This window comes from Lucilia sericata, unplaced genomic scaffold (assembly GCF_015586225.1).
Source record: "Lucilia sericata isolate MDLA Ls3-8-SP2 unplaced genomic scaffold, ASM1558622v1 Contig001013F_arrow, whole genome shotgun sequence".
NCBI lineage: Eukaryota > Metazoa > Arthropoda > Insecta > Diptera > Calliphoridae > Lucilia > Lucilia sericata.
In genome coordinates this window covers 98,316-170,404 of record NW_023994995.1, presented here as the reverse complement: position 1 = coordinate 170,404, position 72,089 = coordinate 98,316, and the positions used below count along the sequence as shown (strand labels likewise).

Genomic DNA, 72,089 nt, shown 5'->3' with positions numbered 1-72,089 from the left:
ATTAAAATGAAATAACACCCCATTTTTGGGGATTTATTTCATATGAAACAAATCCCTAATTTTAAAATGAAATAAGTTCCTATTTAAAAATAACAAATTATGGAACAAGTCGGTTTTAGTGACATTTCTAAAAATAGTAGGTCGCTCATACTTTCGAGTGGGGCTTCAAAGTTTAATACATTTCAGTTTAATCGCTTAATAAAGATTCACTTAATAGCGCAAGGACTTTCTACTCTATGGTATGTCCAACAATGGCTTCGCTTAATAAATATTTCCTAAATAGACGGCCTACGGCCCGACGCAAGGATTTACCGCTCAATTTATTTATTTTTTTTTTTTTGTTTTGGGGAGTTATTTCATGACGCCATTTCTTAAATATAAAATTTTTTTTTAAACTTTATAATATGACCAAAACCGGCTTCGCTTAGTAAAGATTGGCGTCATGAAATAACTCCCTTAAAATTTGTTCAGAAAGCAAAAACAACGAAATTTGGGGATTTAATTCGTTTTTTGGGGCATTATTTCACATTTTAAATGGGGAGTTATGAAATAATTCCCCATAATTCAAAAATGAAATAAATCCCTAAAAATATTTTTGTTATTATTATATTATTTATTTCATTATATTATTTTTATCACACGAAATAAATAAAATATAAAAATAAAATATAAAAAATAAAATTAAAAAAATAAATAAAAATATATGTCAGATAGACGCGCCTTCGGCCGGGAGCAAGGATTTTATACTCTGGGTACATTGGACATCGGCTTCCTAAATAGCCGGCCTAAGGCTGAACACTCTTGATACAGGAAGAGTGTATTCTTAGCGAAGCCAGTGTCCAATGTACCCCAGAGGATGAAACCCTTGCGCGCTATCAGACATATATTTTTGTATTTCGTGTGATAAAAGTAATATAATGAAATAACTCCCCAAAAATATTTTTTGGGATTTATTTCATTTTTTTTAACTCCCCATTTTAAATGTGAAACAATGCCTCAAAAAACGAATTAAATCCCCAAATTTCGTTGTTTTTGCTTTCTGAACAAATTTTTAGGGAGTTATTTCTCTGGTAAGTATTCTGAATGGACACACAGGATTACGAACACATCTCTGCAAAATTGGACGTGCGGATTCAGACGAATGTAGAGCAAGTGGAGAGGACAGTGAAACTCCGGAGCACTTTCTTTGCCACTGCCAGGCATTCGTCGAAGTTATATCCAAGTATCTTGGAAGTGATGTTATTCCGGAAATAACATTCCTGACTAACACTGAATGGAAGATTCTTAGGAATTACGTTCAGGAAACTGAGTTTCTGAACACTGAAAAATTATATACTCAGTGAACATTTTTTTTCGCTGTACTCCTATTTTTAAGCCAATAATGAGCGTTAAAGTTATTTTATAAAGGGGACTTTATATGGGGGGTAGGATCAATTATGGTGTGATCCTCGTAAAATTTGGTAGGGAGATTTTGCTTCATATTAAACTTGTTTATGTGGAATTTCAAAGCTATACTGGTATTTCTAAACTAGTTATGACTATTAAAACTGTTTTCCGGGGAGGCACTTGTATGTGGGCTATGAGATATTGCAAATTTGCGTACTAACCAAACATTCTCTTGAATTGACTTTATTAAAATACCATAGACATCGAAATATGAAATACAATATATATTAAACCCCTTATTCACAAACAACAATAAAAGGTTTATAAAACAAAATTTCCATACAAAATCTAATTTATAAACTGTTTATTAGTGTACGACCGAACGTTCGGGTACGGGTTCGGAGTTCGGTAAAAAGGGAGGTTCGGTCAATGTTCGGTGTTCGGTGAAATTTTGACCGAACACCAAACTTTTTAGAAAATGTTTTTTTTATCATATTTTTATATCATCAAAAAGTTTTAAAAATGCTGAAAATCTGTTTACAGAAGTTATCATACATTCTGGCTGTACAATAAATTTCGGATATACATACATAGGTACAAAACGCCTTTTTAACCGTTCGTTTTCCGGCTGATTTGAAAAACTGTTAACCAGAAACTGATTAAAAAGCTAAGAAAAGTGAAACATTTAATTTGAATTATCTAGTTTCGATTATAAATCTTTGATTTCATTTGTAACATCGAATTTTTCTAGGTTCTTATTCTCAAACGATCTAGACATGTCTGTCAGTCAGTCAGTCTCTTGAAAGAACGATAGGACCTAAACTATTGTTGCAGTTTGATTGGTATTCAAAATGGACAAAATCGGTTTACATTTGGACATGGCCTCCATATAATGTTCGCTTTAGAAAATTACTAACGTTCATAACAGGCTTAAAAATACTAGTATTTTTATGGAATAAAATTTCATATAAATTGGCAAATTGAAATTTGCGAATTGTGTTAAGTATTGTATACATATTTTTTTTTTTAAATAATTTTATTGATTCGATAAAATTAATTTTGATTTCGATAAATATTTAAAACGAAATTTTGATCACATTTGATCATAATATCATGTATAACAATATTATGATAAATACAAAAATATCATGATGAAATATTTTGAAGGTATTTAATCATATGATATTTTAAAATTGTTACAATAACGATAATATGTTTAGACTACAATCATAATTTTAATCATAATATGTTGCTCTTAGAACATGGTTATCACAACCATGTTTTTTCTCAGCGTACTCTTACAGATAATTGTCAATAAATCCTTTAAAAACCAAAAATAAAAAAGTATTATTTTTCATTTAAAAAAAGTTCGTGTTCACCGAACTTTAAAAACCGAACAAAGTTCGGGTTCGGCCGAACTTTCAAATTTACCGAAGTGCGGGTTCGGTGTTCGGTACCGAATGAAATTTTATAAAAAATTAATTTATGAATTCTAAAGGGTTTTTATTTCCCCTGACTGCAGCCGCAGACCGCCGCAAATTAAATTCATTAAATTTAATACACAATACATTAAGCTTTAATTTTATATTAATTTTAACACGGAGGCAAGGGGAGCTTAAAACGTATACTCCACCAAAAACTTAATACTTCATAAATAGAACATTAAATAGAAAATATGCAAATATTAAGAGCAGTTTATAATCTTCTTTAAAGATTATGACTTAATAAATATCTAAACAAAATACTCTATCTTATATTAATTAAAATATTTTCCGATAAATGCTATATCATCGAAAATAATGACCTTAAATATGGCTATTTTAAAGTACAAAAATATTGTATTTGAAATCCTTCACATTTGATCAATATTTTAGGATAGTTATGCCAGTTAGATTTCTCCAATATTTTTGTATTATATTACTACACAATATCTTAGCTTTACTATGAAACAAAAATTATGTCAAAATTTAACATTTTATAAATGCTATTTATCAAAGAATAACAAGAAGTTGGACTATGACATTGTTTTACAACAATTACATTTCCTTCTCTTCACAGACGAGTTCTGTGTAAATTCAACACACTTGTGAGAACTCAATTCTCTCACAATACTTCAAAACTTTTTCGCGAAAATACCGGGATAATAGAACTTGAACGACATTTTCACAAACACATAACTATTTTTTAATTTTTTACACAATTTTATCGCATTTAACAATCCGAAATATTTTTATTTTTCACAAACTAAAAAAATATTTTTTTAATTTTTTTGACAATTAATTTTTGTGTGTTGAAATTAAAATTGACAAAACAAAGTTGTATATTTTGGTATTGAAAATGAAAAAATTATTTAAAATAAACTTATTTTTTTTGCCAAAAAAGAGAAAAATATATTTATTTAATGTTTACTGATTAGATGTGGGCAAAATAAATTAAAAAATCTGCGAATGTAGAAATTTAAATGTTATTTATTTTTCCTAAAATTTTTATGTACGATTTTATGCAAGTATGTTTGGAAAGTGGGGTGAAAGTGGTTGGAGCTCCAATACTAATACAAAAATTCTACCAATACATACTTAGAGTTAGGTACCGAATGACATAACCTTTACGTACCAACTGACAAGCCCCAATTTCTTTATATTCTTTGGTATTTATGATCAGCTTCTATTCTACCATTTCCTACTGCTAACGAAGCGTCATGACGTACACTTTAAGCTTGAGTGTATTGGTGTGTCTGTGTTTACCCACTTGACCACGGCTATCGATAATGAAATCACCATCGAAGTTTTCTCAACAATTTCTCGGGTAAAACATTCGAAAACGACTATCGAAAGCGACAAGAGAATGTGCTCATAGAGCTCACCTGTCGCTCAGTTTGTGGCAGCAAAACTTTCGATCTCGAAGTTTCGCTTACGATATCAATGGCGAGTATTTAGCAATACTAATTATGAATATAAAAAAACATCTTTTAAGTTGCAATCTCGATATTGAGAACGTTAATAAAATGTTTTTTATTGGTATTGCAATCGTGTTCGTAAATGATACATTTAACGATATTGAGAAACATTCGCCAGAGATATTGTTAACAGTTTACATTCGATATTGCTAAAGATTCGTTGGTAATGCGATAGCAATACTTCGAGAATGAATATTTTGTTTCCATTCCATTTCATTCCCATAAAAAAGGCTATTTCTTGTATTACTTTAAAAAACTAAAAAATGTATTTCATATTTATAAATTGCATGTAAAAATATTTTATATAAAAATACATGAATTCATGCATATATAAATTTATAGTAATGTATATTAAATATTTTAATAATATTATATATTTTTGTTTTTTGGAAGCGTATGTTTGTCAGTCTATCAAGGCCGTACTGGAAATGCTTTTGTGTGATTTTCAGGGCAGATTTGCTCATACAGTGATCTAAATGAAATTAAATTATTCGTATAAATATTTATATACATATAAATCAATTTAAAAAAAGACTTACCAGGCTACCACAAATGCATTGCTCTGCAAAGTTGTCGGAATACATCTTCTATCAGGAACTACAAATACAGTTTTCAAAGGATATTTCGGATGAAAGGACAGCTGTTTAACCTTAATAAAAAATATTGTCGATGAAAATAAAAACATAATTAAATTTTTTAAGTGTTTACTTACAAATTGTTTAAAAGTTTCTGGGAATTCCCACTTACTGGTAAAATGGTGTGGAACAGATTCATAACAGGACACATCCCTGTATGTTTTTGTTCTTATTGTTGAAACCTCACTTCTTATGGAAAAATTTCAACGGTCAGGTGGCCAGCAGTGACATGCTCTTGTAGTTTACATAAAAGAAATATATAAATATTTATAAAAATTGTATAAACTATAAAAATTATATGGTACGTACCTGTTAATTGGAAACTATTGATGTTGGTCTTTGTAAGATACTTGGCTGCTGTAGATGTTGGACATAAATTTATATTATATTTTATATGGAAATATAATTTCACATTAAATTTATTTATATTTATTAACTTTTTTAAGCTTTCAGTTTTAACACCGTTCACGTTGAATTCTTACTCACAACTGACATGTTATGTTTTGTTCTTTTGATTGCAAAAATAAAAATGTCGTTACTTTATAGTTTTTCTTTTGCCAGACAAACATTTGCGATATATTTTTCGGGCCTTTTCAAAGACAAAAAAATTTTGTTTAGTCTCTAAAAATGCATTGCTAAAAACGAGATCACAGTATCATTAACAAATAATTAGCGTCAATTTAGCGAAGTTTTTTTTGTAAAACGAACCTTCGAGACATTTTGAAGCATAGATAATTTCTCGAACATTTTTGTTTCGAGATTTTATAGAAAAAAAAACGAGGATTCAAAATATTTTAAATTATCGTTGTTTTCTCGAAAAAATTTATTTCGAAATTTCTTCGTTTTAGTGAATAATCTTTATTTTCGAAGCTAAGGTCGGTTGGGTAAGTGAAATGAAAACTTGTTTGTTGTTGCGAAATTTTTTAATAAATGTTATGTTCTCTTTTAATACACATAGCAAAATGTTTGATGTTAATTGGGAAAATTGTTTTTTTTTATAAAAAATATGGGTGGTCAAAAATAATTGTTTAATTATAAAAAACATTAAAAAAATTAAAGAGAATTATACATTTTTAAAGATAATATTCATTATTTATAAAAATATTTAGTTTTTCGTGAAATTACATTTTATTTTTCCACGCTTTATTGAAAAAAATTATTAAAATAATTTTTTAATGTATGTTTATGTACAAAATATTTTATTTTGTTTATGAACAACTTTTTACAGTGTACTAATACTAAATGTTGACTTGAATACGGTTCTCTGCTGCTTAATACACACAATAAATACTTGATAGTATGTGTCTGCCCACCACTGTTTTAAATTAATCTATACTTAATTTACGAAACCACTTGCTTGTTAACACTGCACAGTGGGGCAGAAAGAAAATTTTTTTGGAAATAAATCTAGCATTTCTAGACGGCAAGTCTGATCGGTATAAAATTTGAAACGGGCCTAGCCAAGGAGTATTCGAGTTTAAGTAATGAAAATGGATCCCAGAATTGCTACAGAAGCGCACAATGATTCGTTTTCATACATTCATGGGGCAAAGATAGAAGGAATTACAGTATTGTTTCAAAATTTTGCTCATTGTTGTAAATTGGAATAGTTAAGAAAAAATCGAAGTTTAGAAAAAATTGGTCCAAGTATTCATATACTTCCCATATATCCCAAAATGGAAAATAGCGTTATTTTGCACAAAGTTTGCAATAAAATTCTGAAACTTTCAAGTAATAATATGTGTTTAAATAATTAGGATTCAACATGTTGGTTTTTTCATAATTTGAAGCAAGGACTCGTATAGCTGTCATATATCATTTTTACTAAAAACTCGTTAAAATCTAAAATATTTGTGTGTAATTATGTTTATTTATTGGTTCAACATTCGCAAATATCCATACCAAAATTTATTGAATTCGAAAAAGTAATAAAGAAGTTTTCGCAAAATTTGTTTTCTCAATACTAGTACATAATTCTGCTCTAGTATAGTATATGAATAATATGTAATTGTTTCCACAACTATTCGAATTTTTTCTATGAAAAAATATTTCTTTTCAATAGAATCGTAAAAACTAATTTTTTGAACAATTTTATTTGTGGAAAAATATTGCAGAATCATGCGATCAGTTTTTAAATCATTTTGACATGATTGATTTGATTTTAATTAACACCAAAAATAAAAAAAAATCGTTGAATGCAGTTTCCTTCCAAGAATGAATATATATATATATTTCATTAAAATATGTATAAACATAAACAAATAATGATTTTTAGGGTTAAAATATAAATATTTAAAATATATAACAAATACGATTTTGCAAAATATAGGAAAAAGTTGGTTATTTTTCTTAACGTTTCTCATAAAATACACTTTAGGCTATAATAAAATCTAAAAATCTGAAAAAATATAATATTTACTAACTTTTTCAATTTTTTTCATCAAACTTTGTGAATTTTAAGTATTTTGTCTGGTCAATATATTTCGAGTATAAAATCAATTTCAACAAAATAGAAATTACAATAAATATATAATTATAACATTTATGTTAAGAACATCATGATGAATCATTGAGATCATCATGATGAATTTGCTAGAAAAACGCAATTTGAAATATATTTTTAGATATCTATTTCGGTTCAAAATTACGTCCTATATTTTAAATTTCAATTTTCAAATGCATATAACTCAGAAATTATAAGAAAATAGGTGTTTAACAAGTAAGAGTGTTATATTCGGCTATGCCGAATCTTATATACCCACCATCAAAGCACTGCCTTATAAATAAACTTTGATATTTTGAATATTTTATTATTATATATCGATATTAATGAGAACATCAGGGTAATATTTTAAAGAGGCCCATTAATGGGGGTTTAACTATTGAGAGATTTAGTATAGAGAGATTTTAGTATAAAATTAGAGAGATTTTAGTATAGAGAGATTTTAGTATAAAATTAGTTTATGTCGAAATGCATTGAGGTATTCGTATTTTTTTCGTTGTAGTCATTTTCTGAGGGGGAATTTATATGGGGTGGGGTTATAATGGACTGATCCGCACACAAATTGGTAGAGAGATTTCGATTCCTATAGAACTTATCAGTGTCGAATTTTATCGCTGTACTCGCATTTTTAAGCCAGTAATGAGCGATGGACCGATCCCCATAAAATTTTGTAGAAGATGTTAGCTCATACAAAACTATATCGAAATCCATCGCTTTACTCGTGTTTTAGGCCAGTAGTGAGCGTTAAAGTAATTTTCTGTTGGGGACCTTATATGGGGGATAGGGTCATTTAAAACCCGATCCCCATACAATTTGTGGAAAGGTTTTTAGCTCCTAAGATACTTATTTATGTCAAATTAAAGACATTTTCAGAAGGGGACCTTATATGGGCGGGTAGGGTTAATTATGGACAATCAACATAACATTTGGTAGAGAGATTTTGGCTCTTATAAAAATTACTTCTGTGAAATTTTATCGCTATACTCTTATTTTTAAGCCAGTAATGAGCGTTAAAGTAATTTTATGGAGGGGACCTTATATAAGGAGTAGGGTCAATTATGGACCGATCCACATAAAATCTGCCGATCCCCATAAAATTTGGTAGAAATATTTCGGCTCATATAAAACTTACTCCTGTGAAATTTCATCGCTATACTCGTATTTTTAATCCAGAAATGAGCGTTAAAGTAATTTTATAAAGGGGACCTTATATGGGGGGTAGGGTCAGTTATGGACCGATCCACATAAAATTTGTTGGAGAGATTTACACTCGCATAAAACTTACTTCTGTGAAATTTCATCGCTATACTCGTATTTTTACACCAATAATGAGCGTTAAAGTCATTTTCTGAAGGAGACCTTACATGGGGGTAGGGTCAATTATTGACCGATCCACATATAGTTTGGTGCATGAAACCAATGTGTGTCAAATTACATCGCTATATTCGTATGTTTAAACCAGTAATCAGCATTGTAGTAATTTTCAAAAATTTCATCGCTATACTCGTATTTTTAAGCCAGTAATGAGCGTTAAAGTAATTTTATGGAGATGACCTTATATGGGGTTAGGGTCAATTATGGACCGATCCACATAAAATTTGGTGGAGAGATTTTCACTCGTATAAAACATACTTATGTCAAATTTCATAGCTATACTCGTATTTTTACGCCAATAATGAGCGTTAAAGTTATTTTCTGAAGGGGACCTTATATGGGGGGAAGGGTCAATTATTGACCGATCCACATAAAATTTGGTGGAGAGATTTTCACTCGTATAAAACTTACATATGTCAAATTTTATCGCTATACTCATATTTTTACGCCAAAAATGAGCGTAAAAGTCATTTTCTGAAGGGGACCTTATATGGGGGGTAGGGTCAATTATGGACCGATCCACATATAGTTTGGTGGAGAGATATTGGCTTGCATGAAACTTATGTGTGTCGAATTGCATTGCTATATTCGTATTTTAAAGCCAGTAATCAGCATTATAGTCATTTTCAAAAGGGGACCTTATATGGGGGGTAGGGCAGATTATGGACCGATCCACATGAAATTTGGTAGAGAGATTTTGGCTCATATAAAACTTACTTATGTCAAATTTTATTGCTATACTCGTATTTTTACGCCAAAAATGGGCGTTAAAGTCATTTTCTGAAGGGGACCTTATATGGGGGTAGGTCAATTATGGACCGATCCACATATAGTTTGGTGGAGAGATATTGGCTTGCATGAAAATTATGTGTGTCGAATTTCATCGCTATATTCGTATTTTTAAGCCAGTAATCAGCTTTTTAGTCATTTTCTAAAGGGGACCTTATATGGGGGGTAGGGCCAATTATGGCCCTATGTCCACCATAATTCAAAATTTTATTTCGGAAGTCAAAAAACTGACCTATGCAAAATTTTGTGCCATTTGCTTCATAAACAACGAATTTGTGAATGTTTGAAGCATTTTACACAATATTCCGGGGGTACATTTGTATGGGGGTTATGTTAAATCGTTGACCGATTTTGCCCATTTTCAATACCAAACATTTCTGATCAACAAAACAATATTTTGGGAAAATTTCATCTCAATATCTGGTTTTTTGTGGACGTTATCGTGCCAACAACAGACAGACGGACAGACGGACGGACATGGCTAGATCGTCTTAGAATCTTACGAGGTCCCAGAATATATATACTTTATGGGGTCTGTGAACAATATTTCGATGTGTTACACACGGAATGACAAAATCAATATACCCCCCATCTTTTTTGATGGTGGGTATAAAAAGATGTATTTTCATCAGAACTAGTAACCCGAAGAGCTTCAGATGAAAAACCTATGAATTTTGTATTAGCGTGTCATTGGAGGGATGTTGTTAATTTTTTGACAACTTTGAACTACATCTAATCTTATTTTTAGAAGCTGTAAAAATCCGATATTTGTGTGTCAAAAATAATCCACATTCTTTCAACAACATTCTATGTAAATTTCATTGGTTTTTCATTAAAACTTGGTGTATTTCGAATGTGTTATTTGTTGTGACTTTTCTCTTTCATCACTTTTAACTGTGTTTTCATTTGTAAGGAAATATTTAGTTTATAAAAGCGAAAAATATGTAATCGCAATTTAAGATGCGATTAAGATGTCGTTTGTAAAGTATATCAGTTATCTTTTGCTGGGATATACAAGCATGTTTTTTTAAGACTTAGCTGAGCGCTTTCCAAAAATATAAATATATCTTTGATATTGGTATGGAAACCAAAAAATGGTACACGTTTAAAAATTGTACATACCGATGGTGCCCTACTTTAAGCCCTCATAGCGCCGACCCTGGAACATTTGTGGAATCCATTTTTATAACTTAAACTCTAATACTCCTTCGGTACACCCGTGTAAAATTTTATCCCGATTTCTTTACATAACATAATATGCTAAACATGGTTGTTTCCATAGTATGTTTTTCTCCTTTTCTTTTTTTGCAATGATGGAAAAACCTGAAAAAATAACAAGTTAGAGTGCTATATTCGACTGAGCCGAATCTTAAATACCCTCCACCAGCTACTTTTATATTAATACTTTTCTAATTGATCAAATATTTGTAGAAATAAGTTTTCTCATGTCTTGAATAGAAAAAATCCCAAGATTTAAACAGCTAAAATCTATTACAATTCCAAGATTTACTGAACATTACAAACGCCATTTTCTTTATATTTTTATAGCGCTTAACGATATTTAGTAATTTGCATGTATGCATGTGTATGAAAGATTTAATGATTTTCAAAATATATATATCTATATATATATATATATATATAATTTTGTTCTACACAAATTGATAATGCAACCAGTTAAATACGGTTAAAGCGCTTTTAGTTGTAGGACCTAGTATGGGAGATATGACCAATTATAGACCGATCGTAAAAAATTCTTTAAGCAAAATTTCTGCTCATAAAAGCTATATTTCAGTCAATTTTGTATCTTTATCGTAATTTAGTAATAAGTAATGTGTGTTTAAGTGATTTTCTGAAGGGGACCTTGTATGGGAGCTATGACCAATTATGGACCGATGAAAAAAAAAATTTCACAGTAATATTTCTGTATGTGAGAGCACTACTTGTACCAAATTTTATATGGATATCTTAATTTAGAAATTAATTATTTGCGTTTAAGTTATTTTCGGGAGGGGACCTTGTATGGGAGCTATGTCCAATTATAGACCTATCCAGAAATTTTTTTCTGTGAATGAATTCTATTGACATAAGATTTTAACTTGTAAAATTTTGTAAAGATTTCGATATTGTGAAGGAAGTTATTAACAAAAAATCCATTTTCCGGGAATATGTACTTTTGTATGGGAGGTATAAGAAATTGTGGACCGATTCTGGCAATTTTCAGCAAAAATCAAGCTCTTGTGCAGAAACGAATTTATGGTAATTTTCATGGAATTATCTTGCATTGTTTTCGAGAAAATTACATCAGAATGTGTAAAAAATGCTTATTTTTTCGAGGTTGTTTCAAATTTTGATTCATAACTTTTCCTGGTGTGAACCGATTTTGCTCATTTTCAATACCAAACTGCCTAGGACAATAATAAATGTTTTGGGTGAATTTCGTTAATTTTTGTTGCTTCGTGTTAACGTGAGAATGACGGACATAGCTAAATCGACTCAGAATTTCATAAGGTCCAAGAATATATATACTTTGTTGGGTCTCCGATGAATATTTCTTGGTGTTACACACGGAATGACAAAGTTATATATACCCTCTGTCACCACTGCTGGTGGTGGAGGGTATAAAAACTCTTTGTGAAGGACATATCAGATTCGTTACAGCCGAATATAACATTCTTACTTGTATTTAGTTTATATAGGAGATGCTACACCCATTAATTTTTTCCAAAATACAACTACAAATTTTATTATTTACTTCATATGGGAGTTACCACGCCCACTTTGGCACAAAGTATACAGAGGTGTCATTTTTGACAGTTCAAAAACACTAAAATCAGCTTTTTTGAAATGGTCTTGGTAGACAGAGAAAACTAATTTTTGGGTTTAATACACACAGTGCGTTAAAACAAACAACACTATATAAGGCTATTTTGTAAACAGAACAACAAAGCAAAAGAAAATAAACAAAATTAAAATAAATTTTGTGCAAAATTTTAAAAAGTTTTAATTGCATATAAATTATGTGTTTTATTTATATATATACATATTATGATGTTTTATTTTATATTTTTTACAGCAATTAACTCATAATTTATTTACCTCCAATAAGAAAATTGAAAAGAAACCCAAAAAATAAGACCAAAACAAAACAAGTTGAAATGGTATCGTGCAAAAGAGACAAATATATTTTTTTGCCGTGACGCCTCTGTATACTTTGTGACTTTGGTGCTGCTATTTTTGTTCTAAAAATTTTAATTTATAATATAGTAGAAAATTTTAACACTAGTATTTATAGTTTCCTCGATAAACATATTTTAGTATTTACTTCAGAAGAGATGTGTCCCGCGTGCTATTTTTGATCCGCCCATTTTCGTCTAAAATATTCTTGTACAGAATTTGAGGACTATAGCTATTATAGTTCACCAGATATGAACATTTTATTATTTTCTTCATATGGGAGTTGACACGCCCACTACCATTGGTACTTCCATTTTTTCCAAATATTTAAATTTATACTAAAATTATTCGTACAAAATGCAGTTATAGTTTCCAAGAAAAAATATACATTTTTGAGGTAACCCACTCACTTTTATTCCAAAATATTGATATTGCAACTCAAATTACTTGTACAAAATATATGCATTTTGGTACTGGCTTTAATATATGATGTGGAATGTGATACGCCCACTACTGCGAGTTCACCTATTTTTATACCCTTCACCTTCGTGAGAAGGGTATACATATATAAGTTTGTCATTCCGTTTGTAATTTCTATAATATAATTTTCCGACCCCATAAAGTATATATATTCTGGATCCTTATAGGTAGCGGAGTTAATTAAGCTATGTCCGTCTGTGTGTTTGTTGAAATCAGTTTTTAGAGGACGCCAGATATCGGCGAGATCCAAATCTTATATAATTCTGTTAGACATGCTTTCGAGAAGATCGCTATTTAAAATCAGCAAAATCGGTCCATAAATACCGGAGATATGAGCAAAAATCCGAGACAACCTCTGAAAATTTCATAAAAAAAACTATTTTTTTCATGCTTTGATATAAGCAACAACAACAACACTGCTTATTCATTGAGTATTCGTTTCATATGTTTGGATGGCTGTGTGTTTCATTGCCTTGTGTAAGTTAAGAAAAATAAAATTAGCTTGAAGTTAAGAAAAATAAAATTAGCTTGAAAAATAAAATTAGCTTAAGATCACAAAACTAATAGTTCATTTACCTACCTTTTAAATTATAAATTTGCTGACGTTATGTCTGCAATTAAAATTCAATTTAATAAACCAAATTTGTCAATTTACAAACTTTATATTTATTAGGAAAAATAAATTTAATGTAAGCAAAATATTGAACAACAGAATTGTAATGTAAGAAGAATAATAAAAATAAATTTGAGTTGCAGTCAAGTACTCAAACAACAAAGTAGTTTAATTAACTTTATCTGGCGCCCAACGTAAAATCGTAATTTAAGTGAACATATTAAAATAAAAATAATTTAAGTATTGAAAATAAATTAAAACAAAACTCAATAAGTGCAAGTGAATCAAAGAAAAACTAAAATTTAAACAACTATTAAAAAATATAAAAATTTATTAAAAAAACAGTTTAGAAATAAAAACTAAAAATATAAAAATTTAGTAAAAAAAATAGTTTAGAAATAAAAACTAATAGTTTAATAACATAAAGTAAAGAATATTTTATTAAAAAAAAAAAACATTTCCTTGGAAAATTGTGAAAATATAACTGAAATTTTATTAAAATTTCTGGCAATTAATTAAGTGCCCCAGCAACACCAGTGCTAATTTAACAAAATAAATCCAACAACTATCACCACCACCAACAATAACACCAGAAGACAACAAAACCAACAAGAAAAACAACAGAAAACAACAAAGCCAACAATAAAAACAACAGAAGACAACAAAGCCAACAATAAAAACAACAGAAGACAACAAAATCAACAAGAAACAATTATGATGCTGAAAACAATTATTTTTACGTAAGAATTATCTATAGAATTAAGTAAATAATTTAGATTTAAGCAAAAATATTAAATACTTGCAATAAAGTTAAGGAAAGTTTTAAAATAATTAAATAATATAAAAATTTGTAATCTGTAATGGCAAATCAAAATAACTTAATTCGGCCCCCAAAGCTTAATAATCATCCCCCTCAACCACCCCAGGCTCAAAATGCCAATATCGCAAATATAGTACGTAGAATACTGTTAGAAGAACGAGCTTCTCATAATGAACCAGAACCTAGAGTAGATCAGGGAATAGACCGTAACAATGACCTAACGGACTTAGATAAAATACCAGACGTAGTAAGATCTCTAAGGGAATTTTCAGGGAACAGGACGGAATTTAGTTCATGGAAAAAAAGTACAGAGAGAATACTGAAAATTTATGAACCTCTTAAAGGTTCAGCGAAATATTTCGGCATACTTAACGTTATCAGAAATAAAATAGTAGGCGACGCTGACATTGCGCTAGAGAGTTATAACACTCCACTGAACTGGAAAAGTATAATCCAATGCTTGACAGTTCATTACGCAGACCAACGAGACCTCGGTACCATTGAATACCAATTGATCTCTATGATTCAGGGTAATAATACAGTGCAGGAATTTTATAAGAGGATTTACGGTCATCTATCACTAATTTTGAACAAAATAGCCTGTTTAGATGAAAGTGAAGATGCCATTTATTTGTTGACAAAAAACTCTTGACACGTTTGTCAGAGGCCTAAGAGGCGATTTACCAAGATTACTGGGAATTAGAGAGCCCAAAGACCTACATGAAGCCTTACACTTGTGTTTAAAGTTGGACAACCAACAATTCAGAACACAACAGGCTAACGGCACTAACAGAATCCCGCCTCCAATTCCTCATAAGAAATTTAACAATACTAATCCAAACCAAACATTCTATCCACATTTGGCACACATCCCTCAGCCTTCTATGCCAAGATTTAATATGCATCCACGTAACATTCAAGGACATCAATCCCATAACACAAACGGACAAAATTTCCATAACCCATATCAACAAAATTTCCAAAACTCGTACAGACAAAATTATAATGGAAATTATAATTACCCACAACGACATTGATTCTACTATGTATTCCAAGAAAGTAAATTACATTAATCGTCCTTTACCGGACAATAGATTTTCAGGTCTTAGACCTTTACCCCAATCTGCACAATTCAATCAACCTCGCAAGATGCAAAGAATAAATCATATTGAAGTTAACCAAGATCCTATACCTGACACTGTCAATGAAACAGATACATGGGAACCCTCACGTGAGGATGAAGGAATACAGGACTTAACGGACTACTTAGGTGAACATTTCAATGTTTCTGAGGACGAGGAATATACCGAATTGGCGGATATTCATTTTTTAAACTAAGCAATTCAACGTTACCTTATTTTCGGTGTAAAGACCGCAATGGCAAAATATTTAGGTTTTTAATCGACACAGGGTCAAATAAAAATTATATATTCAACCTAAATTAATTAAAAATCCAATACCCAATGAAAACATTTTTCAAGCAAACTCCGTTGGTGGGAAGGTAACAATTACCCATCATACATTGATCAATTTATTTGGAGTAAAATCAGAAAACCTAAAATTCTTTCTATTGCCATCACTGAAATCATTCCATGGTATACTAGGTAACGACAGTTTAAAAACGCTAAATGCAATTATTTACACTTCCAAAAATTATATGATAATTAATAACTCTATAAAGGTACACATTAAACAACAACAATCAGAATCCGTAAATAGTCTGAACATCAGAACAAATCACTTGACAAATGAACAGACATTAAAATTGATGAGATTATGTACAACATACTCGTCACTTTTTTCGGAACCAGACGAAAAACTAACATTCACTACGACCGTAAAAGCAGAAATAAGGACATCGACTGACGACCCAATTTATACGAAAAGTTACCCATATCCTTTATCAATGAAAGACGAAGTCGAGAAACAGATTAATGAATTACTCGATCACGGAATAATTAGACCATCCAGGTCCCCATACAATTCTCCTGTATTGGTGGTACCGAAAAAAATGGATGCTTCCAACGAGAAGAAATATAGAATGGTCATAGATTATAGGAAATTAAATAGTGTGACTATACCGGACAGATACCCCATACCACAAATAAACGAGGTTTTAGCTCAACTCGGTAGAAACAAGTAGTTTTCAGTATTAGACCTGAAAAGCGGGTTCCACCAAATACCGCTCAGGGAAAAAGACATTGAGAAAACAGCATTTTCTGTGAATAACGAAAAATATGAATTTCTCCGATTACCATTTGGTTTGAAAAATGCTCCTGCAGCTTTTCAGCGAGCATTATATGATATGCTAAGAGAGCATATTGGGAGAATATGTTTCGTCTACATAGACGATATCATAGTCTTTGGTCAAGATGAAAATTCTCATCTAGAAAACATAAAGACCATTTTTGGATAAACTGGATAAATGTGAATTCCTTAAGAAGGAAGTGGAATATCTGGGCTTTATCATATCGACAGAAGGGAAAGATAAAAAACTCTCTTTCCTCTGAAGAAGTGATGCTTGCATTCCCTAACTTTGAAAAAGAATTTCACTTAACAACAGATGCATCCAATTATGCTCTTGGAGCAGTCCTAGAGCAGGAGGGTAGACCAATAACGTTCATATCAAGAACTCTAAATAAGGCAGAAGAGCATTATGCCACCAATGAAAAGGAGATGCTCGCAATAGTATGGGCTCTCAAATCATTGAGGAATTATTTATATGGTCCAGTATTAGTGAAAATCTTTACTGACCATCAACCTCTGACATATGCTCTTGGGAATAAGAACACCAATAGTAAATTAAAAAGATGGAAAGCCATCTTAGAAGAGTACAATTATGAACTAAAATATAAGCCCGGTAGCAGCAATATCGTGGCAGATGCATTGTCAAGACCTCCACAAATTGTTGAAGTGAATTCACTTACAGCCACACAGCACAGTCATGAAAGCTCGGCGCAAAATCTAATCCAGTTCACAGATTCTCCCCTTAACGTCTTTAAGAACCAAATTATAATCTCAAAAGGCGAGTTGCCTTCTTATAACTTTGAGATAATATTCCCCACTTACCACAGACATACAATAGTAGACACAGAGTTTGATAGTGACAAACTAGTAAAAATCCTCAGATCATACTTGAACCCTTCCGTAACTAATGCTATTATGACCGAAGACCAGATCTTAGGGAAAATACAAGAGTTATGGTCAACCTACTTTTCTAAATTTCGCACAAAGTACAGCAGGACAATGGTTAAAGACTTGACATCGGACATAGAACAAGAGACTGAAATTATAAATGAACATAGACGAGCACACAGAAACCCAAAGGAAAACAAACTTCAATTACTTACTAAATTTTACTTTCCGCAAATGCATGCAAAGATAAAGAAAATAGTTAAACAATGCAAAATATGTTGTGAGAACAAATACGACCGTCATCCAAATAACATAGCCTTAGGGAAAACTCCTATTCCACAATATCCAGGACAATACGTACATATATACATTTACCATACAAACAATAGAGTTATTTTGACCGCAATAGATAAATTTTCCAAGTACGCACAGGCAAGGATAGTCAAGTCGAGAGCAACGGAAGATATAAAACTTCCTTTACAGGAGTTGCTGACTTCTTTCGGTACCCCCGAAAATATTGTTATTGACAACGAAAAATCCCTAAATTCGGCTTCTGTAACCTTTATGTTAGAGAATCAACTTGGAATCAAAATTTACAAAACACCACCTTACACTAGTTCTGTAAATGGTCAGGTAGAACGTTTCCATTCGACTCTAACGGAAATTATGAGGTGTATGAATGCGGAAAAGGTTTATAATTCTTTTGAGGACCTTTTAAACAACTCTTTAAACAAGTACAACCATTCTATTCATTCTACAATAAATAGAAAACCAATTGAAGTATTTTTCGGTAGGAACAAAGACCCAACATCCTTAAAACAAGACAGAAAAGTTCATTAATTCTGTTTTTGAAATTAAAAACCCTTGTAAAATGTTCAATGATATTTCCATTTGTAAGAAACATAATATAGAAGATATTACAGAATCAAATTGTTTACCAAAACTATTACATGGCATGCCATCCAAATGCTCTATAGAAAACCATCAACATCTACCATCAGTAAATGAAATATCACCTGGAGTAATACTTCTAAACGGTTATAATGGGTCAATATTGGTACAAAATAAGGAAGTCTTATTGCATGGAACCTATATCGTAAAATATCACAACGCCACGATTACCATAGATAAAAAGTCATACGTCAATATGGAAATAACCTTTGCCGGCTGTAGTAAAAGCACCCAATACTATAGAAAGATATGAAGAAATGTTATCACTAGAAATGCTCAAAGAACTACACATCAACAACGTTGACGAGATTAAAAAGCTAGTTACAAATCATAAAATTGGCATTGGATTGTTCGGACTTTTAACAAAGATATTAATATTTGGCATAATGTTAAAATTGATAAGAAGAAAATCTACTTTGGAAATTAAGACCGACATAAAGCTGGAAACCCCGGTTGAGGCATCAAGTACTTACACGCATTACCCCTCCAACGCGGACGTTGGAATTTAAGAGGGGAAGAGTTAAGAAAAATAAAATTAGCTTGAAGTTAAGAAAAATAAAATTAGCTTGAAAAATAAAATTAGCTTGAAAAATAAAATTAGCTTAAGATCACAAAACTAATAGTTCATTTACCTACCTTTTAAATTATAAATTTGCTGACGTTATGTCTGCAATTAAAATTCAATTTAATAAACCAAATTTGTCAATTTACAAACTTTATATTTATTAGGAAAAATAAATTTAATGTAAGCAAAATATTGAACAACAGAATTGTAATGTAAGAAGAATAATAAAAATAAATTTGAGTTGCAGTCAAGTACTCAAACAACAAAGTAGTTTAATTTACTTTATCTTGTATATTGTTTTTATTTCCTGGTGCATTCAGTTTCGTATGTTTGGGTGTCTGTTGGTTTCACTGCGTTGAGTATTTTGTTTTTGCTTTCTTTTATGAGTTTTTCGTTTTGTATGTTTCATTGCCTTGTGTATATTGTTTTTGTTTTTTGGTGTATTCAGTTTCGTATGTTTGGATGTCTGTTGGTTTTACTGCCTTGTGTATTTTGTTTTTTTGTGTGTTTATTTCGTTTAGCGTTGTTGTTGTTCGTTTTGCTATCAGTGTGACCAGGTCTCAAAAAATGTTGCGGCTAAATCCCATCCAAAATAATGCTAGAAAAAATGCTAAATTGATTTTAAAATGCCAAAAAAATGCTAAAAATTTTTAAGTGTTTTTATGAACAATTCATATTAATTTGTAACTGAAATTCATTGTAATTTATATCAAGTAAGAAAGTATATTCTGCCGTGGTTGACCATAGGAGTATAAAATTTGATTTATTTTTCGTAATAAAGCATTTATGTTGAATTGAACCTTGGTTACGATATATTTAAACTAATTTTCTGAGAAAGGCTTTATACATTTGTATATGTATGGGGGCTAGGTAAAATAAAGGACGGACTTTAACCATTTTTAAAAAGGTTTTGTCATTGGATCAAAAAGCATACGTGCTTATTGTTTTGAAAATTTCAACCTCTACTAGACGGTCAGACTTACATGGCTTAATCGATTCAGAAAATGATTCTTAACCGATTAGTATACTCAAACGTAGTATAGTGGAGTAGGGTAAAAAATTAAATTCCGTGGTATTAAGATAAACAGAAATGCTAAAAATTATTTCAAAATTTTTGTAAATTTAGCAATATGTAAATATTTAAAATATTTCTGAATGCAAAAATTACATTAAAACTCTATTAATTACACTAGTTGCTCATGGTATAAAACCTATATGTGTTTTCGAAAGGAAAAGTATAATATTTCTAGTTTTACTTTTTTTATATAAACAATTTTATTTGTCTTCCTCAAAACACTTTAAAAATGGTTTTCATGTCACAAAAATAATGAAAATTCCGTTGAAATAATTTTAAATCTCGGTGAATAGATGTCAGGTTTATAACTCATACTTCCAAGATTTTTTCGGAAAAATATATATGAGAATGTATGAAATGAATTGAGAGATATATTCAAATCCGTAAGTTTGTAATTCTGTAATAAATTGTCAATAATATTTTCGAAATTTATGTATTTTTTTTAATTAAAAAAAAACGTGACAACAAAATTACTAAAAATTTGGTAAAAATAAAAAGAACAGAAAGTAGGATGAGAAAGTCTTAATTATATATTATTGATTTTTTTCAATACTTATTTTCAATAAATTAACAAGAACTCCTGAAGAATGATAAAAATTAAAACCTCTTTATTTCGTATAGGAAAAAATAAAATTTGTTAATTAACCGTCATACATAGCCTTTTCCAAAATTATATGTTTCATTCCATGAGCAAACAAAAAGTATTAGTTTGTAAAATAGCGTACTGAACGTATTTGTAAAAATATATGAAATCTCTTGAATTATTTCTATCACCTCGAATTTAAAAAAGCATTGGGTTCCAGAAAAATATTCTAGAATACAACATTTTAAAGTATTCACTTGTATTGGCGTAATTTTAAGTTACTTATCTTCATGAATCTTTTTGCATTATTTTGAATTACAGTATAAATTATTACATTTCTCATATTTCTTGTTGCTTGTGTTTGGGTAGACATTTAATTCTGATTTTTTCCGGTTAAACCTATTTCCAATATAAATCTTTTTTTGCAAAAATTTGTCTTTTTTTTTTGTTTATATACTAAAATTGCAAAAAAAGCTAAAAATGCTAAAAATATTTTATAAAAATGCTAAATAAAATGCCAAATGCTAAATTAAAATTTTACAGCTAAATCAAAATAAAAAATGCTAAATCTAGCTGCAAAAATGCCAAAATGGTCACACTGATTGCCATAATAATGATATAAACGGGAAAATGAAATAAATTAAAATTTTATAGAATTGAATTTTTTTTTAAATACACTGTGGTGAAGGGTATATAAAATTCGGCACAGCCGAATATAGCACTCTTACTTGTTTACTCTAATCTTCATGTAAATGTTAAAGTTTCTGTGTAAAATTTGAAGGATGATGATGTAAAAAGTTCATCATGGAGGAAAGTTGAAAAAATGGAGGAAAGTTAAAATTGAATCAAATATTGAAAAAATCTTTTTCTTGAGTTAAAAAATATAGATATCCCAATCGCTTCCCATTATGAGACTATAAAGCCCTTAAAGAAAATTGTATATTTTCTAAGCAAAAAAAGGCCCATTTTGAAAAAAAAAATAAAAATTATTTTTTTTTTTAAATAATGAAGAAATAGCTATCTGAACTCCTTTCGATAATTTTTTCCAGGACCAAAAGAAAAGCTAGATGAAAAGTTACGCCCATTTGAACAAAACCCTGCACAGAACCAAAAATTTACCTAAATATTTTGCAGTATTTAGGTAAATTTTTGGTTCTGGGGTGTTAATATGAAAAAATTTTGTTATTATACAGTCAACTAAAATTTTATTCCAGATTACAGATTTAGTTAACCCTTTCACGCACAAAACTAAACTATGAAAATGAGTTCACTACACACTTTATTTTGACGTATAATGCTCATTTTTGATGAAAAGTGGAAAATTTGTTTTCGAAGGATATCGCAGGATATTATCCTTTTTGTCCTGAAGTGAAATCAAATTCTAAAATAGAAATTAGTTCTCTTTAGAAATAACCATTTATTGTAGCTGTGAGTTCAACATTGCGCTCTACATCTAGAAAAATTTAAAAAGATGTTAGAGTGCTATATTCGGCTGAGCCGAATCTTAAATACCCTCCACCAGCTATTTTTATAGTAATACTATTTTAATTGATCAAATATTTGTAGAAATAAGTTTTCTCATGTCTTAAATAGAAAAACCCCAAGATTTAAACAGCTTAAATCTGTTACAATTACAAGATTTATTAAACATTACAACCCCCATTTTCTTTTATATTTTTATAGCGACCTAAAATATTATTTAACGATATTTAATAATGTGCATGTGTGTGAAAGATTTAAGGATTTTCAAAATACATATATATAATTTTGTTCTACACAAATTGATAATGGAATTAGTTAAATACGGTTAAATTGCTTTTAGTGGAAGGACTTAATATGGGAGATATGACCAATTATAAACCGATCGATAAAAGCTATATTTCAGTCAAATTTTGTATCTATATTGTAATTTAGTAATAAGTAATGTGTGTTCAAGTGATTTTCTGAAAGGATATTTGCATGGGACCGACCGCACCCATGTTATGGACCGATCGTGAAAAAATCTTGAAATAGAATTTTTGTATACCAAACTAATATTTGTGCCAAATTTTGTATCAATAGCTTTATTTGGTAATGAGTAATGTGCGTTTAAGAGATTTTCGTAAAGGCGCTATTACCAATTATGTATATAAAGACAAAATTTCAAAATTCTGTATCTATATCATTATTTGGCAATGAATATTGTGCATTTAAGTGTTTTTCTGGAGGGGACCTAGTATGAGAGCTATGACCAAATATGGACCGATCGTAAAACAATTTTATAGTGTAATTTATGTATATAAGAGGAATATTTGTGCTAAATGTATGGATATCAATATTTTGTAATGAGTTATGTGCGTTTAATTGATTTTCGGGAGGGAACCTTGTCTGGGAGCTATGACCAATTATGGACCGATCGGAAAAAACTTTCATAGTAATATTTCTGTATATGTGAGCAATATTTGTACCAAACTTTATATGCATATCTTAATTTAGTAATGAGTTATGTGCGTTTAAGTGATTTTCGGAAGGGGACCTTGTACGGGAGCTATGACCAATTATGGACCGATCGGAAAAAAATTTCATAGTAATATTTCTGTGCATATGAGCAATACTTGTACCGAATTTTATATGGATATCTTAATTTAGTAATGAGCTATGCGCGTGGACCGATCGGAAAAAAATTTCATAGTAATATTTCTGTATAGCTATGTCCAATTATGGAGCGATTCAGAAAATTTTTTCTCTCAATGAATTGACATAAGATTTTAAGTTGTAAAATTTTTATGATGATATCAAAATTCTGACGGAAGTTATAACAAAAAACTCATTTTCCGGGAATATGTACTTTTGAATGGGAGGTATATGAAATTATGGACCGATTCTGGCAATTTTCAGCAAGAATCAAGATATTGTGTAGAAACGAATATATGATGACTTTCATGAAATTATCTTGCATAGTTTTCGAGAAAATTACATCAGAATGTGTAAAAAATGCTTATTTTTTCGGAGTTGTTTTAAATTTTGATTCATAACTTTTCTCGATGTGAACCGATTTTGCTCATTTTCAATACCAAACAGTACCGGATAATAGTGAATATTTTGGGTGAATTTGGTTAAATTATCTTGCTTTATTTTAACGTGAGCGTGTTTTACACAGACAGACAGACGGACAGACGGGCATAGCTAAATCGACTCAGAATTTCATAAGGACCCAGAATATATATACTTTGTTGGGTCTCAGATGACTATTTCTTGGTGTTACACACGGAATGTCAAACTTATATAAACCCTCTATCACCACTGATGGTGGTGGAGGGTATCTATACACAGAACATACTCATGTCGAGTTTAATAATAAATTATGTGGCATTAAGTGGTTTTCAGAAGTGAACCTTATATGGCAGCTAGATATGGACCAATGCTGAAAAAATTCCTTATATGGAATGTAACCAATTATGGACCGATGTGGAAAATGTTCACGGATGATTATACACAAAACAAATTCACGTCGAGTTTTACCCTGATAGCTTTATTTATCAATAATTATGCGCATTTGAGTGATTTTAGGATGTGGACCTTATATGGGAGCTAGTACCAATTGTGGACTGATCCCGAAAAAATTTCACTAATTGATTTATATCTATATACAGAACATATTCACCTCGAGTTCTACCCTGATAACTTTATTAATCAATGAATTATGCGCATTTGAGTGATTTTCGGATGTGGACCTTATATGGGAGCTATGACCGATTATGGACCGATCCGGAAAAAATTTCGTAGAGTAATTCATATACACTCAAAACACATTCATGTCGAATTTTATCCAGATAGCTTTATTTATCTATGAATTAAGCTTGTTTAAGTGATTTTCGGATGTGAACCTTATATGGGAGCTATGACCAATTATGGACCGATCCGAAAAAAATTCCGTAGAATGATTTATGTATATACATGTATGAATATGTATTCATGAATATGTATTCATGTCGAATTTTATCCCGATAGCTTTATTTATCAATAAAATATGTTCATTTAAGTGATTTTCGAAAGTGGACCTTATATTGGAACTATGACTAATTGTGGACCGATACAGATCTAAGTCCGTAGTTTTGATTCCTGTTCATATAATGTCAATATGAACAAAATTTTGTGTTGATACCGATATATTTGAGGAAGTTATTAACGATAAATTAATTTCCGGGAATATGTACCTTTGTATGGGGGCTATGGGAAATTTTGGATCGATTGTTACAATTTTAAACATAATTAATCTATAGATGAAAAAAATAATCTGTGACAAAATTTGTCGAATTATCTTTGGTAGTTTCTGAGAAAACTACTCAAGAATTAGGGAAAAAAACTTAATTTTTTTTAGGTAGTCTGAACTTTTTACGTTGTGAACCGATTTTGCTGATTTTCAATACCAAACTGCTTAGGAAAACAATGAATATTCTCAGTGAATTTGGTTGATTTCATTTGCTTAGTTTTAACGTTTAACGTGTTTTAACCAGACAGACGGACATAGCTAAATAGACTCAGAATTTCATAAGGACCCAGAATATATATACATTGTTGGGTCTCAGATTAATATTTTTTGGTGTTACACACGGAATGACAAACTTATATATACCCTTATCACCACTGATGGTGGTGGAGGGTATAAAAATCTTGGGACACCGGTGTCCCGTATACGTTAAAGAGTTTATATGAAGAAATTTCTTCATATTTACTAATATCGTTTCGATGTTTAGGCGTGGTAAATATGAAGATATTATAAATATTATATATGTAAGTGCTTTTGAATAAAAGTCCAAACTAACAAAGATTCCTTTGGATACTCAAAAATTAAGTAGAAAAAATATTTTAAAACAGATATCAATTGCATTTAATGCAGAATGCATTTGATATTTTACGTCTTCAAAATAAATCACGATTTCTTTTGGTTCTAATATTGAACCTGAAATTAAAATCAACGGCTGAATTTTAAGGCTTGTTGGATATTTTTTCGTCAATTCTTCTTCACAAGCGGCAACTGTATAAATCTAGTACATATTTTTTCCCATTTGAAACATTAAACGTTTTTGTTGACGGTACCAAAAGACTATGTAAAAGGAAAAAATACCAATACAACGACCATCTGAAAACAAAAAATAGTAAAATTATTTTTATACCCACCTTCAAAAAGGATGGGGGGTATATTGATTTTGTTATTCCGTTTGTAACACATCAAATATATATACAAAAGTATATATATTCTGGGTCCTTATTAAATTCTAAGAACATCTAGCCTTGTCTGTCCTTCCGTTTGTCTTCTGTTGCACGATAGAATCCGAACGGAACGAGATAGAGGATTTAAATTTTCCACAAATATTCTCTATAGGTAAGGTTTGTTTGGTATTGAAAATGGGTAATATCGGTCCACGTTTTCGGATAGCCCCCATACAAGAGCACCCCCGAAAAACTGCTTTGATGGACATATCTGATTCAAAAGTACGAATATAGCGATGAAATTCGACATAAATTAGTTTCATATGATCAAAAATCTCCTTACAAAATTTTATGAGGATCGGTCCATAATTGACCCTACCCCCCATATAAGGCCCCATTCAGAAAATTACTTTAACGCTCATTACTGGCTTTAAAATACGAGTATAGGGATGAAATTCGACACACGTAAGTTTCAATGTAGCCAAAATCTCTCTATCAAGTTTTATGTGGAGCGGCCCATAGTTGACCCTACCCTCCATATAAGGTCCCCTTCAAAAAATTAGCTCATTGCTGGCTTAAAAATACTAGTATAACAATGACATTTGACATAAGTAAGTCTGTTATGATCCAAAACCTCTCTACCAAATTTTATGTTGATCGGTCCATTCTTCAATTCTGCAGGCCATTATTTTTTTATATATACCTTTAGTTATATTGAAGAAACTTTTTAAATTTTAATAAAGTGGTTTAGTTAAAATTAAAAAAGTGATTAAGTTAAAATTAACGAAATTTCTTCAAAGCTACAGTCCTATTTCATTATTTCTTCTTCTTTATATTTTATTTTTTCTGTTTTATTGCAATAAATAAAGAAATTTCTTCAAAATTTTATTCATATCAACGATATATTCTTCAAATTGACAACCTTCAACGGTATAAAATTAACTATTTTAGATGTAGTTTTGAGTAATTGCGATTTACTATTTTACCACTGTTTTAACTAAATTTCTGTCAATTTAACAAAATTTTGGAGGTAAATATAAAGAAATTTATTCAAATCAACAGATTAAATTTACAAAATTTTTTAACAAAAATAAATTACTAAATATGAAGAAAATTCGTTTATATGAATAAAATTTCTGTAGATTTGAATAAAAAACCTGTAGATTTAACTATTTTTTTTCGTTAAGGGATTACTAAAATTTTTCGTTAATATTACTTACGATATTTTTTTCTGTGTGTATCACTCCGGCAGTTCTTGACCGATAGAAACAGATGAAATTTTGTGATAGATGAAAATCTGTGTCTGGCCTACTATCCAATAATACACAGAAAAAAATAAAAATCGTATTTAACTACAAAATTTACAGATCTGAATCCAAAATTATTCAATTTCCAGCCAATAAAGATTTTTGTCTCATTGACTACGACATTTGTAATTTTTTGTCTTGTTTTGGTTTTTTACAGTCGATAAAAAAAAAATCAAATCGACTAAAATATTACTCAGTCAATTTTTTACTACCCAATAAACTTTTGTTGTTAAGTAATTAGAAAAAAAAATTGATAATTATTTTTATTAAGATAACCATTTTCTTTGTTGGATTTAATGCCAATTTCAATTAAAAAAATCATTGACTTGACTAATTTTCTAAGCTTCTCTTTGGTTTCTGCAACTATGGCAAACGAATTAAGGGAATCTGTTACGGTAAACTTTCTTCTGGTTTAGTCTCCGGCTTTGTCAGTAACTAATTTCTGCTGAGGTGGAAACAAGTAGTGTAGGAAATATAGAATAGAAAATATCCTTGATTCTGATAAAATGTAATTGTGTAAATGTTAAATGTCAATTATATATTTAAGTCAATAATATAGCAGCTTACCATCATTGCACGGCTTCAAATTTTTCAGCATTGTTGTAACAGAAACCTTTGGTACTTTAGTCTGAAGCAGATGTAACAAATTACTCATTTTCCGTAAATACCCACTTAGCTTTCATTTTTTTAGCTTCAGATCAAAATCTATGTCAATCTGTAAAATTTATGCTAGTTAAAAATAATCTAATTTATAGTGTATTATGAGTTAACTTACGGAAGGTTTTATGTATTCAGGATATAATTTTAACATCTCGGATAAAGACTTTGATCACTCAATTTGCTGAAATCTACATTTATAACATTTCCTCCAATATAAATCTAATTCATCGTTACTATAGATAATCTTACCTAATTCATTACGCAAATTCATTACGTTTTAAAAGACAAAAGACAGTATTATAATAATATTCCTGAAATTGTATAATAGTTAATTTGTATTTATGTATATTTTTTGTACAAAATATATTTCTGTGGAGGATGCCCTGGTAGGCTAGTTGGTGGTGTATCTGGGGGTTGTGGGTTCGATTCCCACCAGAGACTCTGGTCTGCTACACTACAACGGGCATATGGTCATCGTCAACCTGCCCGATAAATATGGTTAGAATATAATATTTAATTGTGTTGAAATGGACAAATAAATATTTCTGCGGATTCAAATGACTCATCACAAAAGGAACACCTTATTAAACATACCATCTTTATGTGGATTCCGAAGAAAAATTATAGATGTAAATAATTTAAAAAAATTACGATTGTGTATATTTGCTTATAATCACTCTTCACTTTAAGTACAAATGCGTATTAAATTATTACAATTATAATTACTTTTATTTTTTAACAGATCACTCTTAACAAAATACGTCCGTCCACTTTGATTTGCAAAATAAAACTTAACATAAACACAAAAACATAAAGAAAAAAAACTTTGATAATTTTACTCGTGTCTTGTTTCGACATGATCTTTCAACAACAAAAAAATTATTTAAAAAAAAGTTTTTGTAACGTCTTTCTAAAGCATAGTAACAGCAAATTGCATAGCAACAGCAGAAAAAGAAAATGTCCTAGATTACAAAATTGTAGGTGAATCAATCAAACCGGCTAAATTTTTTATTCAAACGGATTAATTATTTTATTAAGTGAATTTATCGGTTGCTATTATACCAAAGACACCTTTTGACTAATTATTTTATCAACTTAACAAAATTTTTAATCAATAAATTGTCTATTTATGACAAAAAAAAATTGTAGGCAATTTTAGGTTAGGTTAGGTTAGGTTAGGTTGATAGGAGGATGTATACTACATCAAATCCGAAGAAATACACCTAGGCCACTATCGGGCCTGTTGTGCGCTCCAATTCAAGAAAAAAAAAATTGTTCACTGAATGTATTATTTTTCCATGTTCAGAAACTCAGTTTCCTGGACGTAATTCCTAAGAATCTTCCAATCGGTGTTGGTTAAGAATGTTATTTCCGGAATAACATCACTTCCAAGATACTTGGATCTAACTTCGACGAATGCCTGACAATGGCAAAGAAAGTGCTCCAGAGTTTCACTGTCCTCTCCACATGCTCTACATTCGTCTGAATTCGCACGTCCAATTTTGTATAGATCTGCTCGTAATCCTGTGTGTCCACTGAGAATACGTACCATCATACTAACCTCAGACTTGCTCATTTTGAGAAGATTTCTCGTCTTGCTCTCATCAGGGTCACCCCATAGAATCTTTGTGGTTCTACCCACGGTTTCATTATTCCAAGAGGCCTTATGGGATTCTCTCATCCATATTTTTAATTCAGCTTTTGTTGCGTCGAATGGTTTTGCGTTTGTCAGGTTAACTACATCGAGCTCCCTTCCCTTTAAAGCTATTACATTTGCCCTTTCGTTGCCGACTACTCCCGAGTGGCCTGGTACCCATATGATGTGAACCTTACCTCTGGGAGAGTATTCAGTTAAAGCTTTCTTACAATCCAATACGGTCTTAGATTTAATTCTATCACCTGATATCGCACAAATTGCCTTCTGGCTGTCGGTAAATATATTAAGCCCTGTGGGCGCCATATTTATTCTAATCCAATTTACACATTCCGTTATTGCTCGTACTTCTGCCTGGAAGCTTGTGTTATGATTAGGTAAACGGTGGTATATTTCTGTTTCTGGGTCTTCAATATAGAACCCCAGGCCCACTTTGTCCCCTAATTTAGAGCCATCCGTGTAGCAACGGATTCCTACTGGTATTTGCTCTAATGTTCCGCTTGACCAAGACATTCTATCTGGGATTAGCGTTTCAAAGTTTCCGACATATTCAGTGTCTGGTATGCGATCAGGCACGTCCGATGAATGTGTATAACCTTCCAATGTGTCCAGTATACATTGATGACGTGTCCTATAACCGTTTTTGGCCAGTTCGCCTAAAGTAAAGAGCCGTTCGGCTGTAAGCGCCGCCTCATATCTTATATATGTTTCAATGGGTGGAATATCTAGCAACGTTTCCAGAGCCTTGGTTGAAGTAGTACACATGGCACCACTTATACCCAAGCAGCATGTACGCTGAACTCCCTGTAGTAGTTTGATATTACACTTTTTGTCCAAAGCAGTCCACCAGATTATTGAAGCATAAGCTAGAATTGGTCTAATTACACTTTTATAAAGCCAATTTGTCATAGTAGGACTAAGACCCCATTTCATGCCTATGGTTCTCCTATATATCGCCCAGCACCGATGTGCCTTGTTGATCCTATCCTCTATGTGATGTCTCCATTTTAATTTCCGGTCAAGGATTACACCTAAGTACTTAACTTTGTCTGTCACCGGTATCTTCTTGCCCAAGAAGCAAGGTTCAGTATATGTAGAAATTTTTGTCTTTCTTGTGAAAAGACAGATTTCCGTCTTCGCCGGGTTAACATTGAGGCCTCTCGGTTGAGCCCAGCTCAAGGCCGTATTCAGAGCCTCCTCAGCTCTTCTACACAAGTAATTTGGATCCTTTCCCTTTAAAAGTATTACGACGTCGTCTGCATAGCAGACAGGGGTAAGTCCTTTCTCGGTTAGGGTCCTTAGGAGGCTATTAATCGTGGTAACCCAGAGTAAAGGTGACAAAATGCCACCCTGTGGTATACCGCGAAATACCTTTTTCCTGATAGTTATATCGTACATCTCGCAGCTTATCCATCTGTTCCTTAGCATGTAGTTGATCCAGTTACGGAGCACCCGGTCAACATAAAACTGGTCTAGGGATTGGATAAGGGTATCAGTGTGCACGTTATTGAAAGCGCCTTTGATGTCAATGCATACTGCCAGTGTATACAGTTTGCTATCGAAAGATTCACCTATGTAGTGGACAACTTCATTTAAAGCGGTTTCCACCGATCGTCCCTTTACATAAGCATGCTGCTTATATTTAAGGTCATTGTATGGTATGCTGCTTTTAACCATGCTATCGACTATCCGTTCCAAGGTTTTAAGTAGGAAGGACGTAAGGCTTATCGGTCGATAGGACTTAGGTGTCGCATAGCTAGGTTTCCCTGGTTTGGGTATAAATATTACCCTTGCATCCTGCCATTTAATGGGGGTATATGCCAATTTTAAGCATGCAGTGAATATCTGTGACAGATGTACGGAAACCAGTCCCGCCTCCATCTGCAAAAGTGCCGGAAAAATTCCATCAGGCCCTGCAGCTTTATAGGGAGCAAAGCTCTTGATTGTAATAACTATTTCCGTGTTACCCTCCCCTTCCTCCAATATCGGTTCATCTATGTTATTCGATATACCGGGTGGGAAATGAGAATCCATTAGGAGTTTCATTGTCTCCTCCATATCCTCAAGCCTCCTGCCCGTGTCATCGATCATAGATTCCGGTTGGACATGAGTTTTGGATAGGAATTTTTTTATCTTCGATACGTCATTTACGCTATCTACCTGTTCACAGAAAAGTTTCCAGGAGTCTCGTTTGGCTTTTCGAACGATTTTCTTATATTCACTTTATTACGATACTTCTTTATTACGATACTCATCCCAGTATACTGCGGTCTTTTTACGCCGTGCCCGGTTAAATAGTTTGCGAAGAGTCTTCCCAAGGTTCCGGATCTCCCCAGTTACCCAGGGTTTTTCCTGGGCAGATCTCCGTTCTCGCAGAGGGCAGCTGTCCTCGAACGATTCAACCAGGGCACTTGTGAACGTTTCCACTTCTTCTCTGATTCTATTGACGAAGGTAGCTTTATTACCTAAGTTCAATGTTATCAAGTCTTTAGTATTAAAGAAATCCATGAGGGCTTGTCTCCTGCGATTGGTGTTTGTACTACCCCAAGCTACATGATGCGAGTTGGCATCACAACCTATTACAATTTTCTTATTTTTCCTTTGTGCCTCTTCAACCAGTTTCATCAGATCCGACGTTGGTGGTAGTGTCGGAGAATCGAAAGGCAGGTAAATAGATGCAAGGAATATGTTGCCACGACCTTGCTTCAGCACCGTTGCATCCGATGTTGATAATCCTGTTGAGAGGAGAAAACATAAGTTCTTGTGACATAAGATACATGTTCTCGGGCGAGATCCTGTATCAGCGTAGAAAAGTTGGAAATTTACGTGATTTAATCCAGAAACCTTGTGGCGAATCGTCCAAGGTTCCTGGATTAAAGCTATATGTATTTTACCTGTGTTGATTTTAGCCATCAGAGCGTTGGTAGCTGTCTCGCTCCGATGGAGGTTTATTTGGATAACCTCAATCATGGTCATCCATTAAACTGTCTTCCAGCGAGTTGGTGGTCACCTCCTCGCTCTTTGGATTTGACTCCTCCGGATAGCCTGAAGGCATAGGAATAGCAGTATTTTTACTAGACACATTCCCAATTCTGGAGAGCATTGCTGTTCTGTCTTCTGGCGGGTGAGTGATTTCCTCCTCGCTTTTAGGATTTGACTCCTCAACATTGCTAGTACTTGCTAATGATGCTTTGGGTACTGTCTTAGGTGTTTTAGTGTCCTTGTCGGGGCCGGTTTTGACAGCCCTTTCAATCGGCGCCTTCCCAATTTTGGAAAGGGCAACTACACTTTCTTCTGGCGAGTTAATGGTAAATTCCTCGATTTTAGGATTTGACTCCTCAACGTTATCAGTAGTGGATACTGATGCTGTGGTCTTAGGTTTTTTAGTGTCTTTTTCGAGGCTTGTTGTAACAGCCCTTCCAATCGGCACCTTCCCAATTTTGAATATGACAGATTTAGAGGCGAAGTAAGCCCTACCTTTATTCTTGGCAAGACTAGCCATGGATTTCTGGTCGATACCTATTACAAATAAAGTTCCCTCAGGTTCTTCTTTCCTGTAAAAGACATCCCATTTTTCCACGGCCAGCTCAGCAATTTTAGAGCTGCAGTTTTTTCTGTGTACTAACCTTGGTGCAATTTTCATCCAAATTTCACACCGGAAGGTATCGATTTTAAAAGTTAGGTCACTTGACACCAAATTGCTCATATGTATGTTTTGTTACAAAATTGTATTTCCATTTAAACTAAACAGTTTTTAACTGCTAATTTCAAGATTCTATATGATTATAAACACGAAAATATCGAGAAAAATTCATATGAAACTGAGAATTTCCATTTTATATTGGGAAAATTCCAATTGAAATTGTGATTTTCACTTTGAAATTGAGAAAATCCAGAATCAAATTTAGAATTTTAATTTAACATTGGGAAAAATGCAATTGAAAATTTTAAATTGATGTTGAGAAAATTCAAAATGAAATGCTGATGTAGTTCTTGAGAGCGTACCAGCATCGATACTGGAGAGGCTGCCACTTTCCATGGTAAAGTAAATGCAAAATTAACCATTGCCAACATAAACGTAGATCATGTATTTATTGTTGTCGATATTGTGGACCAGGTAATCATTGGTGCATACTATGCATGGCGTTAAATTACATATAGGACCAAATGTTATGATTTGACGAAATGTTAAAATGTCGGATATGAATGCAAGGCCCAAGTAAAAATTGCCTGCACAGTCAGAGGATTTGGTAAGGGCCCGTCTGGAGGGAGATTGTGAGGACAACAGTTTTTGGGTAGTAGAGCCAGCAGAAATAAAATGCGATTTTGTCAAATCCTGTGAAAACAAAAGCCAAGAAAAAGTCATCAAGCCAAACTCCGGACTAGGTGAATGTGCTTCAGCAGAGCCTGTAATCAATTATGTGGAAAAGCCTTCCAATAAATCTATCAAAGAATACATGCTACTAGTGGAACATATGAGAAAATGGATAGAAAAGCTAGCAAGTAACTTCTGAAGAGTCATATATCCTTCTTTGCTTTAAAAAGTTAAAACCAAGGTAGAACAGCAATTGTGAAACAAAATAAATACTGATGCAGGCTCCCAGGAGTATTCCTTTAGCAAAACGATGCGTAGTGAAGGTGTTTGTGAACGAAGTAGAGCAGATTGGCGCAGTCGAACCATCTTCTAGCCCGTGGCTTTAGTTAAGAAGAAAGATGACAGCACAAGATTCTGCATCGATTGCGGAAGCTGAATGACAGCTATCCGCTACCTATGATATGATGATACACTAGAAACGCTAGCTGGAACAAAGTGGTTCTCCACATTGGACTTGCAAAGTGGAGATTGCTTGCAAGGACAAAGTTGATAAAACGGTTAGTACTAGTGATGGATTATGGCAGTTTAATGTAATGCTCTTTGGACTCTGCAATGCTCCAGCAACATTCGAGCATTTAATGGACATGGTACTAAAATGACCTCACGGGAAAACAAGCTTGGGGAAGACTTTTGATTAACATTTGAAGAATCTTGAAGAACTCCTGAGATAATATCAGCGGCTGGACTTAAACTTAGTATACATAAGAGTGCGTCGCGTAACAGCTGATGGAATATCAACAGATGAGGATAAAATAATTGCTGTAAAGGACTGTTCACGCCCGAAAAATCTCCATGATTTCCGCAAATTTCTTGGATTTTGTACATAACTACAGACGATTTGTTCCAAATTTAGCCAGTGTAGATATAAGCCTGCATGAATCGACTGAGAAGTAGCAACCGCTCCAATGGATTGAATCACAAGGACAAACATTCCAGAAGCTCGAGGATCTATTACTTATGTAATTTACCAACTCTGTCGTATCCTACACCAGAAGAAAAGTTTATAGTAGATTCCAATGCGAGCGGATATGAAATAGGCGGTGTAGTTTTCCAAGTGGTCGATGGTACTAAAAGAGTCATCGAATACTTCAGCCGAACGCTTTCAAAGACTGAGAGAAACTATTGCGTTACGCGTCGTGAACTCATAGCAGTAGTTTAGTGTGTATCTGTATGAACCGATCATTCTGCCCTCAGATAGTTGCTGCAATTAAAAAAAAACCTGAAGGGCAACTGGCTTGTTTGATTGAACGCCTTCAGTCCTATGATTTTAGCATTGAGCACAGGAAAGGAGGGAAACATTCCACAAGGCGGATACGCTTCCTAGGCGACCATGCAACCATAGCACAAAACTGAGATGATAACAGCCAAAGTAAAAATAAGTCGTGGACAACTTCAGCAGTACAATTCAGTTGCGCCATTTGATAGGATTACAATGGATGTAGCAGGCCCTTTCTCTATCAGTGACGTCGAAATCCGTTATGTTCTAGTGGTCAGAAAATGGCCAGACGTATGTGCCATTCCCAATCAGGAAGCTAAAACAGTCCTAGGCGCGTATACCAATAATTTTGTTAAAATATTATAGTTTTAAAATAGGGATAATGATATTAAAAATTTCCTTGAGTCAAAGATATCTTAGAAACGGTATCTCCCATAGCTGATTAACGCCTGTAACGAATAAATAAAAAAATGCCAATAATACTTATTTATTTACAAATACAAACATATATTTATTTACATTGTGAATCTTATATAAAAGTAAATAAAAAAAGTATAAAAACGTTCCATTAATACATAGTATTTATCTTGCTAACCAGATATCAGATGTACAATCACCACCAGGGTAACGCATTTCATGAGGTAATGCTGGTCCATACGGTTCCTTACCAAAATCAACAAAGAAATCTTCATTTAATTTCATTCCACCATTCTCGACATCAATATCAATCATGCAAATATGACCACCTTTTTCAATCATTTTTGGATAAAACTAAAACGAGTATTTTATAAATTTAAAGTTCTAAATTTAAGATGAATTAAGTAGTTACCATTTTATCCCATCGAGAAAATAGAGATGTCGAAACGTATAATCGTTTACCATCCAAGGACAATTGCATCATTTGAGGTCCACCTTCAAGGCGCTTTCCTTTTAGATAGACTGGTTCTGGACGTTCCTAAACATAATGTAATATTAAATGTTTATATGGTAATTTGTGTTCATATTTTAAAGTCAACTTACATCCATTTCTCTGTCCTCTATTACTTCAACGTCATCTAAATCTTTGCATACTGGACCGCCCAAAAATACTTGACCTGTCAGTTTTGGATTTTCGGGATCAGTAATGTCATATTGACGAACATCACCATGACGCCAGAGATTAAGATACAAGTAACGATCATCGAGAGATAACACAATATCTGAAATCATGCCACCAACTTCTTGAGGTTTATTGTCGCCGAATTTCACCAATTTAGACGGAATGTCAATGACTTTTTTGCAGTCGAATTCATCGGAATCTTCCTTCTTTTTGAAATAGAAAACATTAGCATTGAGTGCACAACCCACTAAACCTTCAGGTCTCAAGGGATCGTGCATAAAACGAATTTCCAATGGAGTAAAACCCTCAAGTCCCAAATCAATTGTTTGATATAAGGTACGTGTTGACCATTTAAAGAAATTTATGCGACATCCATATTCAGTAAGATCATTAATGTCTTCGTCTCTCCAACCTCTAAAATTAAACAAACAAATAAACATTAATGCATATTCATTAGACCGACTCACAAAAAATGGAGCTTGATTTACCCCCCTCAAAATATTCGCTGTTATGTCATATGATGTTGCACAAAATATTTTGGGTTCAGTGTTGTCCGTTCGTGTCCTATGGGAGACACGATTTTTCATGTTCAATTCAATATTTTACCCAGTTTCAAAAAATCTTTGTTTAGTTTGATGATGGTTCCCAAAATATTTCTAGTCTATCGGTGGCCGTTCGTGAGCTGGATCGGTTACAAAAAAGTCCCTTTTTAGTTATTTTTTAAATTTCAGTTTAATTAAAATATGACCACAATTTATCCTAAGCATCTGCTTGATTGTTATCCTTCTTGTGTTAATAACGATTTGTGTTGTTTTGGTATCGTACGTAGGCTTCGATAAATTCAAATAAACTTCGATCTAGTTGAATTTTGAAAAAACGGAAAAACCGTTTCCGTAGATCTTATTGAGGATTACTATGTATTAATTTCAACGAATTATATGAAATTCATCTGTGAAAATCTGAAAATTTCCCGAAAAATTAGAAAATTTCGATAATTTTTGCTGTTACACAAAAATATACAATTTAAAGCGTCTCTCAAGAACCTTTCTAATGATATCAATATTTCATATCTTTCCTTTGGAAGAAATATGAAAAAATCATAAAAACATTAAAAAAGGATCTTTTTATCCTTTGATCCAGCTCACCAAATATTGACGCCAGGACAAAAATTTTGAGAAATGGTGTATATTAGAATCAATAAAACTTTAATTTTTGTTCGGAACATTGACACCTTATTTTTCCTCCATACAAACGGGGCCACCTTAATGTACATATCTGACTTAAAATGGAACAACAAAGTAAACAAATTTTGCAATACAAATAAAAAAGCACTTAAAATTATAGTCATGGATTTGTTGAAATTATCATGCCTCGAATTTTAATTACTTTAATGTACTTTAAGAAATACACAGATTATAATCTATACAATCTTTGCATGATCACATTATTTTTGGAATATTTTTATAATGGCGAATATTAATTTGTTGTGTATCTATTATGTACATATCGCTCAGTCGCAACTAAAGGGTCATAACTCAAAATCCTGGTGTTGAGTACCCCGTAAAATATTTCGAAGCTTATTAATACATATTTGTTTTAAAAATGTCAATTAAAAACTAAAACTTGTGGTAATGTCAAGCATGAGAATAAAAGTAATTTTTTTTTAATATGTACTTGTAAAAATTTTCAAATATTTGTTTTCAACACTGAATAACCAGAAATTAAACTTTGACATTGTTTTGAAACAACAACCCATCAAAAATAAAGCGAAGTACTTCCAAAAGAATAACATTTATCACCACTTCAAAAGTAGCAATTAGTGAATTCGAATGACTTTCGAAGAAGCGAAAATAATTCTATTTTTTCAATGCTGCAGATATTTTTTGTTTTTACATTTTTGTGAGATAAAAAATTTTACTTTTGGGCTTTTGTTTTAAATGTATCTATTACCCTCATTAATGTTAATATTATTTAAGTCAAACTAGTTGAATTCTATAATAATACAATTTCACTTCCGAATAACTTCCAAAAAAGGAGCATAAAAATTACTTCTTAAAAATGATTTCAGAAGCAGTGAATTTGGAATCAAATAAAAAGGACATCCCTCCTATGACAAGCCTATGTTAAAATCATCACTTCTTCAGCTCTTTTTCAGTACTTCCATGGAGTAAATTCTACTTCTTTTTCGCTTCTTTGGAAGCTATTTTTTTGCTGAGAATATTATGCTATTCTTATAGACGAGTTCTGTGTAAATCCAACACACTTTATGACTTTGTTTTGAAGTTGTTTATATTTTCAATATTGCAGATTAAAAATCAAACAGGCATGTTTATAAAATGTTTATAGATGAAATATGTGCAAAATATATTAAGATTAATTCAAAGTATAAATTATTTAAATTTAATAAAATGGTCTCAATATTTTTAAATCCAATTTTTTCAACAATATGGGCTTGAAAATTCTTCTAGAGTTAGACTTACATAGGCACTTTTTGACAGTGTTTCACTTCTGGTTGTTCAGTTGTTTTAAATGTGAAATAAATAATAGTAGCTGGGAGAAGAAAGATTGTTCATCCCAACCCGCTATCCGCGACCCGGGTATGCGCTCGTTAGCATGATAAAAATAAAGAAGTGACAATCAACATTTTTTTAATAAGGTTTTTTGAAGTTTTCATTTACTCATTATATTTATGTAGTGTTGCCGCAATCATAAAATATTTTTTGGTTTTCAAGAAATTTTTATGTCAAATATGTAATTTATAATTTGGATAAAAAACTATTTTATGAATTAAAATCTGCATTTGTATGTATATGATTATGATTATATAAAATGTAGTTTTCTAAAACATTTTGGTTCGATTACTAATTAACTAACTTATTCAACAAAGTTCTAAAAACACAATCATCAGTTATAAATGGTCATTAAATGAGATCTTTTAAAGCTTTATTTATATAATATGCATATCAGTACAACTGTATACCGCTAAAATGGACTCTTTACTAGTTTATAGTCTATAATATACACTAGCCTAGAGTATACAAGGACTACACTATATTATGGACTATGCAGTAGTATATAGTCTGGACTATACACTAATTTATAACCTAGACTATACAATAGTTTATACTCTAGAGTCTAGACCATATACCGGCGGATAGAGAGGCAGATAAAAAAATTACCACTACACACACACTATTGGCATTTTTTCATTGAAATTGCACTGAAAAAAATATTTGGTTATTTGTAATTTTGAAGATTAAATTGCATTACTGTAAAATGCGAATATTTATAAACAAAGTGTAATCAATGTACTTAAGAATGATAATTTCTTCACATAGAAACAACATTTCTAATTAAAATGTACAAAAAAAGTATGAAACAAGATTAACTTATTTACTTTCATTGTTATGCATTCTAGAAAATTATTTAGAGTGTACGTTGTTTTTGTAAATTATGCTCTTGCTTTTGCAAGTTGTTTTTGTTTTTTCAAGTTGTGTTTGCAATTTCTTTAACAAAGCGACATCAACCTGCTTTGTTGAATGCTGTCAAGCAACTAAATAAAATATTTGTATTTTTGATGCTCTTGTTTAGAGGTTCGTATGCGATCGTGTTGTGTACATGTAATTTGCCGAAAATCTTCGTTGTCAGAACAATACTAGCGCCGACGTCTGGTTTAGAGGTTCGTATGCGATCGTGTTGTGTACATGTAATTTGCCGAAAATCTTCGTTGTCAGAACAATACTAGCGCCGACGTCTGGTCTAGACTAAACACTAGTTTTTAGTTTGGCCTATACAATAAACACACTTTGGAGAACTAAAAGCACTCACAAAACTTCAAATTTTCTTCACAAAATTGCGAGGATATTAGCACTTAATAATATTATTATATATATTAAATAATAATAATATTTATTATTTTTTGCGACACTTTTAATGTAAGTATTTAAAACCCCGAATAATTTATATTTTACAAACGAAACGAAAAAAATATTTTTTATCATTTGACATTTCATTTGAATTAAAAGTGAAAAAAGAAAAGTTGTACATTTTTGTATTGAAAATGAAAACAGTATTTCACACACCTTTTTTCTTTTTCCATTAGTGCAGAAAAAATAGCAAAAAGATGTGTTTATAATATGTTTTAAGATAAAATATCTTTTGAAAAAAATTTATTGACTAATATTTTCATTCATTAGTATATGAAATCCCATTAATACCGCACAAAAAATAACATTTATTATTTAGTACCTTTTGAACAACTTTGTTTATTTTTGTGCTTTTACTAATACATTCTCACCAGTTAGGTCTTTGACAGGGGACTTAGGTCTTTGACAATCCATTTCGCCTATATGCTACTATATGCTCGGTAGTTTCAAATATTTTTATTCCAATCTATGTACATACATATTTTGTCAAACAATAATAATTTATTTGACAATTTTTTTCTGCTACACGGAAAAAAATAAAATTAAATCAAACTTTCATAGCCGATTTTATAGGTCTATTGAATTATGTCAAAAAACTAAAACATGCAAGTGCGAGTTTTTTATAGTGCATTTTTAAAACTTTTTAAATAATTGACATCGATTTGTTAGTGTATATTTTAAACATAAGAGCATAATCTGCTCGATTTGATTTTAGTAGCATAATTAAGCCATATTTTCCAGATATATATGAAGTGCTTATTGCAGTAACTCGATATGCCACAAAAATAAAATTTTGAGTAAATCGACATTAAAGTTTAAACAAATTCTCAAAAAAATGGTTTATTTAAATTTGTTCTTTAAACACGCTTAATAATCATACAAGGTCGATAACTATCTTATGCCAATAGATGGATATCATAAATAAAGTAGAAACCACTGTTTTAGCAAAAAATTGTGGCTTATCAAGTTATTGCCTAACAATAATTGAAATATTTTTATTTTCAAAAAACAAGTTCTAATACATTTTCAAAGTGGCTTATCATGTTCCTGCAACAAAAAAATATATAAATTTTATTTTCAATATGAAATTTATGTTTTGTTATATTTTTAGTTTCTTTTTCATATGAGAATAAATTTGGGTATACATATATACTAAGCTAAATTATTCTGCAGTAAAGGGCAGGTCCTGTAGTATGATTCGGTACAGGCAAAAAATATTTTAAATAGAATGACAAAACACACTGGTTTGGGTTTTGCACTGAATATTAAGATTAAAATTTGAGATAATCTTGTGTTTATTCAGCATAGTTGATTCTCTGCTTTTGGTCATCATTTTAAACATCTGAACCAATTTCGATGCATGTTGCGTCAGAAGTCTTGCACGGATTTTAGAAATTTCAAGTCCATTGTTCAAAAAAAGTTTCGATATGCACTTTATATAACAGGCGTTATAATATTATGGTTTTTATATACGCTGATGATTTTGACATGTTTTACAAAGATTATAGGATATGTTGCAATGTCTTTGGTAATTTGGTATGATAAATATGATTTTATATTATGCATATATGTAGTTTGAACTTTATATAAGATCTTTATCCCGAAATGGAAGTCAATTTATAAACAAAATTTATTGATGTTGTGTAATCAAACATTTTTTAAACAGCAAGAACTTGGTAAGCAACATAATTATAAATTAAATTATTTTTGTGCAGTAACATGGTTAGCCACTTTAATTTCAAAAAATTATATCTCTCGAGATTTTGACCAATAAATTTTTTTCTTTGTATAATGATACTTGTCTTACCTTGTTTTATCCTAACAACATCAAAAATTATCAATTCCGCTTTTATATTCATCATTATAAAGGACTTTCTTATAAAGTGAAAAAAATAAATGTGGCATATCGAGTTTATGAAAAAAAAAATCTCACAAATAGTTTAAATTGAAAAAGAGGCATGACCAATATATCGCCAATTTACCATAATATGCTAAAAATCTTTTTAGAGACATTAGATATGGTTCCTAGCAACTCAAAAAGCACATAAAATCGAATTGTGATGATTGGTGGCTTATCGAGTTACTGCAATAAGCCCTTCATATATTTAAAAAAAAATTTATTTTAATTTTTTTTTTAATTTAAAAAAAAAAACATCTTATATATAGTTTTGAAAATGATGAAAAACACATTGATCTCCTAAAATTCAAAGTTATAGTGTTTTAATTCAATATAGCCTTGAATTCTAGATAGAACATAAAACCCATAACTTTGTTTTTCATGTACCATTGTTTTCAAAATAGTAAAGAAATAAAAATATTTTTATTATTTTGAGCAGAAATTAAAATTATTTTTTATACATTTCCTTCGATGATTTTTAAAGACTCAAACAAGATTAAAATTTACATTTTAAATTGGTTTTAGAAAACAGATAAAAACATTTATCTTTGAAGTGTGTCTAAAATTTAGACACAAAGAAACTTTTAGAGCTAATATCCTCAAATATTGCACGAAAACTTAGACATGAATGTGAACATTTGTGTAGTTATTTAAGAATATGGCACGGTGCCATATCCAATTTTCCCTACTCTCCAAAATATTTTAGACATAAAATTCTAAATTCAATATTTGTTTGACAATTTCAGAATAATGTGCTACAAATAATACTTGTTTCTGTTAATGGGAATTTCAATCACACCTTCAAAACACAATTGATTACACAATATTCAGTAGATTAAAAGAAATATATTAATATGTATTTTTTAAGGAATTTACCTAAAATCTCTAAAAATGTATTTCTGAATCTCTATTTTAATTATACATATTATTCTGGCCATTTTAAACATATTTGAATCGTTTTCGGTATTACCAATTTTGGTGTAAATTGGATTAAATTGTCAAGTGTAACCATCAAGACAAAAATTGTATATTTTGGTTGATATTAAATATTAGTGTCCGAGCAAACCTCGGGTTCGTTAAAAAAGGAGATTAGCCCAAAGGAAAAGAACACCGAACGCCGACCTTTTCATAAAATTTTTATTTATCATATTTTTTAATCATTAAAGAGTTTTAAACATTTTAAAAACCCATAAATACGTAAAAAGGCGGTATGACTTTAGAGTTGTTTTTTCTGTGTTTTGTTTTTTTTACATTATTAAATATTGGATTTTTTTGAATGAATAAAACTGAATAAGAAATTTTATTGTACATATAATTAAATCGGGAAAAAACTTGATTTTTGCAGTTCTCTGATGCATACATATACATTAGAGTGATTCAAGCTTGTATGAAGGAAAACAAATTTTGTCTGACAGGCCGTCCCCCCCTCTAGAATTGTTCTATGGGTTGTAAAACCATTTCATACACAAATTTAGGCTGATTGGATAACGCTAACAGGTGCCACAACGGCTCTGAAGCTCTGAAGAAATTCGTAAGAAATTTTGAACTTTATTGTAAAGGAATAGTAATGTGTACAGAGTAAGCATTTCGAAAAGATATAAAACACAAAAATTGCTTGAAAACTTTAAAAGTTATTGCAAATTCCCCAGGCCATTAACGTGTCTCACAGCACATAAATTCTAAATGTGGCAAAAAAAAATACTTTTTTGGGATATATTCTAAAAAATCATTTTGTTACTTAAAATATATCTATAATTACTCGAATATTAGTTTTTGCCCTTATAAGATAACGCAAATTTCTTCTCAGCTATGGTCAAAAAAGTTTGATTTTTTCAACGGCAGTTTCAAATCTCAAATTTCAGTTTTTCTGAAACTTTGTTAAATAAATTTCAAAATTTTTAGGTCTCATAGAGATTTATGGTCAATAGATAAGGCTATTAAACGGTATATTATATTATCGAATATTAGATTTTTTTGTCACATTTATAATTTATGTGCTGTGGGACACGTTAATGGCCTGGGGAATTTAACTTTTAAAGTTTTCAAGCAAAACGGACAAAATTCGCAACTTCGTTTTTTTGGAGCACAGCCTTTTTAAGAATTTCATGTAGGAATATCAGTCAATCGATGCGTATTAATTAGGGTGATCGACTCGGTTTTTTTCTGCTTCACAAGTGTCGTTTTTTTTTCTTAATGTTGATTTTTCGAATATCGAATAACCCGTTTTTTTTTTCTTTTTAAAAGTGGCCTCCGGTAGGTTAGTGTTCTAGTCCGGTAGACCGGAGGTGGTGGGTTCGATTCCCATCTGAGGCACTGGTTAAGGAGCGCACAACAGGCCCGATAGAGGCCTAGGTGTATTTCTTCGGATTTGATGTATATACATCCTCCTTTCAAACTAACTAACTACTTTTTAAAAACCGGTTTCGAATACTTTTATTTGCTTTTCATTCAAAGATTACTTAAATAAAATTTTGAAGTAAATAATAATAATACAGCCGTGTAAATTTTAAAAATATTGGAGTCCAAGAACTAGTGTATATTTTTCTAACGCACCTTTGGTTAAACATTTTCGATTTTCCTAATTAATTAATAAATTTTACTTGTGAAATTTATTGGAATAACTATTTTATAAAATTTTATCAATCCTAAGATTATATTCCAATTACAATAATTAATTTGCGGCTAAAATTTTGTTAATGTGTTGGAATGCCTATGAAAATGAATAAGCTAGGATTACATAGTTCCTTACATTTAACAGAAGTGTCCCACTTTCTTCCATTTTTTTACATTAAAGAAATAATGTAAATCAGACGACTAGATATAAATTTATAATCTTTTAAACTGTTAAAAATAAGTTCGGGCCATCAAATTTAAACTTAAACGTAAATTTTTTCAAAATAAAATATATTTTGTTATTTATAATAAAAAACCGGTTAACCAGTTTTTTCTGAATTTGAAAAATATCAACCGGTTTTTGGAAAATGTCGAATAATCAATCACCCTAGTATTAATGTACTAAACACGAGAAAAATAATAAATAATTTTTCTGGAATGGTCCTCAGTTCCCTACCAGCGATTGAAAATCCTGGCCTTAGTGTAATTTTTGAAAAATAAAATATTTTCGAAATGGGTCTTAAAAATTCCGTAATTTTGAGCTAATTACGGCAAAATAATTTTAAAATTTTAGGTCCACAATATGATTTTTAGTGGGTTGGAGAGGCATATTATTTTCGGTTTTTATCGAAATGGGTGTCAAAATTGTCGTAATTTTTAGCTTATATAGACAAATATTTAAAAAATAGTTTGGCATTTGGTTTAGTCCATTTCAAATTTTTTTTTTTTGAAATTTATATGCTGGTCGTTTTGCGGACCAGAAATACACTAACAAAAATTTTAATTATTTTTCCCGCGATAATTATTGTCACCCAATTCGAAAAGATTGCAGAAAATTTTTTTCAACATATTGTACTGGTAGGGAACTGAGGATCAGGGGTGGCAAATTTGGTACGGTGGTACTTTTTTTGATACTATTTGATGTTCGACAGTACCGTGATACTCCCGAGTCTTATTTGATACTCTCAGGGCCAATATCTCAACCTCCGGTTATCGTTTAACAGGTGGATATACTGCCGGTTAAAATAATTTTTGTATGTAAAATGTCAATTTATCGTTATGATAAAACATAATCAGACAATGAGAAAATGGGGGTCAAAGTATCTTTAAAAGTTCAAATTTGAAATTCTAAGAATGTTTTGAAATCTAGTTTTAAAAGCCACTTTTTAGAAGTATGTTTTGCAAATAACCAATGCAGCTCATTTCGAATTTTTATCTAGATTGGCATTATATGAATATTAATCTAATTAAATTCCATTGTTAATATTATATGAGAAAATTACCAAAAATTTCAATTTTGAAAAATATTTGACTTTAAAACTAATTATTTCCAAATGATAGAAGCTCGAAGGACTCAATTTGTATCTAATATAAAACGATATGTTTTGAAATTAAGAATTCAACCATAGATAATAAGAGAAATTTTTGGTGAAAATTATTTGGACTTTAAAGCAAATTATTGTTTCATGTCATGGATGGTCTTATGTATGGTCTCATGTGTAGAATTTGATATGACTATTGATTTTTTAACAAATGAACACCTATGTACATCGAATTTTAATTTAATAACACATGTGTATATTAGGGTGGCCCCAAAATGGAAATTGCTGATGTTCCCACCGAAAATGAAAATTTAGTTCATTCTAAGATACCATTTCTCAAAATTTTTGTCCTGACGTCAATATTTGGTGTGCTGGATCAAAGGATAAAAAGGTCCTTTTTAGGGTTTTTATGTTATTTTTTTCACATTTTTGACAAATAAACCATATGCAAATTTAGTATCATATCAAAGGTCCTTGGGAGACGATTTCAATGACATACACAAATTTGTATACAACACCAGAATGATTACAGATGTCGTAATTTTTCAGAAAAATTTTAAGTTTTTCATATTTTTACATAAAAATATATGATGTAATTAATTGAAATTATTATATTGTAAACCTCACCTCACCTAAATTTCACCGAAATGGTCTTTTCTGTTTTTCGAAATTCTTTATGTTTTGTATTTTATCTTAATATTTTAAACTCTATTTTGTCCCATGTATTCTGTTAGCTATATTTATCTAACATACTTAATATGTACATCAGCATACGCGTAATTTCATTAGCTTTACAATGGTATATAACACTTTATGGTTTCATTCTATTATCAATCAAATTTTTCAGTTTAACTAACATAGTAACACAATTTATCCTAAATATCTACTTGTTTATTACGCTTGCTTTGTAAATATAAAATAATTATAAATATAAATAAATAAGTTGAATTTCTAAATTCATCCTTTAAAGGATTTATTAAAATATAACAAATTGTATCATGACTGATTTTAATATACATATTTACGAAGTACAATATCTGGGTAATATTTTTATGGTAGCTATATGATACCATGGACATTGAAGTTCATCAAATTATATCTAAAAGGTTAACATTGAGGGACGGACAAAGATTCATTACATCAATATATGTATTTTCAATCGGTCTTAAAACCGGTTATTTCTGATTTACCAGAGTCGGTTTTTTCTAAATGTTGATTTTTTTCGAATATCGAATAACCCGGTTTCGAATACTTTTATTTGCTTTGTATTCATAGATTACTTCAATTAAATTTTGAAATAAATAATAATACAGCCTGTCTATATTTTAAAATATTCGAGTCAAGAAACTAGAGTATATTTTTCTAAAGCACCTTTGGTTAAACTTTTTTGATTTTCCTAATTAATTAAAAAAAATTATTTGTAAAATTGATTGGAATAACTGTTGGATAAAATTTTATCAATCTTAAGATTATATTCCAATTACAATAATTAATTTGCCGCTGAAATATTATAGCAGTGTTGGAATGCCTATGAAAATCTACTAAACAGTGACTTTAGAATAAACTAGGATTATGATTCTTCCCAATTTTTTACATTAAAGAAATAATGTTTATTTTAAAAAATCAGTTCGGCTCATAATTTTTTTCAAATTAAACTAGATGTTTTTATTTATAATAAAAAACCGTTTTCTCTGAATTTGACAAATAACAACCTATTTTTTTAAAATGTCAACTATTCGAACTACTCGAAAACCGGTTTTTGGAAAATGTCGAATAATCGATCACCCTACGGTATATATAATACCTTTTCTACTTCTGTTGTTGATTATTTAAAAATGTCTAAATATGTGAAGGTGTATTTAAAAAATTAACAACTTTCAGCAAAAAAAAAAAAAGAAATATTTTAGTACTCTAAGATCCAAAAAAGTACCCTCTGAAATATTTTTTGATACTGAAACAATATCTCATTTTCCATCCCTGCTGAGGATCTTTTAAAAAAATGTTTTTTAATTTTCTCGTATTATGTACATTGCAACGCATCGTTTTAGAGGTATTCCTCCTAAAAAGTGGTCCACGGGACACCCTAATATACATATAACTAAAAAATATTTCAGTAAAGTTTAAAATTGTCAAAACTTTTCATTAATATCGTTGTACATTGTTTTCTATAAAAAAACATTTTTCATCCACAAAGTTATATTTGTAGATTATTATTATCAAATTGTTTGTGTTAAATACCTACATGCATACATATATTTGAGTGTAACAAGTTCATGATGCCCTTAAATTTATGATGTAGACAAAAAACAATCAAAACAAATTTTGTGCCATTTGATAAGAAATTGTGCGGCTCTTGAGTAGATTAAACAAGTTTTTATACATGAGAGCATGATTAAGCATTTATATATTAAAAAAAATAATTTTTAAATTTGTTTCTTATGCCATATATGTTTCAACATTAATAATACAATTGAAATAATTTGATTTTATATCTAAAATACATTTTGTGGTTAAATAACTCTTCGTCTTTCTACTTCACAACAAAAACTTTACTTACCCGGTAAGCAGGCAAGTAATATTAAAGCAAAGTGGAAGTACCTAATTTTTGGGTAAATAAGAACTTATTTTTGTTCGACGAGGTCAAAAAATAACTGGTTACAGAAGAGCTTATCCGGTTTTGCCGGAACCACTAACTTCTTGTTTGTTTGGCAAATGCTCTAGAGTCTAGACAATTGCCTACAAATCCATTTGAAGAAAATTAAATAATGTTATTGATAATTACACTACTTACATTAAGTAAGTACTTTTTAATTTTACTTATTTACCAAGAGCTTATGGTGTCAACATAAAAAAAAATCTGAATGCGAGGATATCAAAAACATTCTCTTTTAGTGAAATAATCCACATTATTTGCATACAAATTTCAAAATTTATAATGAATAATGAACAAAAAAATAAATTGTTCATAAGAAAAATTTAAGTTTGTATGGAAATAATTTGTATTATTACCAAATGAGATAAGACGAAATAAAATCTATAATTCCTATGATAAGATTAACTAATTTCCAAACAAAATTTTGTGATTTTTTTCTTTGTAATCAAATGTTCATGGTAATATTTAGATCATTATTATATTTAAAATTGCGTTTTAGTTTCTTTGTTTAAATGTATATATAAATTTTAAAAATATTGTACGTGGTACAAGTGATTTTACGTATCATTAGGGGAAACCAGGCTATTTACTTTAATATTTGCAAGTTTTAGGGAGATGTTTACAAATAGACAAATGAATTTACAATATCACATACATATATACATATGTATGTATATTGTAAATACATATACATTAAGGTAATAATTTTTTTTGGGCGACACAATACAATAGCACTACCTTATAGTCAATACTGTCCTAAGAATTAAAGGCTATCTTTTAAGTCAATTTAGTAAAAAGTAATATTATTTGGTTCGGGAACTTTTTTCACAATCGCGAATTTATTAATTCGAAACGACTGCTAATTATGTATTAGTTTAAATTTGGGATATGAAACTGATATCACGCTCCAAAATTTAAAGTATTATTATTATTGTCTGTTGATCCATAAAAGATCTACCCAGTAGTTCGACAAATCAATTTCAAGTATACGAAAAATACAATCATTTCAATCAATATATATTAAATCGAGATATAACAGAACTTTTCAAAAAGTTTTTTTTTAAGTTCAACTTTTTTCGAGTTCAACTCCGACAGACCAGTTATATAGCTAGTAAAGTAACTAGTTAGAGTGCTAGTCATGTGACCGACTTCCAAGAATTCATTTGGGCATTGTCATTCATTGACTGTCTTTTTGTTGGATATGTAGAGTCGATTGACTTCCTCGTAGGACAAGCCCATGTAAAATGGTTATTCACCTAAGTAGTCTGGTAGCTAGGTTAAATTGATAGTTCGGACTTGTCCCCACCAACTGCTGTTTTTGAAGTCGATGTATCTGTTTGTGACAGTAATAATACAAAACAAAATAATCATGTACATAAAGGTGTGCCATTCAAATAATATTACTGAAGACACGTTTTGTATAATAATAGAGCCACTTTTTTATGCAAAAAAAATTAATCAAATAATTAAATAAGAAGTTTTATAATTAATTTGTCAATTTTTTGACATGCAAATTAAAAGAGATTTTTTATTTATAATAAAAAACCGGTTAACCGTTTTTTTTCTGAATTTGAAAAATATCAACCGGTTTTTTTCAAATGGCAACTATTCGAAAACCGGCTTTTGGAAAATGTCCAATAATCGATCACCCTAGTTGTACATCAATTTGTATCACTAACATTTGGTTTGTGATAAAAGTATTGATATCAATTTATTACTGAATTTTCCAAAATTTTATGAAATTGGAAGTTTTTTTAAAACCAATCCATAAAGAAGAATAACACCCAAGACATCCCTTATAATCAAATGGACTATATGTATTGTATATACTATACTTAGTACTCATGAACACCTAAAAACTCTAGTTTCTACATTCCGTTCCATGATGAATCAGCTGATTTGTCAAGCGTTGCTGTTGAGTTCTTGTATGAAAATCAGCTGATCTGTCATGGAACGAAACGTAGAAACGAATGAAGCCTTAATTAATGGGTACATAAAATAAGTTCTTAATTTTCAAATTCAAATAATAATCTAATCCTACAGTTCCTCCTCGTGCAATCGTTACGAAATTAAATGTTTTAAGTAAAAAATTCAAGAAATTTCCTAGTATTTCTCATACAAATTAAATTTCACTAAAATGTTTCACTGTCAATGAATGAAGGATTTAAAAAGATTTTTTATATACATTTACCTTCTGAATTTTTTAGGTGCAGCCCATTCTGAGGATACCATAACATCAAAATAAGGCTGATACCAAAAATCGTAACCGCAAAGAGGTTTTTTGTCCCCTTTAATCCAGGTGCCCAAGCAATTAAATTCTGAATCAAAGAGCACAAAATCACCCTTGGCATTTCCCTCGGCATCGCCCATCGTGGAAATCATTATGTTGCCATCAGCCAAACAGTGAGTGGTATGAGGTGCAGTGACATTGTGGCTTTTGAGGACATCTCCATCCACAACTTTAATAATTTCGGGCTTGCGAGGATCGGTCACGACATCCATTACATATATATTATCAGAATTAACTGCAGGCATTACTAATTTATCTCTCTTGGGAATACGTTTGGCATCTTTGTCTAAATAGTAGCAACTTGAACAGGCATTCCATCCCGTGTGATGTATTTCCTCGCCCTTGCGATTGGTAAATGTGCGATGAATGACCTATAAAGCAAGAAATTAAATACATATATTCATGAAGAATTTGCCGGTTAGTATGTCAACAATTTCAGTTTTATTGTCCAAAAACATACTTGACAATATGTAGGACTCTCCGGATCCACATCTACAGTTGATAGATAATCGCCATGAGGTTCATCCAAATTGGGTTGCACAGTTATAGTGTACAACAACTTTTCTCTAGGACCAGTTTTCATGGCATCCAATGGAGTGGCATAACCAGGGCCATGACAACATTCTAGAAGAAAAAAACACTTGTTCTTAATTGAGTTCAAAATTAATTATTAACACGATCAATGATTAATTCTAAAATAAATATTTAAACACTTAGTTTTAAGTGTTGTTTCTACTGAATATTTTACGAATTTACCTTTTACACTCATATTAATTATTTATTAATTATTTTAACAACGGACACAACACGTCTAAACCGCAGTACGAATAAAATAAAACTAAATAAGAAATCACTCGAAATATTTGTTTATCCCCAACTTATTATTTAGTGTGCAGTCCTCTCTCTTACTTTCCACGAAGGTGTTTACAATTGTATATAGTTGTGGTAAAGCAAGATCAATTTTAAGAGCTTGGATCGAGAATTTGTACACTCACTAAAAAGTATACTCATTATAAAATATGGCAATATATGAAAATTTCCACAAAACACACGACGATATCTCGAACAACTCCACGGGTCATGTTAATATATACACATGTATGTACATACATACATATATGTATGTTTGTTTTTAACAATCTTCATGAGCTATATACATATAAACAGGTTGTGTTAAACGTGTGGCAAAATTATGTCTATGGCTTATACCCTTCCAACATTTGACAAGATTCAATATGTTTCTTATTATGTTTGTAACAAACAGAGACAGAAATTATTTTTTATATACAATAAAATAAAATTTAAAACTATATTCGGGTCGTTGCCAAGAAACCAAAGTCTACTTGCTGCGCTGAAACCGAATACGACCTCAGAATTTGTTATACTCTCCACCACAATCAGTGGTAATAGAGGAATCAATAATTTTGTTATTCGTGTGTAACACCAAGGAATATACACCTGAGACTCAAAAAAGTATGTTTGTTTGGCAATTTCGTGTTAAGTGACCCAACTTTTAAAATCGATGTCTTCCGATTTGCATGAACATAAGCCCATTGCATCCCACTAAGTAACCACAAAGCTCTTAAACGAAATGATCTAAGCTTTTTTTGAGCAAAAAAAAAAAAAAAAAACAAAAACGTCTATTTTGAAAAAATATCTTAATCTTATTCTTGAGTTAAAAAATAATTTGTTTAATATTTAAACATCCCATTATGGGACGATAAAGCCCTTAAAGTAAATTGTATATGCTTTCTTTGGACCAAAAAAAAATAGTTTTTGAAAAAAAAAAAAAATATTTAAAAAAAATTAATTTTTTTTGAAACAATGAAGAAATAACCATCTGAAATCCTTTGGACAATTTTTGGTGGGACCAACAGTTGAAAAGTAACACTAATTTCAATAAAATCCAGTATGATCAAAATGTCGAAATTTGACCCCCTTTAAGTCCGGCAGTTCTTGATCGATAGAGTTGAAAATATGTGTTTGGCATAGCCCTAACCTTGGTGCAAATTTCATTTTTCGAGTTGGGTCACTTGACACGAAATTGACCATGAATTATCCAAAATTTCCCATAGTCCCCATACAAAGTTATGCATTCCCGGAAACTTCCTCAAAAATATCGGTATTATTAAAGAAAAATTGTATTACAAACATAGATCCGTATCGGTCCTCAATTGGTCATATCAGACATATAAGGTCCACTTTCAAAGATATCACAAAAATCGATATATCACTCTGCAAACTATTTTTCGTATTGATCCATAATTGGTCATAGCTTCCATATAAGACCCACTTTTCATAACCACGCACATTACTAAAGAAATATATCGGGATAAATTTAGTTATAAATGTGTTCACATAAAACTCCCCGCTTATTTTCCTTCCGGATCAGTCATAACTGGTCTTATTTCCCACTTCCGAAATAAAATTTGGCAGAAATATGTTCTATATATATACTTAAATCGTTCTGAAAAAAAATAATTGGTCATACTTGCTAAATAAAATTCACTTCCGAAAATCTTATACTTCATTGATAAATAATGATATCGGAATAAAATTCCACATAAATGAGTATAGCTCCCATATAAGATCCATTTCCGAATGTTACTTAATACCACTTAATACCAATACTTAATACCACGTATTTCATTAATATGTACGGATATCCGGATAAAATCCGGATTTCGATAAATCATTCTACGAAATTTTGTGCGGATTATCCCATTAATGGTCATAGCACCTATATAAGGTAATGGTTCGAAAATCACTTACTAAATATAATTTATTAATAATAACGATATCGGTGTAAAATTTGACAGGAATATGTTTTGCATATATACAAATCATTTTCCGAAATTGTTTCGGATCAACCATCGAATCTCCCATAAAAGGTTCATAACTTTGTTATGAACTTGATAAAAATTAGTTACATATACATATATATGTATAAAGAAAATACTAACTGATTTCTTAATGCTAATAATCTCATTACGGAATGAAATATCTAAAAATATTTAAATGGGTTTTTATAAAAATAGCTATTAGGCAGAGGGTATTCAAGAGTCGAATATAGCTTGTTTAGTCAATAAATTTTTTATCAATTTAAACACAATAAGTTTGCCATTCTGACCCTATAAAGTATATATATTCTGAATCCTTATAGATAGCGGCGTCCGTCTGTCTGTTGAAATAAATTTTCTAAAGTCCATTTGTTTCGATTGAAGAAAGAATATAGGAACTTTTTAGGGATAAAACCTAAAAATATGTCACTTTTTACATGTTACAACTTTGAATGCATCAAAATAACTATTGAGTTTTTTGTTTTATTCAGAATTTTGTCAGAAAACTAGGGGATTTTTGAAAAAAATTTGCAGCATTGCGATAGACCCGCCACATTTAAAAAATTAAAAATAGATCGTGAAAATTTAAGAATAAAAGATATTTAAACCTAAATACATATCTCTTAAAGCAAAAGAGATAACCCACACATGTAAGCGTATTTTTTGTAGATCTTCTCAAGGAGTACTTACATATATTTTAAATTTCAACTCATTCTGATCAAAAAAGGATTTTAGAGATTTTTTAAAAAATTCTATACCCGAGTTTATACCCACTGGCCCCCATTCCGTTCTCGACCATCTTTAACCGTCAATCAACTCGAAAACACCTCAACTCCAAGCATATGAAATTTCATTGCGATATATCCAATAGTTTTAGAGATGACGAATTATTTCCAAAAATAAAAGTTTCTAAACCACTGTGTACTGGAAACAACAACGTTTAATATTATAGTTTTGAATTGAACACAAGGACGGGAAAACATTTATGAACGAAATGCGAAATTTTTGGAAAAATTAAAAAATTTATTAATTTAACACTATAGTGTAGATAAGATTCGGCACAGTTGAATGTAGCACTCTTACTTGTTTTATTTTATAATTAAGTTTTTCTAAAATTAAATTTGAAGTTAAGTGCCTCACTCACTTAATTTTCGTGAGAAGGGTATACATATGGACAATTTCGTGTCAAGTGACCCAAATTTTAAAATCGCCGTTTTCCGATTTGGATGAAATTTGCACCAAGGTAATACTATTGGATAGTAGGCCAATATTTTTTCAAAATGGACGTTTTTGTTGTATTTTTTTGCTCAAAAGAAAGCTTAGACCATTTCCCCTCTAACTCTGGCAGAGCTGAAAATTTGTGCCTGGTCTACTATACAATAGTACTAACCATGGTGCAAATTTCAATTTTTGAGTTGGGTTACTTGACATGAAATTGCCCATATATAAGTTTGCCATTCCGTCTGTAATTTCCACAATATAATTTTCCGATAGCGGAGTTGATTAAGCCATGTCCGTCTGTGTGTCTGTTGAAATCAATTTTCTGAAGACCCTAGGGAAGTCTCCTATTTAAAATCAGCAAAATCCGAGACAGGCACTGTAAATTTGGAAAAAAACGTATGTATGTACATTAGAGTGCTACAAAAAACGAATTTGAGAATTTTGCCCGTCCCCCCCTCGAAAAGTTAAATTATTCCCAAGTGCCTTAAAGGGTTAATCTACCTTTTTTCACTCTATTTTAAATATCGAACTATATTCGATAAATTGCAGTCATTTTTGGTAAAGATGGTCGACAAATAAATATTATTTCGATATGGTACACTAAGAATTCCCAAATATTGCAAAATTTGACTTTTGAGCTCCAGAGTTTATGGGTTAAGAATGTCCGATTTTAATAAAACTTCGGATATATATTTTGTATTATCTAGACTATAATACTCTGATAATACTTTATTTAAAATATGCAACAGTTAAGAATTAATACGTATTCTCTAAAATATTACAAAAAAATGCGATTTTCCCGAAATACGCCGAGTTCAAATCGCAGGTACAGCTAAACTGTATGAATTATTGATCTAATTTTTTCAGCGTTTAATAGCCTCATCTATTGACCATAAATCCTCATGATATCTCCTAAAAATTTTGAAATTTGTTTAACAAAAAACTGAAATTGGAGATTTGAAACGGCCATTGAAAAAATCAAACATTTTTGACCATAGCTGAAAAGAAATTTGCGTTATCTTATAAGGGCAAAAACTAATATTCGAGTAATTATAGATATATTTTAAGTAACAAAATTATTTTTTAGAATATATCCCAAATAAAGTAAATTTTTTGTCACATTTCGAATTTATGTGCTGTGGGACACGTTAATGGACTGGGGAATTTGCAATAAATTTTAAAGTTTTCAATCAATTTTTGTGTTGTATATCTTTCTGAAAGGCTTACTATGTGCACATTACGATTCCTTTACAATAAAAAATTCCTTTACAATTCAAAATTTATTACTAAATGGCCAAATTTGAGCAAAAATCGATATTTTCCCCTTGTAAATGCACTTGGAAACTTCAGAGCCGTTGCGGCACCTGTTAACGTTATCCAATCAGCCTAATTTTTTGTATGACATAGTTTTAAAACCCATAGAACAATTCTAGAGGGAGGGGAGGGGACGGCCCGTCAGACAATTTTTTTTTCCTTCATACAAGCTTGAATCCCTCTAATGTACATATGTTTAGATGTGTGTTGATTTTATTTCTTTGTGTATTTTGTTGTTTTTTGGTGTTTTGTTTCGTTTTGCGTAAGTTGTTGTTGTTTTGTTACTGCTAACGTAATGGTAGAGTCGAAAAAAATAAAATAAGTTAAAATTTTATAAAATAAACCTTTTTAAAGGAAGGATGTATAAGATTAGGCAAAGGCGAATATAGAACTCTTACTTGTTTTTAATTTAATTTGGTTGAAAGAATAACATCTTAATATTAATAACTGTTTTGGGACACAATTTGTTCTGATACACTTGAGAAAGCATTAATTTTGTATATTTTTAAAAGCAATTCCTGATTTAATAAATTTTGCGGCTTGTTTGTTAAATAAAGAATAAAGTACGAAATGCGCCAAACAAAATAAAATTTAACTTTTCTTATCTAAGTTGTTAAGACTCTCTCTCGTTTTAATTTTCACCCGTGCCGAAAGCAAAATTTCTTTAAATTTGTTAAAATATTAATTTTAGGTATATTTCTACAAAGAAAGTCCTACATTTCCTTATTTTAAAAGATTAATGAATATGGAAAAAAGATATTCTTTTAGAACAAAAAATGATAATTAACCGTTTCACTCTTCTGTCCCTTTTTGACTCATATTTGAAAAAATATAGTACTGTTTAAAATGTCTTTAAAATCGGCCTAGCTATTTGAGCGTGTTAGACACAAAAATTAATAAACAAACAAAAATATTAAGAGAAATAAAAAATATACCTAAATTTTATATCGAATGTTTTTCTTGTGAACTTATTAAGCTACAAATAAAATATAAGTCAATTATATTGTTCTAAATTTACATAAGGTACCAAAAATACTATCCATTGAATTTTTCCCCAAGGGTTGGCTTTCGAAATACACATATTTCTGAGACTATAAAAATCATAGTCTAAGATATTTTGGGCTTAGAACAGAAAAAACAGTCTTTAAGCACAGAAGTACTAATTTTGGGCGTTTTTCGACTTATTTTTGTCCCCTTTTGGTCCAACCTTCGCAACGTGACTTTTCTATTACATATTTCTGCCACTTTAAGAAGTTTAATTGAAAATTGCTTTTCTTAAGTTTCTTAATTTTGCCTGTTTTTCACTCAATTTACCCCATTCTTGTCCCCTTTTAGTCAAGTATACATCTTACTATGTTTCAAATTTGAAGAAAATCATTCCAGCCGTTTAGGCGTGATGAAAAAGATAGCATTGTTTTAAAAGTACCAAAAGTACTAAATTTGCCCGTTTTTCACCCAATTTTCTCCCCTTCTAGAGCAAGTTTTGAAAAACACCCTCCAAGTATACGTCTTGAAAAAAAATCTGTTCAGTCGTTTAGGAGTGATTGACGAGAAAACAAACGAACAGACTAGCAAATATATTTAAAATATGTATATTAGGATGTGTTTATATGCAAATAAATTTGAAATTTTTGCATGATTTCAATATGGGTGGGATATATAAAAAAACTTTAATGGAATAAATAACAATTAAGCACAATTAAAAGTCCATACTTTAAATGTCTAAATATTTGTATTGTTAACCTTAAAAATTAAATTAAATCATTAGTTAGTTGGTTAGTTAGTTTGAAAGGAGGATGTACATTAGAGTGCCTTTTTAAAAATTTCATGTAGGAATACCTCTCGATGCGTATTAATGTACTGAACATGAGAAAAATAAAAAAATGTTTTTTTCGAATGGTCATCAGTTCCCTACCAGCGATTGAAAATCCTGACCTCACTATAATTTTTGAAAAGTATAAATTTTGTAGATTTTTTTGAAATGGGTCTCAAAAATTTCGTAGTTTTAAGCTGATTACAGGAAAAATTATATTAACATTTTTGTAGAGTATTTTTGGTCCACAAAATTATTTTTATTGGGTTGGAGAGGCATATTATTTTCGCTTTTTATCGAAATAGGTGTCAAAATTGTCGTAATTTTTATTATAAAATAATTTTGGTGAAAATCTCCAATAAAAGAATTTTAAAAATTGTTTTTTATTAGCAGAACAGTGTTGGCAATAAGGTAGTGCTGTGGCATTTTACCGTATAAAAATAGTCATAATCCTAATGTACATACATATATACATCAAATCCGAAGAAATACGCTCAGGAGGGAATCGAACCCACCACCTCCGGTCTACCAGACTACAAAACTAACCTATCGGAGGCCACAAATCATTAGTTAAAGTTTACAGATGATATACATAAAACGTCTAGAATATGTCGGAAACGGCTGGACCAGGCAGCTTCCATATACATAAGTTATCGCGGTTTTTTTAAATGTTTTTTTGTTAATTGTCAAAATTATATTTCTCAATATTATTAAACAAATGTGTAAGAAATCTATAATACTTAACTAAGACTATAAATCTGTGAAAAAATCTCATTCGTTTCAGACTACTCTATGTATATTCATAATATAAAAATATGAAATAACGTCATATTTCACTTTTTTACAAATTATATAATAACATTTAGAGATAGAATTTTTATAAAAATATCTTGGAATTACGAACTTAGTGTTCACAATATTGCAAACAAAAAAAAAAAAAAAAAAAAAAACAATTAAAAATTGAACATGGTTTAGATGATTATGAAATTAAAAGTGTAAATTTCTAATAAAATGAACATAATTTTATATGAAATGCTAATAATTTTTTTAGACTAGAAACATGAATTTTATATAGAAAGTATTACAAAATTAATATGTTGTTTCTAGATAACGTGTGAGTAGTTTGAGTTAAAATTTTACTTGTATTTTGTTTTTGTTACAATAACAAAATGCAAGTAAAATTTGTACTCAAACTACTCGCTCGTTATCTAAAACTGCTGCTACTTTGAAATTGATTTGTCGTGCCTCCGATTTTAAAATTAAATTTGCGCTTTCTGGTGCAAAATCTAAAAAAAAAACAAGTAAGAAATTATAGTCGGGCGAGGCCGACCATATAATACCCTACACCTGTTACAAAATTAAAATGTGATTTAGTTTTCATGATAAAGCATTTAAGAATTGTACCTTGCCTCAGATATACTTAAGCCATTTATTGTTGAATAAAATTGTGGACATTTAAGTAAAATTTTTGAGGGTCATCAAGGCTAGTATAGAACTTACTTTTTCAGCTTTTTGTCGAGATACGAGTATATTAAACATAATTATGAACTTAAGAGCCCTATTCGGCGGGCTAATCTTAGAAAATGATTCTAAGCCGATTGGTATACTTTAAGGTGGGACCAATATTATTGTGCGTTACAAACATTAAAAATATTAAGATCTAAAGTGAATATAAAAAATTGCAAACAGAATTATTAAAATTTTAAATTTATGGTTAAATTTAATCCTTAATTTAGATCATTTATGTTACATTTTTCAAACTATTATAATTGTACGAATCTTAAATTTAATGAAAAAGTGAAAACCAGTTTTGCTCATTTAGACAATAAAAATAATTTATGTACATACCATATATTTTTTAATGTTTTTGTTTTGTGTGCTTAAATTTTGTTAAGTCATTTTGTTTACTATTACTATGTGTGGACTAACAGTCAGAGGTGGATAACTCAACACGTTGTTATTGCTTCAATTCCTTTTCAAAATTAGAATTTAACTTTTTTCTTATTAAGATTAATATACAACACGGAAAATAGTATGCATCTCGACACACTACATTTTTCTTTCAAAGAAATTAAATTTCTTGAACACTGAACAAATTGTACGTATTCCAAAAAAAAAATCATATCTTAAGAGGGGCACTTAAAAAGCACTTGTCTGCTGGACAGTTGGTGACTAGGTGTAACCCTATGTGGTAGGTTAAATAGGGAGTTCGGGACGGTCCGACCGAACTACTGGGTAGTTATATAAAATATATGCATATGTGTTATGTAAATGTTTATTTTCTATATGTATTCTTCAGAAAAATGCTACAATATATTTACCTACATACATACATATGTAGTAAATATGTAACGGAAATGCATACATCACAGTAAAAAAAATGGAGTTCATCTTTTTGGCATATCTTTTAAAAATAAACATAGAATACTGTTTTGTTAATTTCCAAATAAATGGTTCAAATATACATAGTAATTGTTCCCAAAATATCATTGATTAGTTGATTAATTAATATTAAATACTTATTTTTAATAATAATTCAAAGTTGTTTGTTTACATCTCTGATGTACGTACAATACATACATATGTATGTATATTACGTGAGCATTTATCAGTATGTGTGCCAAATAGTCTTAAAAACAAACGTGTGCTTTTTTTAATACAAAAACAATAATAAATACTTCAACTTATTTAATTCATTTGCGTTTTGTTTGTTGATAATAAATGTTTTTGTTTGATCTTCACGTATTTTAACCCTTTAGCGTTTGAATAAAATTAAACTTCTGTAAATATGTATACGGTAACAGTATAAACTAATATCAATATTGTTTGTCATTTTTGAGATAATACATTGTTGTGTATTTTATAAATTTATTGAAGCAATCATGGGCCTAGCGGGGGAGCGGTCAGAGTCCCTAAAGTAAGACACCTCCAGTATGTACGATCCTATTTCTTCGTTTGTGGTCTGATTTCATAAAATATATCTTATACAAAAAACTGATTTTGCCACATTTTTTTAAAAAAGTGTTCCATAAATTTCTGAAAAGTCGACTTAATTTCCAATCCATTGATATATGTATAAGCTGACCATACCTCCTCTTTTTTAGAGGACAATCATATATTTTAATTAACTGTCATCTTTAAAATTTATGTCCTCTGTCATAGGTATAGGTATTTCCATAATATATTCTGGGTCCTTATTAAATTCTAAGACGATCATGCCATGTCCGTCCCACATGGGAGACAGTTGAAATGTTGCATAAACATTCTCTATAGTTAAGGTTTGTTTGGTATTTAAAATGGGCAATATCGGTCCACGTTTTCGGATAGCCCCTATACGAGTGGACCTCCAAAAAACTGCTTTAACGGGCATAACTGTTTTAGAGTATAGCGATCACATGAATAAGTTACATATGAGCCAAAATCTTTCTATTGACCCTAACCCAAATATAAGGTCCCCTTCAGAAAATGACTTTAACACTCATTACTGGCCTAAAAATTCGAGTATAGTGATGAAATTCGGTATAAGTAAGTTTCTAACGAGTCATCGGATCGGCCCATAAATGACCCTGACCCTGACCCACCCATATAAGGTCCTCTTCTGAAAATGACTATAACGCTCATTACTGGCTTAAAAATATGAGTAAAGTGACGAAATTTCACGAGCCAAAATCTCTCCAGCAAATTTAGAGAGGGTCGGTCCATAATTGACCCCACCGCCCATACAAGGTCTCCTTTAGAAAATGACTAACGCTCATTACTGGATAAAAATACGAGTATAGCAATCAAATTTGACACAATTATGTTCCTCGCGTGCCAAAATCTCTCTACCATTTTTTTTAGGATCGATCCAAAATTGACCCTACCGCCCATACAAGGTCCCTTTCAGAAAATTACTTTAACGTTCATTACTAGTTAAAAAATACGAGTATAGCGATAAAATTTGACACAAGTAAGTTCCTCGTGAGCCAAAATCTCTCTACCAATTTGTATGTGGATCGGTTCATAATTGACCCTACCCCCCATATACGGTTCCCTTCAGAAAATTACTTAAACGGTCATTGCTGGCTTAAAAATACGAGTTATGAAATACGGTTATGAAATTCGACATAAGAAACTTTTATACAAACGTTAATCTTGCTACCGAATTTCATGTGGAATGTGTCGGTAACTCACGCTACCTCCCTTCAGAAAATTACTTTAACGCTAATTACTGCCATAAAAATGCCAGTACAGCGATGATATTCAATGTAAAAAAAGTTTTATATGAACCAAAATCGGTCTACAAAAAGTTATGATAGGTCAATAATTGACCGTACCCCTCATATAAATTCCTCTTCAGAAAATTTGATGATGAGGATTTAGAAAATTACAAGTACAGCGATGAAAAATCGACATAAATGTTTATACTTATCAACATAATTCTTCATTCCGAATTTAATGAAGACTGATCTATAACTAACTAAAACTCTTTCCTGAAGGTTCCCTTTAGGAAAGAGTATAAGGTATAAGGTCCTCTTCAGAAAATTACTTATACGTTCACGGTTTAAAAATTGAACCAAAATATTTTGTTTTTAAAAATTAAAATTTTGTTAGTTCAAAAGAGCTCTGTTCATAATTGACTTAAGCCATATTCCAAATATCACCATGATGTTTACAGGGGAGAATTCCTCAGCATTTTTCTTTAATTTTAGGTTGATAGCGAAAACTAGTTATGATTTCTTTTAAAATAAAATCTAAAATTTATAATTTTATCGTTTACAAATTTGTAAATAAAATCTTTTAAAACATATTTTGGGAAAAGTCTGGAGAATTCCTCAGCATTTTTCTTTAATTTTAGGTTGATAGCGAAAACTAGTTATGATTTCTTTTAAAATAAAATCTAAAATTTATAATTTTATCGTTTACAAATTTGTAAATAAAATCTTTTAAAACATATTTTGGGAAAAGTCTCTAATCTAGGTAGTATTGGATTAATAGATGAATATTTGACAATATTCCAACTGGCCAACACTATTTTTAGGCAATTTGGAAATGCCCCTCTGTCAACCAAATGATTGCCAAAATCATTTTATTTTCCTTTTTCATAGTGTATATGTATGTTAAATATAATACTATCCCAGCAAAAACTCGGTAATGGGTTGTACTTCCATAACCGCTTACTTTTCAATGACTACTACTTACCGTCTGCATTACTTAGAAGTACTCTCGTAATGACTTTCTTATAATCTGATATAGAAGTGCTTTATTTTCGGCTTTGTAATTTTGTTTGCACATTTTTTTTAATTGCGTGTTAACAATTGTGTTTTACAAAAAAGAAAACAAAATCAGATTTGTATGTGAAAACCATTATTTGGCGCGCAATAAAATAGCTAAGTGGTGCAGTGAGTAGAACATTTGACTAACAAACCGAAGTCCCTGGTTCGTATTCTAGCTGGCTATATTTATTATTAAAAAACAAAACAACTTACTCAACTGTTTTGTAAGAGAAATTGCAAGTAATTCTTTAACTACCTATTTGTAAGCGAGCGTAGATATACTTGCCTTCAATGACATCATCGTGTTAAAATAATGACTCAAAATGCTAATGAAGAAGTAGTGAAAAGAGGTTTTATTAGCTTTTTAACTCATTACTTTTCAATGTAAGTTTTTCCTGGGATATTAGATATTTATCCACAATTGCAATAATTTATCAAAAATTACAATAAAAGTATGTAAAAACAAGTTAGAGTGCTATATTCGGTTGAGCCGAATCTAAAATACCCTCCACCAGCTACTTTTATATTAATACTGTTTTAATTGATCAAATATTTGTAGAAATAAGTTTTCTCATGTCTTAAATAGAAAAACCCCAAGAGTTAGGCAGCTTAAATCTGTTACAATTGCAAGATTTATTGAACATTACAAACGCAATTTTCTTTTATATTTTTATAGCGCCCTAAGATATGCTTTAGCAATATTTAATAAATTGCATGTATGCATGTGTGTAAAAGATTTAAGGAAATTCAAAATATGTATATGTAATATTGTTCTACACGAATTGATAAGTGCCGGTTCACAAAGGGAAACTTTATTTGGGAAACTTTTGATTTTGTGTATGAGAGAAAAAGATGATTGTTATATCTTTCTCTTTCTCTCATACACAAAAATCAAAAGTTTCCCACAAAAAGTTTGCCTGAGAGAACCGGCACTAATGCACCAAGTTAAATACGGTTAAAATTATTTTCGGGGCAGGACCTAGTATGGGAGATATGATCAATTATAGACCGATCGGAAAAAAATTTCACAGTAACATTTCTGTATATAAGATAACTTGTAAAATTTTGTGAAGCTATCAACATTTTGACGGAAGTTATTAACAATAAACTCATTTTCCGGGAATATGTACTTTTGTATGGGAGGTATATGAAATTGTGTACCGATTCCGCCAATTTTCAGCAGTAGTCAAGCTCTCGTGTTGAAACAAATATTAGTGATTTTCATGCAATTATATTGTATAGTTTTCGTGAAAATTACATCAGAATGTGTAAAAAATGCTTATTTTTTTCGGAGTAGTTTTAAATTTTGATGTGAACTGATTTTGCTCATTTTCAATATCAAACTGCCTAGGACAATAATAAATATTTTGGGTGAATTTCGTTAATTTTTGTTGAATTAAATAGAAAAAGTTGTATATTTGAGAATCTTCAAATTTTACATGAAGAACTTTGACGTTCATGTGAACATTTAGAAAAAAAATGGGAGGACTTTCAATGGGGGATTGGCACCTCCCATATGAATTAAATACAAATTTTCGTATATCTGGGAAACTATTAGATTATTCACATTTTTCATGGGTTACATTAAAATCTTAATTAACATTTGGAAAAATTGGGGAACTTGCAATAATTTGAATGCCATCTCATTATACATATATCTATATAAAAAAACTATTATAGTTAGAATCTTCAAAATCGTTAAGTGGGGTTTTTATTTATATTTATATCTTGGAGCCCCCATATGAATTAAATAGAAAAATTCGTACATCTGAGAAATTATTAGAGCTAGAACCTTCAAATTTTACTTGAGGAACTTGGACATTCATCTGAACATTTAGAGTATAACGGCGGACTTTCAATGGGGGACTTGACACCTCCCATATGAATTAAATACAAAATTTCGTTTATCTGGGAAACTAATAGAACTATATACTTCAAATTTTGCACAAATTACTTTAATATTCATCCGAACATTTTGGGGGAAAACGGGCGGACTTTCATCTAGAGGGGGGTTGGTGCCCCCATATTAATTAAATAGGCAAATTCGTATATCTGAGAAACTATTAGAACTATAAGCTTTTAAATTTTACATGAAGTTCTTTGACATTCATGTGAACATTTATAGAATAACGGACGAACATTCAATAGGGGTCTTGGCACCTCATACTATATGAATTAAATACAAAATTTCGTAGATTATTCAAATTTTTCTAAGCTAGATAGAAATTAGCTATATATAGAAATGGGCAAACTTGCAATAATTTGCGTGGTTTCTCTCATATGTAACATATTGTAAATCAGAGGGAAAAAGAAATATACACGCTTGGTACCAAATTGGCACCAAAGAGTTTGTAATTTTTCAATAACAACCGTTGTCAAAGTATATACATACGTACGACAACACTATGTCGCAACGTTGTCAACATTGCAACAATTCGTTGTCGAAATCTAAATTTTTTACACATACGTTGTCTAAATGTTAACAAACGTGGTAAGTTCACTATTGCAAACAATCCGTTGCCAATAGTGAGCTTACCACGTTTGTTAACATTTAGACAACGGATGTGTATAAAATTTAGATTTTGACAACGAATTGTTGCAATGTTGACAACGTTGCGACATAGTGTTGTCGTACGTATGTATGTATATACTTTGACAACGGTTGTTATTGAAAAATTACAAACTCTTTGGTGCCAATTTGGTACCAAGCGTGTATATTTCTTTTTCCCTCTGTGTGGGTTTTTTAATTATATTGCCTTTAGGGTAGCAAAGCACACTGGGTATAGCTAGTAATTTATATTAAGTATCGCTTCAACTTTTTGAGCCATTTCCCGGCAGTTGCAGCGAATATAATCCGTCAAGTAGTTCGTCGGAAGCAGAATCAAAACCAGAGTTTAGTCCAATTACTCCGAAATTAAAAAAATAAAGAATTAAATTTCGAATTTGATACACCACCCGAAAACATTAGCAAAAAACAAATATATCCATCCGATTCACAGTGAGACATTTGGCACTTTTAGAACGACATTAATCAAATCTTAGTGATATTGAGTTCTAATTTTAGTTACAGTTAGCAAACAATTGGCCAAACGCTCCACATAATAATCAGCACGATAAGACTGCTGCCACGCCCATTTTTTTTAAGTATATATTGAATAAAAATTAAATTTTTGGTTGCATATATCTCAAAACTTTTGCAATCGATTTTGAATTTTTATATATTTTTAGAAAGACAATTTTATACAGATTGCTATTTATTTATAAGAAAATGCAAAATATAAATATTTGTAGCACAGTCTCTGCAAAAAGTTAATAAAACTCATTTTCCTATTTAAACACATTTTCAACGTTTAGATACTGTTTTAAACGGGTTAGTATTATCCGATTTGTCTCAAATGCTCTGCATTGCAGTTTTAGTGCATGCTCTTCTATAATTTTTAAAAACATGCTTTATATAACCACCCTAATGAATATTAGGGTAGTCACTCTTAGAAATTTTTATCAATTTGTACAAATATTTGCAAATAATTGAATGCAACATTAACAAACAATTTATACTCTAATTAAAATTTAAAATAAAATATAAATTCCACGGTTTTTACAAAGAACAAAATAAATTTATAATCTATGAATTTAAATCTGGAAATAAACAGAAAATTTTACTTTTTAAATAAAGCTATGACACCTGATTGGCTTAAGTAATTGTTTTTTAAAAGCACTAATTGTGGGCTAATATATGGTACCAAGGCCAAAATTTATGTATACCCCTAAAGTGAGTTTACACTTAATAAAAAAAAACATATTAAATTCTATAGGACACTCTATTTTTTTTTTTTTTAATATCTCTGAAGATCGCAAAAGATCACAGCCAATTTTCATATATATGTTTCTATAGAAAATTTCCTATGCAAGGGTTATAATTAGATAACTGCAATTGGCTGCAGTCATTAGATCTATTCCATTAAAAATATATTTTTAAATATCTTTTTATTATTAATATTATTTTTCCTTAGAGTTAAAAATAAAACCTTTAAAATTGAGCTTTTGTCTAAAAAATCATTGCAGAATAATCTTGAAGTACTAAATTATAATACACTGAAGAAACTATATAAATACCTGAAATATTTACCAAGATATACGCATTCAAAATTAATATGCCGCTTCAGGAATATTACAAGAAAATTATTTTATTTTTAAAAGTAGCAATTTTGAGCACCTATATTTCGGGTTAAAGGAACTCTGCAATATTTTTAGTATAGTATATGGAATGTTTACTGTTAACTATAATAACCAGCAAGACAATTGGAAAGCGTTTAATTATACCCTACACCACTTTAGTGGGGAGATTATATTGGATTTGTGCATATGTTTGTAACATACAAAAATATTCGTCCTACACCCACCTTAAAGTATACCAATCGGCTTAGAATCGTTTTCTGAGTCGATTAAGCTATGTCCGTCCGTCTGGCTGGATGTCCATGTAAACCTATTTTTAATTTATCAACGGATTTAAAAGTGGAAGCTGAGGCATTTATAATAATATATACGATGTTGAACTAACCTGTTTTGCAGACGTTTTTACAAACTGTTTTATATAAGACAAGTAAGAAAGTATAGTCGGGCGTGGCCGACCATATGATACCCTACACCAGTTATGAATATTAAATGTGATTTATTTTTCATAATAAAGCATTTATCTTCAATATTCCCTTGTTCCGATACATTTAAGCAATTTATGGATGAAAAACTAATTTTCTGAAAGAGGCTTTATATGGGGGCTAGGGGCAAATATGGACCAAGCCCGATAATATTTTGTGAATATATTTATATTTACATAATATTTTATTGTGCTGAATTTCATCGCGATATTTGTGTTTATAAGTTAATTTGGGACATTCAAGTAATTTTCTGAAGGGGACTTTGTATGGGAGCTAGGGTCAAATGGGGCCCGATCTTTATGAAATTTGGCAGGGTCATCAAGACTTCTATAAAACTTAGTTGTGCCGTATTTTATCGATATATCTGTATATTTAACATAATTATGAGCTCAGAAGCCCTTTTCGGGGGGTTCTGTTCTATGGGGGCTAGGTGAAATAATGGACCGATTTTAACCATTTTCAATAGGCTTCGTCCTTAGGTCAAATAAAACGTGCGTGCCAAATTTCTTGATGACCCTGCCAAATTTCATAAAGATCGGGCCACATTTAACCCTAGCTCCCATACAAAGTCCCCTTCAGAAAATTACTTGAATGTCCCAAATTAGCTTATAAACACAAATATCGCGATGAAATTCAGCACAATAAAATATTATGTCAATATAAATATATTCACAAAATTTTATCGGGCTTGGTCCATATTTGCCCCTAGCCCCCATATAAAGCCTCTTTCAGAAAATTAGTTTTTCATCCATAAATTGCTTAAATGTATCGGAACAAGGGAATATTGAAGATAAATGCTTTATTATGAAAAATAAATCACATTTAATATTCATAACTGGTGTAGGGTATCATAGGGTCGGCCCCGCCCGACTATAATTTCTTACTTGTTTTTTATTGCGCTTTAGCAAATGTCTATTTTTAGACAAACAGAATAGAAAATAGTATTTATATGTGAAAACCATTGTTTGACACACATTAAGACAGCTAAGCGGCGGTGTAGAGGGTGTGTGGCGAACTGGCAGCCGGTAGGTTCCAAGTTCAACCCCTGTCTGTGTCAATTTACAAAACTACTTATTATCAGCCGAAAAATAAAGGATTTCTTTTGGGACATCACGAACAAAAATAAGTACTCTTTTTGGTAGAAAAGGATGTAGCTTTCCTTCGAATTCTACTTACTTTTCTACTTTGTGAGTTAAGTTTTTACTGGGTATGTATAATGGGTGAATATCTAGCAACGTTTCTAGAACCTTGCTTGACGTTGTGCTTATGGCACCACTTGTACCCAGCAGCATGTACGCTGAACTCCCTGTTGTAGTTTGATATTATACTTTTTGTCAAAAGAAGTAAACCAGATCTTTGAAGCATAAGCTAGAATTGGTCTAATTACACTTTTATAAAACCAATGTGTCATAATAGGACTAAGAACCCATTTCATGCCTATAGTTCTCCTACATATCGCCCAGCACCGATGTGCATTCGTGATCCTATCCTCTATGTGGTGAAAGGTTACACTCTGTCTATCACCGGTATCTTCTTGCCTAACAAACAGGGTTCAGTATACTTAGAAATTGTTGCCTTTCTTGTGAAAATACAGATAATTAAGAACCAAATTAATGTTTATATATTTCACTTATTCAGCATTTATTTTTAACATTGCAAAACAAAAAAGTAGTAAAAGTTTTGTTTCAATTATAACGAATCTTTTTATTTATGTAGATTTGTTTTTGTAAAACAATTATTATCAAAATTTCTATGCAATCGACAAAAATTGTTCGAATTATTCTTTATTCGAAATTTGAAATTTTTTATCCTTTCGATGAAAAACAAATTTTTTTCCTCGATTAATCGTATAATTTTTATTCGAATGACAACCCTAATACCTATACTCTCTTCTACATTTTAGTTTACACGATGGAGACTCGTGTAGTTCAGGAGTTATAAACCTAAACGTAATTTAAAGCAAGTTTTTTATGCAAAATCGTATGAAAAGTTAAACAAACAGAAAAATACAAAGTGGAATCAATTTTAATTTATATGGTAAATGCTATTTAACTCTTAAACTGCAGGACCAATTAAAATAAAATGTACAAGAAAATTATTTAGGACGATCTAGTCTTACTGAAAATTTACTTTGTTACCACCCAGTTAAAATACAACGTGAGGTACGTGGTTTCGATTATCCTATATACATATATGTAAGTATATAAAAGTACTGAACCGATTTACATGAAATTTGGACCGCTAATAGGTCTAACCCCAAAAGGAACAATAAGCTATATAAGATCTTGATCGGATGCCACGCCCCTTTTTACGCCAACTTTTTGTAAAACTATTATTACACCAATTTTGCAATCACAATATGCAAAAACTACTAAACCGATTAACCTGAAATTTTGCATACCGATAGTTATAAGCTTGGAAAGAACTATAGGCTATATATAAGAACTTGATCCGATGCCACGCCCCTTTCTACGCCCACTTTTTATAAAAATATCCTTACCTATATCTTATCCTATAATTATATGAATGAGAAAGTCTGTTTGTTACGCTTTCACGGACAAACTACTGAACCGATTTACATGAAATTTAATAGTTCTATTCTAAAGTGGAACAATAGGCTATATAAAACCATGATTTGACGTCACGATTCTTCTTATGCTCATTTTTTTATATATAATGGTTATATAAAATTTTCATTCGAGACTTACAGAAAACTACTGAACCGATTTACATGAAATTTGGTATACCGATAGGTCTAATCTAAGGATCTGGATCGGACGCCACTCCCCTTTTTACACCAACTTTTTGTAAAACAATTATTAAGCCAAATTAATTCAGGCATACAAAAAACTACTGATCCGATTTTCATGAAATCTGTTATAATGAATGTTGTGAAATGAACAGTACGACACATTACATCTTCAAAATCTATAATATATAATAATAAATATATATGAGATTATTTTTTACTCTTTCACTACTAAACTTATTTACATAAACTTTGGCATATTAATAGATCTAACCTCAGAAGTTAAAAAAACTCTATATGATATTGATTGGATGCTACACACATTTTTATGTTCACTTTTAGAATATCAGCTATAACACCAAATTTCTAGGCTAAATATAAAAAAACATGAACCGATTTTCAAGAAATTTCGCAACATACAGTGTATTTTTGGAATCAACTTTTTAATCTGGATTTTATGCTTCATGAAATTTTGCATGACAACAGTTCTATCGTGGAAAGTTAGGTTAGTTTGAGGAAGAGAATGTTTAATACATTAAATCCGAATAAATACACCTATAGCACTAATTTCGGGCCTGTTGTGATTTTAATGAAATGCAATGGCATTTTTCCGTCCACTTTTTGTTACATTTATAATGTTAAAGATTCTTATAGTATATGATAATTATTATTTAGTTAAATTTCAATCAAAAATTTATTTTTATATGAAAACTCTAACTTTACGATTAGGTAAAATTAATCGAGATTACAATAAAAATCTATGATCAGGTAAAATGCCATCAAAAAATTATGTGATATAAATTCGGTTGCCATTTTTTAAATGCAGCCCAAATCTAAAAACCCATGAAGATATGAATTTGACTACTCATTAGAGTGTCCCGAAATACAGCACTTTTAGAAATTTATCCACCAAAAATTCTGCACAACTTTTTCTCCACATAGCGCCGTAATTATTCCAAACTTTTCAAATTAAATAATGATTTTGAATAACT

General features: G+C 30.7%; 1 protein-coding gene and 1 long non-coding RNA gene across 2 annotated transcripts; both read right to left on the bottom strand.

Annotated features, from left to right (window-relative positions):
- Positions 1-27,949: 27,949 nt before the first annotated feature.
- Positions 27,950-28,384, bottom strand: LOC119609602. The gene is made up of 3 exons (XR_005231942.1): positions 28,318-28,384; positions 28,110-28,257; positions 27,950-28,040 (listed from the first exon to the last, which is right to left on the bottom strand). It is a non-coding gene; the product is annotated as an uncharacterized LOC119609602 (long non-coding RNA).
- Positions 28,385-35,918: 7,534 nt separating this feature from the next.
- On the bottom strand, positions 35,919-52,183 carry LOC119609603 (methanethiol oxidase). Its single transcript, XM_037964446.1, has 6 exons — positions 52,004-52,183; positions 51,708-51,871; positions 51,149-51,618; positions 36,468-36,960; positions 36,277-36,402; positions 35,919-36,218 (listed from the first exon to the last, which is right to left on the bottom strand). The coding sequence occupies exons 1-6, from the start codon at positions 52,014-52,016 to the stop codon at positions 36,030-36,032; spliced, it is 1,455 nt and encodes a 484-aa protein (XP_037820374.1). The 5' UTR covers positions 52,017-52,183; the 3' UTR covers positions 35,919-36,029.
- Positions 52,184-72,089: the final 19,906 nt, after the last annotated feature.

What these genes read in the sequence shown, in the direction of transcription:
- LOC119609603 (XM_037964446.1), bottom strand. An exon ending in TAGAGGACAGAGAAATGGAT is followed by an intron (nt 36,403 to 36,467) that starts GTAAGTTGACTT and finishes CATTATGTTTAG; the next exon opens with GAACGTCCAGAACCAGTCTA. An exon ending in TTTCTCGATGGGATAAAATG is followed by an intron (nt 36,219 to 36,276) that starts GTAACTACTTAA and finishes TACTCGTTTTAG; the next exon opens with TTTTATCCAAAAATGATTGA.